Consider the following 72,089-nt stretch of genomic DNA (forward strand, 5'->3'; position numbering starts at 1 on the left):
GAGAGGTCCATGACAAAAAGGCTCAGGGGACCCTTTGGAGAACTACACTTCTTGCCCACCTCTAAGCTCTGGGCTGTTGGTTAGTCTGTGGTACAGGGGTACAGGCTGGAGTAGGTGATCAGAAACTCTTTGTTTCTAGTGTCATCACAGTTAATGCATTCTGGTGCTGCAGCATCTGACATTTGCCAATGAAAAACTGTGTAGTCAGAATTATTTCTGACCATCATTCCCCTCGACTCTGTTCTACAGCCTATTTCCCCTGGTTATTCAGTAAGCAGCGATCTACTGCAGTGGACTGAATGCTCTGTGCCTTATATCACACCACAAAGGTCCAAAGCAATACACCAAAGAAATAACACTCTAGCTGTGTTTCTGAATTTTAGCTTAGTTATAACACCACGGACAATAAAAATACCCTCAGGGTTCCAGTTACTAATAGAAAATTATTAACTTCTGAATTTTTAATAATTTACTTGCAATATTTTCCTTTTTAAAACAAATATTCACATTTCTAGGAATTGCTTGCTACTGTGCTTATAAAATGAAGTCCATTTTTGCTGTGTCTCGGGAAGGATAAGGAAAACATAATGCACAAACCAGGAAAACTGTAGAAAAAATACTGGCTGGAAAGTCTGTGTTCCTGAAGACAACCAAGGATAACATTTAACCAGAAACTGGTTTTGACATTCAGTTGTCAGTAGTTCCCTTAAGCACTGCAAATAAAATCCTTATTCATACAAATGCATATACTAAATAAGTGTATGAGTCCACCAAGTTTTTTCAAAAATTTATTGAGAAATGACCCTTCAAAAACTGATGTGCATGCAAATTGATATATACACTTATTATATCTAATGTATGACTTTATATGTTTTGTTTCACTTGCAGTGTAAAATCGACTTCTTATTAGGAGAGCAGGCATAGTGTGTACATGTTAGCCAGGTGTTTACAGAACTCGCCTATATGAAACACAATAGGCTAAAAGCCATTTACACTAATCACACCTACAGCAGCATTTCTGCATACAACCTCACATACATTTCACCTTTGAAATTTAAAGCACATTAGAGCTCAACATTAACTTAGGACTTCAATGTCTTTATCTGGAATAAGCTGAAGCACTTTTTATTATTTTTTTTCTTATCCATCAGCTGCTCAGTAGAGATTCAACATGTATTTTCACGTTCACAAATTATGCTAATTGAAATACACAAGCTGCAAAATAGAACAGGGGAAAACTAAGACAGCAAAACTCCCACCATTTGTCAATCTGCATATAAAATTACATTTCAAAATAATTTATAAGAAATTACCTAATCCCCTCCCTCAAATTTAACAATCTTCAGTGGCATTTGATATAGCCTTGTCTTCTGAACAAATTTTATTTAACAAAAAATATTGCCCATTTCTCTGCTAAAATAAGTTCTAGGTTTTCTTTTCAAAGGACTCTCCTATTGTTGGTAGGTAATTCTGCCATATATATAGTACTTCATACACTTTCCATAGCACAAAAGCTATGTATATATTTTCACCTTTATACAATACACTGACAAAGTCCTAGGATCCATTACCACTATTATTTTATAGGATTCAAAACAGGAGAAAAAATAAAAAAGGTTTCTCTTTTCTGAAATCTAAAATCTAAATTTTAGCTAAGGTATATATAGGGACAATCAACAGATGAGATGAGGCTACAGCAAAACCTTCACCAGTTTACCAGTTTAGGGAAAGGAAAAACAAATGTCATTGTCACAGTTACTTTAAATTGATAAATAATAGAGGACACAGAGGTTCTGAGCCAAATCCTTCCTAAGGCAGCTGTAAGATACGTAATGGCTACAGTGGTATTTTGGATCAGAACTAATTTTTTATCTAATTTAAGCTAAAGTTGTAAAGCAATTTAGCCCACTCCATTAAACGCAGCAAATCTTACATTTTTAAATGCCTGGTGAATGTCTTCAAATAAGCTACACTCTGAATAAGATGAATTTCGGGAAGACATTTAAATGGATAGCAGTAGTTTTATCCTTGAAGAGCACATTATTGATGTGAAATCCCACAGCTGTACAGTGCTGTACATTGCTGTACAGGCTGTAATGCCCTGCTCCTGTACCATCCACCAACCTCTCCTGTCAGCTTTTGTCAAAAACGGGACACCAAGCTGGGGACCTTTAACTAAAATGGCCTTTTAATCTTCTTATATACTATACAGAAAATCAGACAGGTATCTTTGAAAACTTCTTCCCTCTCCCTTCTTCCACTCCACTCCCTCACAGTTCCAGCATTCACAGTCATCATTCCACTCATTTTCTTTTCAAAACTTTTTCATTTTAAATCACTGTCCAATTAAAATTGGAGTCATAGGATCAGCTATATCTGAGTGCAACAAGCAAGTGGCTTAAGCTTATTTCTTATATTAACAGGGTAGTGCAATGCTCTTCCTACCTAGCATTTTACCAAAGCATCTTTCAGAAGCATTAGCAGAAGATTACACAGTCCTCCTTGATTATCTCAGACCTTAAATTTATTATGCTCCTATCACACACAGCTATTATAGTCAACTGCAGGTTTGTAATTGCTCTCAGCAGGAGAAGGTTCAAGGCTTTTATTTCTTCCTCAGAAGAATATTGGGTCTGATCCAATTCAGGCCAGACTCATACTGTTCTCTTTTCTAAAAATCTATTTCCTTATTCTTAGATTAATTCAAGCTACAAGATACCATCTTTCTCTCTGGCCCTTGACCTTCTAGATAACCCTTGTTTACACCAGAAAATAATGTATAGGAGAATATAATATTAATTAAAAGGCAGCATACCTTTGATTTACCATTGAATAAAAATATTATAATATCACTGAAGGAAAAAATCTTGAATGTAGTTCATCATACAGATAGCAAGTAAACCCAAAGTGTAGCTGTGAGCCAGTATTAACAACATAAGCATACTCCCCTCTGATGCAGATGCAGTCACTCAGGTATATTCACCTGAATATAGGGGTATTGCCCACTCACAAGCAGTTTTTGTTTGCCTCAGCATCCCCTTGAGGTTCTGCCAACCAACTGAGAAGGAAAAGAATCACTCACTCAGGGGGGCATCTCTGTGGTGACCCTGCTGCATGAATAATGTGAGACACCCCTGCACACACCTATGCGTCACCTGTAATTGTACTCTAGTGACTTTACCTTAAAGTAAGATGTATTTGTCTTTCCAGTTAGTTGTTCTCTGTGAAAACACAACTTTGATTTTTTTTTTCAAGGCACCTAAGAAATATTATTCATTATGAATTAATACTCATTAAAAAAAAAAAAAAGCAGATCAAAGTTTTTGTAAAAGGAGACCAAAATAAATAATAGTTCTTGCAGGGGAAGGCGGAAACCACACATTTGTTGCTACTTTTATTCTGGCTTGATGGTGTTTCCAGGAATTTAGGGCTTAACAGTAGCTCAGTAGGGAAAAGGATCAACACATAAGCTTGGCTTTCACCCATTACAGGTCTACAAAAGCTACCTCTCCCAAAAGATGCACTCACTACTCAAGCTCCTCCGCTTGAGAATCCCCTACAAAAATTGCTTCCAAAGGCAAAAATCAATACAGTTCTTCAACAGACAGAAAGATGCTATAATCAGGTTCAGAAAGTGATTAGCATGGAAAAGATTGCTTATTTAGGAATTAACATTAGTGTCAAGTCCCCTAGCACTTGATTTTGTTCATAATCTGAACCACAAAGGCTACTTCTCTTCCCAGATCCTCACTATTGAGTTAAAACAAGAAAAGGACTAAAACCAGCTTACAATATTTGCCAACTCTAGCTCCTGGTTTTGTCTTCTGTTTAAATTTCCCCTTTACTACATTCTTAGCAGAAAACAATTGACTCTTCAAAATTTAGATTTGGGACCAATACTATATTTAGAAATATTTCAAAGCTGAGGGCTTTTAGATATGGAATTCTTATTTAATGAAGATCATGTACCTATATTTTATAAAGCAACTAACCACGCTAAGCTGGAAGACAAATATTGAAATGCCTAATTTTAATTGGTGAACTAAAACGCCTAACAGTCAAAAGCCAACTGTATGATATATAGCACTACTGAGCAAAGTTAATATTCTTTGGATGGATGTCATAATTATGTATTTTCATAGCCAAAAATGTTTTTATTTCATAGATGTGTCATTTTAGCACTAAATTTCCTGTGTTATGTACTTATGTAATGTAGGGTTAATCTCAATACATGTAAAATGTATGCTATGCTTATGTTACAAGAACATACTGCCAATTTTAATTAAAATTTAACATTCTTTTCTACTTCAGAGTACAAATCAATCACTGCTTTCTCTCAGTCTCTCCAGTCAGCTGCATAATAAAATACCCTTAAGACCTCACATATTGTTGTCTTACAAATCCTCATAGGGTAAGTGCTATAATATTTTCATTTATATGTATTGGTGACACACCTGAGTTTTTATATTTGAGGACCTCTACATTAGTGATGCACTGAAATTTGGGCAATTTATATGCTGAACTGGCAAAGACACTGTGAGAAGGTAAAAGCTCAGCAATGATGCTGTGGCATGACACAAGATCCAAACTAAAGATGAAACGGCTTTTGTTGAGCCAAATCAATTTTAGGAGACTTCAGAACAGAATAGCATTATTATGGCAGGACTTTTAGGGCAGCTCGCTGTTTACCCAGCACAATCATATTTCTGGTATATGCAAAAGAAGTGTGAAAATAAAGACTACTTGGGTTACAAACACAAAATCTATTATCCCCAGCAATTTAGGGAATTTTCACTGTTTCCTATAACAACCTTATCACACTTTTTAAGAACTGTCATAATAAGGAAACAGTTACAGCATTGATTTACTTAAAACTTTGCTACTGAGAACAGTCCATTTTACAAATTGCCAATTAGTCATAATCAAGTAGTTACTACTACAAATTTGCTGGAATAAATAAGTAAATTAACAAATGCTTTGATTTTTTTCATTTTTAATCTACTGGAATTTGACCTTTGGGAAACTGAGATTTTAAAAATGCTCTATATGCTGATTTAAAATATAGAACCTGGAATTTGCCCAAAATGATGATATCCTCATAAAAATGCAGACTGGTCAAATTTGTCAGTATAAAGCATAGACATCCAGGCTTTAAAGACCCATGTGCTGAGAGAGTCTCACATTGACATGGCTTTAAAGGTCACATACATACTCTGCCTCAATTGAACCCCAAGGGATGCTATGGCTAAGCACACAAGATGTTCAGATACTACAATCAGGTTTAAATGGGCATATGGCAGAAGAAATCTGTTCCCATAGGAGGAGGAAAAGGAGAAGTAATATCACAAGCAAAATTAAGAAAAATCAGGATGACAGCGTATTACTAAACTAATAGAAAGGGTGATACAAAAGGGAGGAGGTTGAGTTGCAGAGAGACACTAGAAATTAAGAAGGTAACTCTGGGAGCATGACAGTGTAGTCAGTGTTCATGCTGACCTTCAGCTGGAGAAAATGTCATTCCTTTTGATTCATTGGGATTTTTCACATTTATCTAATGTTTTCAGTAGAAGGCAACAAATCTTTAAAAAAGCTTGGTTTGAAAGCTTAATAAATGAGGGAGTTCACACAAAACAAAGTAAATGAGTGAGTAAGGAATGAGATTTTTTTCCACCTGTTTAAAGACAAACTGCCTTCACAGACTGGCACGTAGACCTCAGAATCTTTCAGATGCTGCTGCCTCTATCTGCCAGGCCACAGCAGAGAGCAGAGGTTAACGTTGCTAACAAGTTTGGACCCAAATCTGTCTAAGATGTTTTCTTCTTTGGTTTACTTTCCTTGGGCTAATAAGATAGAAATCAGCTTTGGAAAGAACATTTTGTGCAATACTTTTCCTTCTGCCATGTCTGAGCTCAGCTTTAAACACGAAACTACAAATGCAGAAAGGCTCATTTGCCTTCCAAAATACATTTTGGGATAGCTCTTAGCTCTGCACTATCAATGAAAGTTAAGTAGCAGGTCTGTGACCCCCTCTTTGCTAAATGCACAGGAGCACAATGCATCATACCCATTTTTCCCTTAAGCAATAATATAGAAGAAAATAGGTATTTAAAAAAGAAATGTTGTATCTTTACCATCATGTATATTTTTAAAAATCCATAAAGCATGAAAAAATCACAAGACCTCCCATTTAAAAATTCCTCAGGTCTGCAGAGTACTTTCTCCACTTGCGTGGAACAACATCATTTTGGGGAGGACTTTTCCACATGGGCATATGACAAATGATGCAAAAATCCTCTTCTGACACCTCCTCTATTGTATCCAAATGAAGCAGGGAATATATGGTAACCCTCACCAGGCTGGGAGGGGCTGCTGCTGGAGCTGAATACAGCATGGAAGGAAGGGAGTTTAAAAGACGCACCACCAGGAGACTGAGGGAGAGGGGCAAAAACCTCTCAGTTCAAGCTCTCACTCACATATAGACTTCTAAAAAACACAGTGCATATTGCAAGCACCTTTGCAGTGACTGGGAAGGACTGGATTGGGTCCTTCTTTCCAAGTTTCAATTTTTTTGTGGTTCATTTGTTTCCTTTGTTTCCCTTAACAGTACATTCTTATCAATATTTTAATTAAAGTCGTATCTCTATGCAACTTTGACTGCATCTTAATGAGGGGGGGTTTTGTTGCTAGTTTGGGGTTGGGTTTTGGTTTTGTTTTGGGGTTTTTTTGGTCTGGTATTTTTCATTTATAGTTAAAATATCTAATTACCAAGGAAACTATAATGAAATCCTCTAAATGTGAAACAACAAACAGCAATTCCAATTAGCAGGGGGACTGATAAAAGAATTTACATTTCCAAAGCTGTAGCCAGATACTTTTTCTTATTATGTTACCTGTTATTCATTTCATGCTATCAAAGTTCCTTTGCACAACAGAGAAGCATTTATAAATTCCAGCCATGATTCTTCCCCCAGATAAGTAGCACTGTGAGGGAAGGAAGGAGTGGGCAGCAACAAAAGAAACCTGGGAAGTTTCAATGAGAGTTTGTGGGGAGAAAGCTAGGAGATTTTCATCCTCTTCCATTTTTTCTACCTGGTTAAGTCCCATACATCAGTTTTACCTGCAGGTAATCCATTGAACATTTTTGTAAATGTTGACTGCAGATCTGATAGAAAATTGTGACAATAACAACGGCTCCTAAGACTCCTGTAAAACACTTCACCTGCCCATAGGAAAAACTATGCCAGAAGACACCTAACTACTGCTGTTTTCATTGACTTTGCTCCCAAGAAGACTAATCATCTACCACAATGTCACTCTGCATCTCTCTGCTGAGAAGCTGCACCTCAGCTTTTGTTTACAGACTTTTTTAATTACCAAGTGTGTCTCCCACAAGTGAAGGAACTATAACACACAGAGTAGCAGCACTGTCACCATCACTGCATTCAGGCAGACTCTGGAAATTATTAGCTCAACATAATTTCTTACAAGAGTAAGTTGCAAGCTATTGTTAAAAAAAAAAAAATCAAAAAACAACAACAACAACAAAACAAAACAAAACAACACAAAAAAACCCTCACCCCCCCTTCAACATAAAAATGGCAATTTGACAGATTTTAGGCAAGAAACATCATGTTGTAACAACAATATTTGAGTGTTCATTACATAAAGCCCCTGTCTCAAAACTCAAGTCTATGGCAGATTTTAGCTTTGTTGGACAAAATTTTCAGCTAATGTGAAATCAGAGCAAAGGACTTTTCATGTTTTAGCCTGAGGAAAAAAAAGGTTTCCTTTTCTAAATGTCTGTGAAAAATCCAAAATATTTTGTTTAAAGAAATAAAAAAAACAAAAGGATTTTGGAGGACTGTTGATTTTTGTTGAACTGTTTTTGTGGGAAACTCTTCTTTTTCTCCCTCCATTCTTTTTTTGGTCCCTCCTCCTCTCCCTGCTCTAGGGGCTCTGGCTGGAGCAGTGCAGCCAGGAGAGCACTCCTGCTAAGGGCAGCAGTGAGGTTTGGGCTCCAGCCTCACAACCCGTTGCTTGACGCTGGGGTGGTTGGGAGTGGAGTAGGTGGCACAGGAGCCAAACTTCCCCTGTGGTTTCAGGAAAACCAAGAGCATTCCCTGAAAGAATCACATCTGGCAAGAGTATAGTTACCCTAGCACTATTCTACTAGGAGTCCTCTTTTGGAAACTTGGACACACAGGAGGAAAGGCTGAGAGAAATGATCTGTGAGCCAGAAACACGGAGCAGTGGTGCTGCCTGCCCAGATACCTTTACCCAAGTCCTGGGAACCAGGATCTTGACAAATATTGTGAAGGTCAGCTATAGCTATCAATAACAATATGCATCACCAGCTCTGATGACACCATCAAAGAAAAACACGAAGCTGATCTTATCATTTTCCTCAGTCCTCTTTGAATCCTAATTTCGATCTGATTCATCTTTTCTTATTTTGTTATTTTGCCTCCTGTGTATTTTCTGCTTGCCAACCCAAAATGCTGCTGTGCACTGGTAGAAAGATATTCTGCTCCCCAGAGCTCCCTGTAATTCAGTGGTGTGGGAACTGATTCATGTCACCACATGTAATTTGTATAGCACTTTGGGACCCTTCTGGAAGAAAGAGGCTATAGAGCAGTCAGATCATTTGCATTATAAAGGTTCTGGTGGCTGTTTCTTGGATTAGACACTTTGGGTTTGTATAATGTTTCTATGTCAGAAGAAATAGGAGCCAAAATGGAGGAAAAAAGTCTTTTCCCCAAAGTCAGATATACATTCCATATATTAAGTATTGTATATTCATTAGGATTCTGATTTTCATTTTAACTTCCAAAACACACTTTTTTTCCAGATTCTCTTTCCTTGTTTAAAACCAAACCTTTTGAACATTCAAATTAAGGTGTTGCTTTTTGAGTTTAACATCAACAGGGCTCTTTCCCAACAGTAAACCCAACCTCAGAGGCAATTCCAAGCATCCAGCTTCCCAGATCATTAGATGGAATGGCTCAGTCACGCTCTCTGATGGGCGAGTCCTTCTCTCACAGCAGCGAGAATTCATCAGTGCCTCTTACAAACAAGTAGTCAGGAAGGGCCAGTAAGGTTGTCCTCAGGCAAAATGTTGTATTGACCCTTTCTGCAGAAAAAGCACCTGGAGAAAAAGGGGATCTAAATGAAGGAAACATCTTAAGTAAAAAAGAGGTTAATATGAAAGGAAGTGTAACAGAAATAATTTCTGAATCCTCTGCCCCAGGTGTATAACTGATAAAAATAAGATTAGCTTCACTGACTTCAAAACCTCAATTTATGTCAGATAAGGATCTGCCTGACTTAATTTTACCCCTTGCTTTTTTAAACAATGAAATTATACTATCTATAGCCTTACCTTCAGCAACAGGTGAGCAGAAAAGACTCTGTACCAATAATAAGAATCCATCTTTTTTATATACCTTTTAGCTTCTCTCAGTAGTTTAAAAATTCCCCCACAGAGTGTTTTGTTATTCATATCGTAGCACCAACTTCTTCCCTGTTCAATAGGCTTATTCCAGACTTAGTTGGAGTTACTCCAGGTACATTCAGCAGCAAACGACCATACAATCACTTAGCATCCCTCTGACCAAACTTATATATACATCCCATACGCTCCTGTGCCAGCACAACACTAAACTGTCATATTTTTACGTCATTTCATATAAACAGACCTTTTTCCTTTTTTAACTAATTTTTTATAGTGAAGAAGCTGTTCAGCATGATACTTCTGAGTGGGGACACAGAGACTACACTTCAGCATGTACAAAAAGAGCATCCTATTTTAAGGTATTCTGAAGAAGTCCTGCAGTTTATATATTTGCAGTGTTAGGACTGACTTGATCTGCTTCCTTATTGCACGAAGATCTAATTATGTTGCACTTTCTCCCACCTAGAGATGGACCAAAAGTCCACTGCAGTTACCACAAATCTAGCTTTGGGTCAGGACCTTATTTCATAAAAAATGGTCTATCTGCAGTAGGACTTACTGCTGGTACAAGCAGCTATTCAGTGTGGGTATGGATGTCACAGTCTGGTCCTGAGAATTTTTAAAAGCATTCTTCTATAACTTATCATGCATGTTATAAAAATTTTGATCAAAACCTGTAAAAAAGATGACACTACAGCAAGCTACTCTAAAGCAATACCACAGTAGAGAGTGTGACAATGTTATCAAATAAAACAAGACAGACATCTGTTATTTAAGTTATTACAAAGCATTTGGTGTCATACTCCATAAATAATATTCCAGGAAGTTTAAATGTAATCCTGATGGACACTTAGCAAAAATAATTTTAAAATTAATAGCATATGTGGAGAGTATCCGATGGTTTTCCACTCTGAAAAATGAAAGAGAGGTATTTGTGCCAGAAATTGTCACCCTTCCAGTTATCGCTGTGCTAAGGTAACGGTGCTCCAATACAGTACACTGTGTGCATAAAATATCCTCACATTTTAATGTGGACCAGAAGTAGGGGGAGGAGGGGGGAAAAAAAGGGAAAAAAACCACCACTGATGTAGTTAGGAATTCCAGGCTGCTGGTTATTAAAGTGCCCTTCGTTCACCTGCTACATCCAAATCAACAGTGCAGTGATTGGCATTTGCTCTCGTAAGCGGGTATTGTGTGAGCAGTGGGCAGCTGGAACCTTGCGAGAATCTTCACTTGTCAGAGATGAATCAATCATCTCAAAAGATGTCAGCATCTGCCCAAACCATTTTATATTAAAATAAATGGCAGATGGTGGTGTTTTTATATTTAATCAGTTCCACCAAATGCAGTTTCATCTCTTATAAAACTAAACCATCTGCAGTGTGTAGGTGTACAAATCTAGCTAAATGCCCACTGCAGAGCCTTTCCTCTTAAAGGTAAACTGTACATGTTTAACATTTGGGGATGCTAAGTTCAATAAATTTCAAAAGCTTTAACAAACCACTCTGTTTTTATAAATACTTTTATTTTATTTTTATATGTCAAATATTTGGTGTCAATGCTCCATGCCTAACTCTCACTTCTGAATCTTATTATGTAAACTGTTCATACTTGACAGTATTAAAATACTTTCTATGAAAGATCATTCCTCTCTTCTTTCTATATAACTATAAATCTCAGGCCCAGCCTCATAAAACATGGCACAGAAAGAGACTTAGTGACTTGTTCAGGACAGAAGACCTCAACTGCAGTATAACTCAGAAAAAAAAAAAAGGTCTGACCTGGCAGGATCAGATCGGAAAGTCTTGACCTTAGGGCTTTATCTTGATTTTAGTCTGGCTTTCAATAGTATCTCCAATAACAGCCTCATAAACAAATTGATGAAGCATAGGCTAGATAAACGGACAGGGAGGTGGACTGAAAGCTGGCTGAACTCTTGGGCTCAAGGGGCTCTGATCACCAGCACAAAGTCCAGCTGGAGATCAGTCATTAGTGAAATACTGTGGCATTGATATCTGGGCTATAGTGCTTAACCTCTTTATTAAGGGCCTGGATGACAGGGACACAGTGCACCTGCAGCAAGTTTGCAGCCAGTAGGAGTGGTTGGTGTACCAGGTTCTTGTGTTGCTATCCAGAAAGACCTTGAGAGGCTGGAGAAATGGGCCAAAAGGAAAGTTATGATGTTCAACAAAGGGAAATGCCGAGTCCTGCAGCTGAGGAGGAACAACCTCATGAACCAGTATATGCTGGGGACTGACCAGATGGAAAGTAGCTTGGCAGAAAAACATCTTACTCTTGCTGAGGACAGGAAATGGAATACACACCAGCAATGAACCCTTGCACTGGAGAAGTGAATAACTGCTTGGGCTGTGTTACGAGGAGCTTTGCCATCAGGTGGTGATCCTTCACTACTCAGCACTGGTGAGAAACATCTGACGTGCAGGATCTAGTCCTGGGCTGCCCAGTTCAAGAGACATACAGGTGCATATCTAGCAAAGAGCTACGAAGATGGTGAAGGAACTGGAATCTAGTTCTGTGGAGATTAGTGTTCTTTGACTTATCTTTGATTTTGTCCCAGTTTCTCCCTTTGTGGCAAGTTTTGCTGACAGTAGCATGGAAACACACACAATTTTAAAATAATTCTCCAACAGAATCTGGGTGAAGCCTGACTAGCAGCAGGCTGGACAGCTGATTTCAAATATATTTGATGGGATTTGATGGGGCAAGAGGGACATCACTAAAGAAGTCACACATCTCAGAACTGACTTCAATCTTTGCGCTTTTTCCATTTTATTCAGTCAGCACTGATGCTGGTGTTTAACGACCAGTACAAATCAGAACTACTGACATATATTGGTCTCTGCTGAGACTAAAATTAACAGCGAAGTCACTTGGAGATCCAGAAGTTCCTCAATTTCCATGAAGAAAAATAGCTAAATTCTTTATCAGAAAGAATTACAATCCAACAATAGAAAATATTAAAGATATATCTAGCTATCTAATATCTCTACAGCTTTGGAAAGTGATCTAAAAATAAAAACTTTCCATAAGTTTAGAAAAGAGGATTCTTTTCTGCGTCATAAAATTGCAGTATAAAATATAATTTTCCTTAGCATTCTGGCAATAAATATGGTGTGAGGCTTTTGTGCATTGTTAAATGACCCTTACTTTTCAGTCCAACAGTGGCTATGCTTTGGGGAATGGCTATAGATTACAAGAAATCAAGTGGTGGTGGAAAGCATTTTGTAACATTTCTACTCTTCTATTAAAAAATGAAGATGTGAAAAAATTAAATGAGACTGAAATGTCCTTGAAAAGGTACTACCCAGACAGCCCCTAGAAACGTAGGCGCAAAGATATAAGTGAGGGCTGCAATCAATGGCTTGCATGGAAACGTGCTGCTCATGAAAGCTGCACACCCCGATGGCATCAGCAGGATGGGAACAAGACTACGCCAAGAGCATCTGGCAGAGGAAAGAAAGATCTCAGCTCAGAAGCCGAAGGAGAGGAGCAAAAAGCGGTTTGTGTTTGAATAATAGATCTTTCCCAGTGTTGTATCTGAGGCAAAGCCCTTTACTCAAGGTCATCTCCCATGGCCTCATGCTCGTCCACAGGAAGCAAGCAGAGAGAGGTGCCCCGGCTGGGAAGTAGGGCACCCATCTAGGTTAACACAGTGATTTCCATTTATAGCGATTCATGGAAAGCTTTTCTTCAGTTTAGCCCAAGTGCCTTCACAAACACTCCACTCTGGTTTCAGTCTGAATTGGTCTGTCAAATATGGCTCATTTGAAACCCAGTGACGCCTGAAACTGCTGTTTACTGCATGAAAATGAAAACTATCCCTATGCTGCACTGTTTAAGACTTTGGGGTTGGTAACCTCAGAGCTCAACACCTTTTTCTGAGTTACTAATTTAGTTTTGGGCCTTGTAGTCCCCCTATGTCAGCCTTTTTTCCAACACCTCTTAGGAGTCATCCAGGACATGCCTACACACCGTAAAAAAGCCCAGCTTCAGTGTAGCATCACTTGTACTTTTATGTCCATCTGTCTTCACCACACGTTGGCTCATTACAGTTTGTATTAATAAGCAGAGAAGCAGGGCCAAAAAAATCTATCATTGAAAAAGTCTCTTGTAAGGGTTATTGTCTGGGCACAAGGGCAGGGCACTGAGAAGGCTCAAATCTAGGAAAAGGCAGAATGTCTGTGCTGGCTGCCAGAGCTAGAGCCTGGGAATTTTCCTAAAGGTAGAAGAATGAAATGAAGCATTGATATGATCCTACAGAAGCACATACTTTGCCTTGATAAAATCTCACAGATTTAGAGGCTGGGAAGGGCAAGCTGGGTAAGAAAGAAATAGAGACAAAGAGATGGAGAAGGCAGTGGGCCAAGTAAGGAAGTAGGAATTGAATGACAACAAGCCCATGAAGAGCTGTGCACCACACGAAGACTGGGGACTGCATGGAAGGCTTGGGCATAGAGAGCTCCTAAGAGCAGTAGGGCAACAGAGGAAAGAAAAGGCAAGGAGCATATATATTCTTCTCTTTAGGAAGACGCACATGCATGTTTATGTATGTGCATAAATACACATTTTTGTGTTCATGAACATGCACGTGTACCATACAGGTACATGAGTGCATGTGTTATTTCTCATGTTATTTAAGTAGAAAACTGACTGGTGTGCAAGGAGTGCAAAGAGTGTTTGTCTGTTTGTTATCAGCTGTCACATGCCCAAAGAATAAATTGTAAACTCACTTTTCCAGTAGGACCAGCATTCTCAGCAAAGATGAGCTGATGCTAGTCAGGAGCTTGGTGGGGAGGCCAAAGGGGCTAATACAGCTGTGAAAGCATAACAGGCTGACAGACTGTTTATTGGAAAACTGCCAGAGAAGCCAAAAGAAGAGACTGTGTTTCAAACCACGCAGTCAAAATGGAGCTTGGGACTTCACCACAAGCTTGAAAGCTGAGTTTAGCACAAGCTCAGAGGTGCCCTACCAATGTTGTGACACATTTTAAATAACAGTCTGATATTTGTATAAAATTCTTACATGATTCGTCTTAAGCCACCGACAAATCATCGTTCCAAAGGGAGAGTCTCTGCAACACTAATTTAATCAAAACTGTTATTCAAAATTTCCAAACAGAAATTTCTCCCAGAATCACACAAATGCATAAACACTTTACCTATAATGTCTACATGTTTAGCTGCAATGCACTGCTGAAATCAGTCTAGCTGCAGATCATGTCACAAAGTACTGGTCTCAGCCACTGTTCTCACATAACTGAAATTAAGATACATTAACAGTTTTTTATTATGGTCTGTAGTGATCCTGTACACAGCTTTCAAAAGCACAACGTCACAAGAATAATACTAATCTTAGCTCACCCAATATGTATAAATATATAGCACCCGTGACAAACTAGAACAAGCTATTTCATTAATTACAGTCCTAATGATATAGATGGGGAAGGCAAGAAAGGTACAGTAGGTGAGCAAAGAATTACTGGCATACAAAAGCAGGTGGGTTTTCTGGGGAAAAATTGTACCAAGGGTAGAAAATACATGACAGAAAGCATAGAGGTGTAGGCATGGGACAGATGGGAAGCTGTTAAACTAGTACAGGAAGGTGACGTGGCAGTGAAGGCAGCATCTGTAAGGCCCTGAAGATGAGGCTGGGAAGACTGCATGTGATGCAGCCAAACAGGAAGGCAATGAGTGATATAGAAGGAAAACAACACTACTACTGGATCACTTCATCTACTGTCATGTCAGGTCTCAATGAAATTCACAGTTTACAGATTTACCAGCCCCTCACTGCAAATTTCTAACTGAGCCAACTGTGCAGAAGTTTTCAATTTGGCTCCACCAAGAATGCCATTTTGTTCACAGCACGGAGCAATGTGAGAGAAGAGGGCTCTCGTTTTCTGTCATTGTCATTGTATGACGTTCAGGGCGCTCATGGTGGTATCCTTACTGAAACACTCATGCTTTGTGTAACCCTGTGAGGGACCCAGATGCAGAAGCAACCACATGCTCTCCAGATAACAGAGACAAAATGCATTGTGGTCATCAACAACTTTGCCACTGGGGAGAGGGAAAAGGACTGTGCCAATTGCTTTGTTCCAACAATATTGCTTCCCAGCCTATTTATAGTGCAATTTTAACAGCCATGGAGGGCATATGATTTGGCTGCCCAACTTGCAGAACACAACTAGCAATGAAGAATGGGGAGGAACAGCAGAGGTAATGGAAATCATAAAACATATGCTACATGGTCAAAAGAAGTCATTTGCAACTCAGTCCAGCAAAAAAGGGGATGAGTTTGGGGGCTCAGAGTATAATCTGGAGTTAGCCTCACCCATTGAATGCAAATAACTTCCTCTGAGAGAAGCGGAGCTGTTCTGCATTTATACCAAAAATAAATGTGAGCAGAGCCTCATCCAACATGATAAGTACTTCTGCTGATTTCTTTTGGCTTGTTTCTTTCTCACCCCACAAAATGCTGTGTAATGGGCAAATGAACATGGAGTTCTCTTGCAATAAATTGGATGAGTGAACAGAGGGAAATCAATTTCTTTATGATGATTCCTAGTATGAACAAAACCAGAATGCCTAATAAGCGCTGGAATGATGGAGTTTGAGGACAGAGTCTATTATTACATTATGTTAAACTAAAACAGCTTTGTTAACTTAAATACACTTATTCCAAATTTTGCACAAATAGAAACTGTGACTGGAATATACAGAGTCTACAAAGTTGTGAAGCAGGTTCTGGAAATTAGAGGGATTTCTGTTTCTTCTGATATTTAGACCCAAACTGGATCAATCACTAATTACACAACACATAAGGAAAAAAATCTAATATTGCTAACATTTGATATGACACAGAAATTAATACCAAATTTCTCTATTTTATGAGATTTAAAAAAGAAATTCTTACCCAGATTGGAACTAAAGACGGAGAAATTAAACTTTACAAGGATTTTAAACAAATAATTCAGAAACAGCAAAACACGCTCTTTCCCATAATATGGGGGTGACCAGCAGAAGTCATGTGTGCAAGATATTCTCTGAATCAGAGTTTAATTGGAAACTAAAATTAATGTCATAAACAATAATTAGGACAGATGTTCTCAAAGTTTTTTAAACATTTCCCTTTGAAGCAATAGTTCACTTACCCTGTTTTATACTCTTCATACCTATTAAACTAAAATGTGTATAAAAAATTATGAACAAATCCAGACTCCTATTCTGAAACTCTACTTCCAGCAGCATAAAAGGTTTGAGGTGAGCTGTCTGGTGGGATTCTCTATCCCTCTCATATTCCCCACCAGATACCCTACCTCAAATCTTATAAATCACTGGATTATGATAATAATTTATCAGAGGCAAATTAAAGATAGAAATTAGCACCTGCATTAATGTCTAATCAGGGGGGTTAAAGAATAATCCCTTTGCCACACAGTGTTGCCCCTTGGCAAAACTGAATATAAGCACTAGACCAGAAAGTACTCTTGTCTGGAGCACTAATTCCTACAGTGCTGTAAAAGAGCACTGTTCAACTAATGAACTTCTTTTATAAGAGAACACCTTTTGTATCAATGCTAAAAAGGTGTACAAATGCTTAAAAATTCAGGAGCCATCTGCAGACCTTAGGATGGAGCATTTGAGTCACTCCAGCAAGTTACCAATTCTAGGATATTCCTCACAGGCATTCCTCATTTTTGAGAGCAGGTTCTCCAGTTTGCTGTGGCTGGGAGATAGTGATGATTCTGATCTGCAGGCATCAGGGGAGGAAGCAAGATACTCCAATGCCACTGCTGCTGCCAATGGCACATTCAAGAGAAACAAGGTCCCATGTTCAACCTGCAAACACCTTTGTGGAGCAGACTTTGCAGAACTCCACTAGCAGCATAGCTGAAGATGCCATTTCTTACTTGCATTACAGTCAGTCAGCCAGTAACAGGACACCCTGTAAAGCACTGATTCATGTCTATATTTCTAAGGAATAAAAGGAAGTCTTTGTCCTTGATACTGCTGATCCTTTTAGTCTGATTCCACATGTCTTTATTGCATCCTACAGGGTAATATCAGAGAAATAGTGAAGCATATGTGTGTGCTTATTTGTTCATTTACTTTATATTTTTACAAGCTCAGGATCTTGGAAAAATTACTTTAAAAAGGAATGTCTGTCTGCAGGCATATGGACCCTGAGGGATGCAGATGACAGCAAACTTTCTAAATGACAATTTTTTCACTTAATTTTGAAACTGAAACGTCAGTCTTCAAAAAAATTTTCTTTTAATATCCAAATGCTAAAAAAACTATTTCTGCTTATTTCATACCTACTCACATGTTTAGCTTTTATTTCAAGAAGGATTCTAAAGCATCCTGTTAACTGTTCACCGGTAGTCGTGGTTTCCAGTGACACATCTTGTGCCAGTCCTCTCCTGAGTAGGAAGGGAGAAATCTCACACAATGAACTAAACTTTCATGACTAATTTTCCCATTCAGAGGCTCAAAGTCAAAACCCAGTTTTGCACAGCATGTAAATCCCCATTTAATTTTAAGCTCTGTTCCCACAGCATGTATTTAAAGTTTAAAATTTTGCTGAATGGTGATTGCCATAAGCACATCTTCAGTGCTCTGCTGAATCAAGTCACAAATGCTGATTAAGTTGGAAAACTAATTCTTATCACAAGGAACTTGAATATAATCTTAGAAGACATCTATTTTTTAAGGTCAGATTCTAAGCACTGATATACACTTTATATCTGTAACATCTGAGGAAATGTATAAACACATCTGACAAACTGGGATGCACATCTGTGGCCACTCCCAGTTACTAGACAGGCTATCAGATTTGCATCACACATGCACGTGTGTTTCCTGGCTCTCCTCAGTACATGACCTACTTGAGCTTCCTATGTGTAAGGATATGGTTTAAGAATCAAAGGTCATGAACCACCATCTTCATGCTCTACATGTCCACAGACACATGTATGTAAGCTCCTATGGAACATTCCATGTTTGCAGCCATTGCAGCAGACATTTTGAAATAGTTTGTGCAAGCCAACACCTACCAGAGGTAAAACCACACCCTTTGTCAGATACGGAATACAAAAAACGCTCCTGTAATTTTACGTCAGAGTGATACCCATTGGCTTAATGAGATTATACAGCGAGCAAACCACAGCAAGGCTGGACTCAAGATCTGCAGGGAGGCATTCAAAGCGCCAGCCTCACAATAGGAAAAAATATTCATCAGCTTTGCAGGAGACCTTTGTATGTAGCACAATGCCTTCTAGATCACTGAATAAGTCTGTCCTATCACCTACCGCATATATGTAAAATACATGCTGCCTCCCACCCTCTGAGCAGAATTTGAGGAGGAAAATCATCTTGCCTTCTGTCAACCCCAACTGGGCAATGAAACCTGTTATTACCTCACTCCTCACTCAGCCTCCTCAGAGAGCATTGTTCAGATTTCTTTTCTCTATGGTACTACATCAGTCACTATCACTAGCCTTCAACCTTTCCTAGATCTATTACACATCATTCTGTTAATATGTTCACAAAAATTACTTTCCATTTGAGGTCAGAATTCAATGCAAATTAAGAAGACCTATAAACAGAATAGAGCCATCAGACGTCACGTCATTCTGAAACAACCCCAAAAAAAACAAGTTGGCTTTTTGGAGGACAATAGGCTTTGAACTTTGTAATTACCAGCTATTCCTGATGACTCTACATAGGATAAGCCACAACCTCCACTGCTCATGGAGGCTGCAGATGTAAACCCTTCATTATTGCTTCTGCCATATAAATGGTTTTTTGTTTTTTCATGTATTTAACCTTTATGATGGCAAAGAAATTCAATGTTTAAATCCGCTTTAATTATATATTTTCCCGAGTGTTGCAACAAGGTCCCTTGAGTGACATCCTTATTTGTCTAAAAGGCAGAAGAGTTTGCACAAATGGGTTTTAAAACTCTACTTCTGGCCCACAAAACTATTTCTCTCACAGAGCACAATAGACAAAGAAAGGAGACAGTGTGTTTGCCTAGCAAAAAAAAAAAAACCAAAGATGAAAGAGTATTCAGGAATCCAGTCAAAAAACCAAAGTGTTATAAAGATTACAGATGGCTCTGCAATCTGAGAGAACTACACAACTGGGGCAGACCCCTTTCAAGGCAATCTATCTAAATTGACTCTAGTGTCCAGGAGAACATAAGATTCATAAGGCACAAAGACGTTCATAAGGCACATCTTTGCTCTTCTTGCACATAATGTGTTTTTTATGATGCACTAGATTTTGCATTTAAAATTACTGCATTTTCAAAGACACTTAAGCACCTTAATCTTTTAAAAACAGAAGGCCAAATACCTTTAAAAGTCTGGCCCATTATCAGCTGGAAAGAAATTGGTAAAAGTAATTTCAGTCACTTGTTTCTTTTCTCTGTTCATCATTGATATATCTTTTTCATATATTGGTCTAATTTCGACTGCAAGCTCTACTGAGCAGAGAATATGTTTTTACATTTACAGAGTGCCCCATAAATTTATGATACTAGATATGTTTTTATAATAATAAGGAAAAAAAATCAATTATTTCAATGAAATTATACTTTCTTCACACAAGCAATTGATATTAATGCCTCCAGCAATAGCTGATGCTGCCTGTAACAATATCAGAGCCTCAGAAAAATCCTGGAAACTGTGTGCATGTGTTTCTGTAGTGTTTGCAGTTTGGAGTCTTGGAAGGTAATAAAGCCTTTCAATATAAGATGTCTTTTGGCTCCTTGCTTGCATAAAGGCACTCTGCTTATCAGTGCAACTTCCTACATTCACATGGCTAAATCATTACTGAACCTCATGAGGTTTAATAAGATCAAGTGCAAGGTGCTACTCCTGGGTCAGGATAATCCCCGGTATCAATCCAGGCTGGGGCATGAACAGACCAAGAGCAGCCCTGCTGAGAAGGACTTGGGAGTGCTGGTGGATGATAGGCTGGACATGACCCAGCAATGTGCACTTGCAGCCTAGAAAGCCAGACATGTCCTGGGCTGCATCCAAAGCAGTGTGGGCAGCAGGTTGAGGGAGGTGATTCATCTCCTCTGCTCTGCTCTGGTGAGACCCCACCTGGAGTGCTGCATCCAGCCCAGGGTCCCAAGCATAGGAAGGACACTGACCTGTAGGAGTGAGTCCAGAGCAGGCCACCAAGATGATTAGAGGGATGGAGCTCCTCTCCTGTGAGGAAAGGCTGAGAGAATTGGGATTGTTCAGCCTCGAAAAGGGGCTTCAAAGTGACCTAATTGCAGCCTTCCAGTACCTGAAGGGAGCCCACAAGACAGACAGAGAGGGACTTTTTACAAGGGCATGTAGTGACAGGACAAGGGGGAATGGTTTTAAACTGAAAGAGAGTAGGTTTAGATTAGATATTATAAGGAAATTCTTTTCTGTAAGATTACATAGGTTGCTGTAAAATTACAAGGCTGCTGAAGCATTGGAAAAGGTTGCCCAGAGAAGTTGTGGATGCCCCATCCCTGGAAGTGTTCAAGGCCAGGCTGGATAGAGCTCTGAGCAACCCAATCTAGTGAAAAGTGTCCCTGCCAACAGCAGAGCATTGGAATGAGATGAACTTTAAGGTCCCTTCCAACCTAAGCCATGCTACAGTTCTATGACAAGACCATTACATCAAATGTCCACAATATGCACAACATGCAACACATGCAGCTTTTATTTCACTATAAATTTCTTTGAACACTTATATAACTGCTGTACCTCCCTTTATGTAGGCCTTTTGTCCTCTCAGCTTTTTTATGTTCTTGTCTGGCCCACACTGCAGGACACACAGTGTGGTTTCAGGCATATAGTTTAGGCGCTAGTGTCATGCATGTAAAATGAATGCAAAATATACTGCCAAGATAAACCCTGGCAGATCTAGAAAGCAGAGCAGAAGAAATCATTTTGCTTGTTACCTTTAAAATCCCTTCCATTTGATAATTATACAATCAATAGAGGGAGAAAAGCACTTTTCCTTGCCAGACGTGCATTTTTCTGTAATCTGGCAGAACTTCCCAGGATGCCTACTCTCTATTTGAACCCTTAGGAATTAATTTTTTTATCCACCCATTTCCATAGGACAAGGCCACTAAATAATGAGACCCATAATAAATAAATAAATAAATAAATAAATGAATAAATAAATAAATAAATAAATAAATAAAATATAGAAGAGGCAGAGCTTTTGACAGCATAAAAGGACACCTCTAGCTAGTTAACAGGAATAGCCAATGTATTCCTGGTCCTAAGTGCAATGATTTTAACAGCTGGTCTCACAAAATAGATCCCATGATTAATACATTTGAAACAAACTTGAGTTGCTAGATTAGAGCACTCTGTTCAGCAGTGGGAGCATTTGTTAAATTGCGCATCAGATATCCATTGTCTGAGCACGGTACTGATAGTCGCATTGTAATGCTGATTCTCTAATATTCTTGGGGTGCAATGTACTGCATTTTTTTCATCATTTCCTCTACATGTAAACTGATCTCCTGCGTTGAAGCAGTACTATTTAAAACAAAAGGGTTTGATTTATAGCCAGTCCCCAGCCTCATAAATCACACCTGCAGTGTGGTGCTCTGAGCTCCCTGTGTTCTGCCAGCATTTACGTTTTATAAATGATTTGGGTTTACCTCCCATTGTGATGGAGACTAATACAATTGCATTCTTCTCTCCCAGCATTTACTCTTGCTGCTGCTCATTATTCCCACTGGGAATTCAGACCTAGTTTTTGCAAGCTTGTCGGGGGGGAGGGGATTGGTGGTGGTGTGGGTTTTTTAAATTAAAGAATGTTGAATTAAAAATTTATATTTGTGTTCTGCACCTTTTTCTATCACTAGACATACTGTGCAGTGGATTTTTTTCCTCCCTATTGACTATGCTTATATTTAAGCTCCCATTTGCTAAGCTAATGATTTGGAACTTAAGCAGGACAGCAGCTTAAAATGTCCAATATACACAGTATTTGACCTTCAGAGTAACCCAGGTATGCACATCAGGCATTTTACAAACTGCATAAGGAGCTTAAATGTTCATTTAAAAATAAATAAAGAAGGAAAAAATAATGACTTGAATTCCCTGAGAGACTAAGTGTAAACATTTTATTTTTAACTCTCTGAATCTACTGAAGTGCCCCAAAGATGCTTATATAATACTTTGCAATTGTGTCTCAAGCTCTCAACCATATAACAGTTCTAGTTGGTTAAGCACAGCTCAGATACTTGGAGATAACAAGACTTGCTCCTTAGAGCTGACAGCCTTAAGTCCTGATGCAGGGAATTATTCCTAAGTCATGGCACCATTTAAGTGAGATTGATGGGATTTGTGCACATGCCTTGATTTCCTCTGTACCAAACCAATCAATGATTTAATTTGTTCAATTAATTACTATCATCACTGCCATTGTTGAATACTGCTACTACTACACATACAACCAACAGAGTAGTTCAAGATTGATAAAAGCCACAAAATCTAAGTTAAATGTCTGTCACAAATGCTCAATACAACTTAGATTCTATTTTAGAGCCCAGTCTTCTGAGCATTTAAATTGCAGCTTGTTATTTGATGAGACAGTTGAAAAATTTAGACTTGAGATTTGAAAGGCTGCAATGAGTGTCAATGGAGATCAGGAGAACAGACCTAAGTAGTTGCAAAACTACTTCTGAAATGAATAGTAGATATTCAGAAAAGCTACTCCCTTTTCAACATAACTCACAGGTGGACTGGAATAAGTAGACCTGTTCCAGTTCAGTGAAGGATTAAGCTAAACACAACTATTTTCTAAGTAGATTAAGTGAAACAAGAAGACATTTTGATTCCTGAATTAGAACTGTCCACACATGCACTTATGCGGGAAGAGCTTTTGCACTTTAAATGCAAACCCTACTTTCATCCAAATTAACTTTCAAACGAAGGAAGCAAGCCTTGAATTACTGTGCCCATTGTCTAAAAATTCACATAAAAGTATTTGTATGAAAAGTAGGTTTCTGAAGTTGATAGTGTGGGCATAAAGATAATCAGTTGTAACAATTCTTGCTAGGTAATGACTAGCCTATTTTTTAGAACCTATTTGGGATTTATATAGCAACTGATTGTGTAAAAAACAGTCATTCCAATAAGTGCTTCCAAAATAGAATTTAGTGAATTCAAAGGTTCTTAATTCTCCAGCAGTTCAGAACTACACTTTATTCTGAATCAACTACAGAGAAGTAAAGAGCAAATTTTTAATGCCGACACTTGTTACGTTAAGTTTAAATTTCTTTAATTTGTAACCAAAACATGATAGAGCCTGAGAAGTGACGGTAACTCTGCAAATATCTTACATTTGATATTTTGTCTTTTTTTATCTGCAGGACAAGGTAATAAAATCACTACATGAACATCCTCCCTCATTGCAATTATTGTTTGATCCACAGGTTAGTTTTACCATAGAATTTAACTGCAGTAGAACTGAATTCTGTAAAGCCTGATACACGTGCATAAGACTAAATTACATCTTCCTGTGTAGCCTTGTGCTGCCCCAAAAGTAACCCAGCATAGTATGTAATACCATGCACTGTAACAAGTCCTCTATTATGATTTATGAAGCATCTTCATACATATATTCAGCCTCCCCTGAAAAGAGGTCCAGGATTATGAGCTTCATTCTGAAGTAGATTCATATGTGACCATATTCACCGAAATATTAGAGAATTTTATTGTAGGTTTAGTCTATCAGTATTTCAAGTCCATTTGATCCAACTGCATGTGAGGCAGTATAGTCATGACATATCCTTATACATTTGTTTAAACAAATCCCAAAAATTCCAATGTTTCTTCCTGAAGGCACTGTCTTTATACAAGGTCCTATCAGCAATAAACCTGCAATAAAAATGTTTATGTAAAAAGAGAGGTTTTAGTTGAATGCATAAAGCCTGCTCCTTCATCAGAGTAGTCATTTTGGTTAACTTTGAAGCTTGATTTAAATATTAGCAAATGTGCAAGATTTATTGTTGTCTTCATACAAAGCAAAAAGGCATTAAATGTGCCCCAATGTCTTCAATGAATGAAACTCATTTCAGTAAATGTAGATATGTTTCATTTAATGGCTTTGTTTATAATGTGAAGCAACAATTATAAGCAGTAGCTGGAACACTGAAAAATTCATCCAATCACCTCTCAGATATTGGCACAGTCAATTTAAAGAGAACTACTAAACTTATGCCTCCCAAACTTCCATTTGGAAGGAGCACACACAGCAGTGGTAGCTGGAAATGTGCAGTTTCATTTGCATAGAGAGCTTCGACTTCTTCCCGGACAGTTCTGATGACAGGCATCTAGAATTTTTCTGGAAATTTGCCCTCCTGTGATTCCCTTCATGCTAGTATTCTTGACATAGTCCATCCAGCTGTTTTCTAAATTAATCCTTATATAATAAAAAGTTTTGCAATCCGCTATGTAATTGGAATCCAAATGCCTGTTCCAAATTCTGTAATAAAGCTGATATTTTGAAAATACATTGAAATATCCAGACCTAGCAGAAGAGGACTGCCTATTTTAACTTCTGCAGCTCATTTACCCCTGGGAGAAATCAATAAAGAAAATTTAACCAAGAAATTTGCAAAATAAATATCTGATAGATCCATTAATATGCAATAATAATCAATAAAGAAGGCTTTTCTGGCAATGAATGACTAGCTGGAGGAATCATTAACTGTGAGAAATTTCCAGTGCTCAGTGCAATCTGATCCAAAAATACTTATTCATATTATCAACCCTTATTCTTACAAAATAATGGTCTTATAATGGTCTTGCTTCAGCACAGTAAGCAGCAGGGAAACAGGACTTACTCCCAATATTTCCATAGGCTTAGCACCCTCATTAGCTAAGTAAGTACTGCTCCAGTGGTGCCCAACGGTACACACTCTTTTTTACTCTTTCATTCTGAGAAAGAACTAATTCTTGTTCATGGCCCCACAGTTGATCTCAGCATAAAAAACATGCAACTGTATAATTTCTCCCCAATACACCCAAGGCATGTTTCTCTGGCTGGTTCACACAGTGCCAGGTGGTTGCAAACAACTTATCATTGACCCAGATCACTTGTACAACAGTAAATATCATGACTGACCTGTCCCCCCAGAAACGTGAAGTTTTCAGTTTATACACAGAATCCGGTTTTCTAGAAGAATTCTTAGAATGATGGAATAATTATCAACATAAATAACACTGGAATGCCTCTGCTCTAAAAGAAATTAGTTATTCTGAGATGTTGCATTAATCCCATCTTATTAAACTGTACATGTGAGGAATATTTCTTTGATGCCACAGATTGTTCTGCTTTCTCGTTCTTTGATGAAGATGATCATGGTGCTCCCAGGATAAGTCTCAAAGACATTTTTAAGGAAAATGATTGACAAAGAGAGAGGAATCTTGGGGAAAAAAAGCCTATAGAGAAAAATAATTTTTTTTAGATGCAAAGAACACAGAGAAGGGTCACTAATGGAATACACAGCTTTTCATCTCTATATCAATACTTCATATAGAGTCGAGGTCGTCAGTGATCAGAAGTGATTAGTCTACAAATGCTGGTAGGCTAAAAAAAAATCTAAGAGGCAGAGATTATTAACAGCACCATCAGAGATGGAAAAGAGGTAAAATAGGGTTAAATTAATATTAGCTTTCAAAGTAACATGAAAACACATCTCAAGACAGAATACAGTTACCTATCTTCAGGGTGAGGTGGACTGGTGACCTAAGAGCTGTTTTCTACAAGATGTTTTCAGATGTGTAACAGGTCCACTGCTGCAATCAGGACAAATGAAAATTTTCCCTAGACTAACTTTTAAGATTGGTACTGCTCTTTCAAATATTCATCAAAACTCCCCTATCACTTGGTTCATAAAAATTAATCATGTATATTTTCCAGGTTCAGAATGGCCAGCAAAGTTCATTATAAAGTTCTTTTTAATTAAAATGTTATTGTTAAGCTCAATATTTAAAAATAATTACTAAATTTGCTATTTTAAGGCATCTCAAGTGATGCTACATCTAAATGACTGTAACACTATCCTGTGCATCCTGTACCACCATCAGCACCATTGGTTTTGCTGTTTACTGTCTTCTCACAAGTTTCACGTAGCCTCTTCAGTTTCATGTAGCCTCTATCATCCTATCTAGTAACTCGTACATTGGATTCTGACACTGCCCAGGCTTTCAGGACACTACTGCAGAACAAATCACCATCATGGTCAATATGTGGAGAGCTGTGACATTGTTAGATGTGAACCTGGCTCAGTGACTACATTAGCCCCATCAATACACATTCAATGGCCATGTGAGCAGCTGTGTGATGTAGCAGCCATCACTTCAGAAGAATCATTGACTGACTTACTGCACAGACACAGAACTGACAATTAAATGAACTAACAGCTTCAATTTACTTGCTGTGATCAATTCAAGCCACAATGCAGTCATGCGGGGAAAAGTTAGGAGCAGCATGACCAAGCCTGAACCATAGCTCCAATTTTGTGACACAATGTCTCCCAACAGAGAGTTTTTCTGTCAAGGGCAAATAAGGCATCTTAAAAATCACTTTCATTGGTTAATCTTAAAGGTGTTCTTTCAGACACAAGGAAAAAGATTTTGGCCAAGAAAAGTATGGAACAATTAAGTGGAGCAGCTTCTGAGTGGGCTGCAGATCTTGTTTGCTCTGAGTAGGGAAACCTCCTGCATCTCAAATGGACTCTACTGAGTACTTGTGTATAACCCATACGTGGGTCAAATTCTTTGTTGCCTCACAGATTTAAATCTGTGCAAAGACTATGAAACATGGTCACTCTGAGCAGACTTTTACAGCCACTGTGCAGCCCACAGAGCAGGACAGTGGAAAGTTGATCCCCAAAGCCAGCACTGCAGCCATTACATGCAGTAAAACTTATATTTACAGCATATTTTTCCATGCTCCTCCTAATCCACTTCTTTCCCTTCATCCTGGATACAGGAATGGTTTATTTACTTTTCATATCCCTATCCTGTACTAAGAAGGTACAGCACTCTTTAAAATTGAGAAAACACTAAGTCACGCTGAAGTGGTTTTGTGAAACTCATCCAAGTTTTTGAGTACAATTGACGTGGTTTCCTTTTAACATAGATGTAGCAGAGTTGAATAGACTCTCTGGAGACTCCACAGTTATTTTCAGTAGTGACAAGAGCCCATCCCAAACATAACTTCCAATCTGCCATCCCTCCTTGAATAGTAAATAGAGCCTCTTCCTCTTATAATATACTGAAACTGACTCTGTATAACGAAAACACCTCCTGCACTCTGATACCACCTGAATTACTTTCTTAGATGTGTATCCCAATGCGACAATTGCTCGCATCATTACATGTAAATCAAGCCAGGATTGTGCACTGCCTTTTCTCCAACCCTATCAGCATGGGAAGTTCCACTGGGAAATACACATTTGTGCCAGGGGTAGCACATAGCACCTTGGAATTTAAAAGAACCACTAAGGAGGAGAGGATGCATCAGAGGGCAACAGAGATTTAAAGCAAACTAGAAAGTTTTGGGAGTCCCCCCCCAAAAAAATCAATTTTTAAAATAAAGTGTCAGCTCAGAGGTAGTTCTATGTAGCAGCATAAGTCAATAGCAATCACAGAGAGAATTTACACTTTCTTTTTTTGGCCAGCAACTCATATTTTTACAGGCGAGTAATTAAGAGAATTTCCCACCACTGGTCTTTTAAACCATTTGTATAGATATAGAATCTCTTCATTTTTGGCAAAGTGGCAAAGCTGTTGTTATTATGGATGCAGTAACTTTGATTTTGTGACAGTAACTGTTTGCACATATTCTCACTAAAGTCTTAACTACAACAATAAAGTTTGGAGACTGTTTTGATGGTGTTCTTATTACTTTTTGCAGGACTGCAAGATTATTCTAAACAAAAGAAAACAAGATGTATTGTTTGATTGTGATCACTCATTCAAACAAACACATCATTTACAGAATATATTTGCATTTCTCATGCTTCAAGTTTATGTAGCAGTGTTCCCCCTCTTTCCAACAATTTGCATGCAAAGTCTGAAAAATTTCTCTTCTACTAGGAAAAAAATCCTACCCACTAGACCTCTTTTATTGTCTTTTCAAAAAGAAATGGGTCTCAGGATAAAACATAAGACATGAAAGGCCCGAAGACTGCATACAATTCTCTTGTGAAACACGAGACATGATGCTCTGACAGCACAGCCAGACTTTAAGCATTACTATACGTCTGCAACATAACCTGTCTTCAGTCCCGGAGCACAGCTGCAGTCCCAGAGGGTGGTTTCCCCCAAGCCCATAACGCCAGGCTGGTTACTGGCTCTGACATCCCTGGCACCAGCCCTTGCACAATTCCACATGTCTCAGCCCCTCATCCGAGTGCATGTGTCCCAGTACCGCGGGCTGAGCAGCCACAGTACTCAGCACAGAGACACCCCGATGGTAGCATGCACCTGAAATGCAAAAGGGGATCTGAAGGATAACTTACCCTGACAGGTAACAGGGCCAATTAAAACCAGTGACACAATGTGCAGCTATACAGAAATCATGGCAAAGGAAGAGGACTGCAGTGCCCTCCTGCTATCTCTGCTCAGAAGAGAATTTCTACCAACTTTGTTCGGCATCGTATCAGTCAAAAAGTAGCAAAGACACAGTATTTTTTTGTCTTAAAATATTTCTCAGTTCCATGGCACATGCATTTAAAAGATAACAATTTTAGTTTCCTATTACTATGAATGCATTAAGCATAGCATCAAAAGTATTCCTGAAACCATTTTGTTTATCTTGTGGCATTGAATTTGATATGACTAGAAACAATTCACAATTTGTTAAAATAATTTTTAAGCCAAATATTTTTGTCACGGAAGCTCATATAAGTGTTCATGCCCATGCACTGGAAAAATAGGAATATCATATTCTATTTGGCATGATAATTGATAGGAAAACATTGTAGGACAGGTTGTAAGAACAATTGAGAGTGGTACTGAATGGTTTATTATTAAATTTCATCATATTGTTTAAGACAGCAAGTACATGATCTCTTTCTGCTTTTTAAATTATTTATATGGACTTAGCTGTCCTCTGTTAAATAATGTCATACATTATTTATTTTTTTACATTATTATTTTTTGACCCAAAAAAAAGTAATTGATTAGTTGAACAACATAGAAAGATTTATCATCTGTATGCAGCACTGCAGCCTTCTTGCAGTTTGTGCACCTAAAGTGCCATTCAGAAAATGGTCTCCAAAGGAAATTAATTTGAATTACTTTAGCTGTTTCATTCTAGGATTACAGCCTAATACCACATTTTGACAGGAAACCAGTCCTGATCTCTTTCTATTCCTATTGCTCAGTGGGGGCAGGCAGGAGGTACAGGAGGATGGATACTTTATTTTGCATACAGTATTGACTTCTCTGTTTACAGTTTACCATCAGTTTGACTTCAATGGGAGCAGTGACCCAAAAGAAGACATGACTTAGTGTGTGACCAGTTCAAGAGACTGTTCATTCTCTGACTACTAAAGAATATTAAGAAGCAACTTTTGCAAACCCCAACTGGTATAAGCTTTGTTACAAACTGCTGAAAGGTGTACATCACCAGTGTTCACACTACCAGTCATTTATTAGTGTTCATCCTACCTCTTACAGTCTTCACATGTCCTCCTAAGAGAGGATGCAACAGCTAAGTGCAACAGTTTCTCCTGCACATTCAAAAGCTACAACATCAAGAATCAAAACAGTTCTCTCTCATATTCTGTGCTGAAGGAATTGTTAATTTTTTTAATTATGGCACACAACCCACTGCTGACACCAAAAGCAACATTCCAAAAACCAAGACTGGGTAACAGATTTTGTTCAACGCCTTTAGGCCTTTGAATGACAAGATGTCAGTAGCCCTGATCAAGCAGCCACAGAATCAGTCATAGAGTGGCTGAGATTGGAAGGGACCTCTGGGCGTCATCTGAACACATCTTGTTCAAGCAAGGTTACCTGAAGCAAGTTGCCCAGGACCATGTCCAGATGGCTTTGGAGTATCTCCAAGGATGAAGACTTCACAGCCTCCCTGGGCAACCTGCAACAGTGTTTGACCACACTTACCATGAAAAAGTGTTTCATGATGTTCAGATAGCACCTCCTGTGTTCCAGTTTGTGCCTGTTTAGGCCCATAGCCTGACAGAAAGATAACAGGGAACAACCAGTTGGAGTACTGGGCAGAGTAGGAAGACAAGACAGCTTTAGTACATGAGAAGACAGAAACTACTTTCTATGCACAATTATAGGCTACCTACGCATAAGGGTCAGTTTTTCACTCCCCTAGTGGTCCTGTTATGGGGTTTGTGATACAGCTTCTGTGACAAGCTCAACTTGCACCCTTCATTCTCTTCCATCCTTATCAGAAGATCAGCTTCAATCTCTGTAGTGATGGATACATAAATAAATTACAGTGAAACTTCTGCAAACTGTCATCTGGAAAGGGCCAAAAAGTCTAATTTTCTTTATTACAGAAGCTTTGGGCAGGAGTTTGAATCCTTGTTCTGTTTTGGGTTTTTTTTCAGGTAAAATATCAGTTTAATGTTTTTGAAAAGATTTTGTCTTTTTTGTGGGCATAGCATCAAAGCCTATTAGTGTAATACTTGCTATCATTCATTTACTGGAGAAAAATCATTAAACACATGTCATTTCAAAAGTGCGTGACCTAATATGAAATTGAAATGACCTTTATTTTGGGACACTACTGCACTGAGTTAGAGTATTACGAAGTCCCAAGCATTCCCTGTTTACAAATGCCAGTCAGGCTACTACTACTGCTCTAATGTGCTCAGAGATTGTGCAGCCTATGACCAACTGTAACTAATTGCAAATAGTGAATTAGCTGTGGGGGAAGATCCACAGTTTCCCAGGGGCAAAAGCCACTACTTTGAGACAATGGTTTAATTTATGTTGGAAATTTGACCAAACAGAAGTGGAAACATTGACCAAGTACTCACTTTTGTCAGATGCTGTTTCAGTGTTTGGCCTCCTGTCTTGCAATACATAAACTTGCATCTTGGGTCTAGGGTATTTCTTCGCATCCATATGGTTCTCACACCAAGTCTGTAAGAATGACAGATGAATGAGTCACAGTCATGTTTAACTTCAAGCACAAAGGTGTCTAATTCTTAGTCTTAAAAATGCACATGACTGCATCATAAAAATCCACAGGCTGCAACTCAGATCTTCAAAGCACTGCCACGGAGTGCACAGATGTGTATGTCAACCCTCTTGCACCCACCGTGCCATTCTCAGGACTCAGAATAGTCAAACAAGAGTCAGATTTCCATTCATTTCCTGAGGTTGTTCAACAGCTTTGGACGGCATCTGATGGATGCTGTGGATCACTAAGATTCTGTCCCCTGGACCTTTTAACACACATTCAGCCGTCCCCCTCTCACATCAGGGGACTCCTCCTGAAGAGGTGCAGCGCTACCAGACAAAGACATGACTGATTCTCATATCTGTTCCAACAAGAAGTGTCATGGCTACAGCAAATGCAGTATTTCACTGTGTCCAACTGCGGTCCTTCTCCTGAGGCCTAACAACACAAAAGGCATTTTGTAATAGCTCCCTTTGAAATCAAATTAGTAATGTTTCAAGGCGTGACCCGTAAAGGGCTGCTGTCCAGAATCTACATGTGTTTGACAGATACATCTTCCACCTAACGGGCCTCTTCAAGTGTACAGATGGAATCAAGATGTGTGAACAGAGCTCCAAAAGGAAAGCCATGGGATATCAGGATACACAGCAAAGCACTCTATCTCAACAGATAAAAGAATATCAGATACAATGTAGAATAGCTCACTCCAGCTGGTAGGACAGATTCTGACACTACTATATAGGTGAGATTATTGCAGAGGAAGATGACATTCCATATGTGCAAAAGCTAACAAAATATAGCCCAAATTAAACTATATAACCTTGTGCCAACTCCTTATAAAGGTCATACAAAGTCACAATCTCCTTCTTCCATATGTCCATTCATGGCAAAATGCTAGAAGTTACTGAGGGCTGTATCTCAGTATACCCAGGTACATAACCTGATGGGCAGGAGGCTAGAGTCTCTAGAAAACAGCTTATTTTTACCTGTCTAGCTACAAAATTAATGGAAAAGTTAGAAAAGAAGAGGAGCTTTCAAGTTTGCCACAATGTATTTGCTTATCTTCCAGAAAACTAACCAGTCCATTGTCCTTCAGGGTCAATCTCTCTGGAGCATGAGCATGAAGATGAGAATCCCTGTCCATAGTATATGAAAATAAGAAAGCATTTGGTGGTTGGTTTTCCAAATATCCAAAGGTCATATTTGATTGTATAGAGAATTAATTTAAAGCACAGCAACTTCCTAATGCAGTCCAGGCCTCAGGTCCATAACTCATTTTCACATGAATTCACAGACAAGAAAAAAAAATCATGCTAGTATATCAAAAACCCCTATAGCAGCCAAATAAAATGAAACACCTGCTGTCAGAACTCCATCAGCTACTTCTTGTTGCCAGTGTCTCCTGTCTGAAAGGAGGACACAACAGAGACTAGCTATGTGCATTTTGCAAGATGAAACAAAGTCCAGGGCAAGGCTGTAAGAAGACATAGGCTGTGCATTCTTTATTATGTGTCAGGACCAGCCACTTCTGAAAAAAAAAAAAAACAGATACTTTAAGCTAGGACTAGGAGCCAAGGTTAAAACACCATGGAGAAAAATGCCTGTGAGTGACAACAGCAGACTTCACTGATGGTAGAACTCAACTTAGACCAGACTCCCAACGGCTCATTTCTTTAACAACATTCAAGTTTTGCCTCTGCTAACAATAGGAATTGCAACCATTTCAGGAAAGAAAACCAATTTGTACCTTCTCACAAAAAGGGCAGAGGAGCATGCCATACTCTTACACAGTTTACACATAAGGTTATAGCCAAGATTTGGTTATATTCTTCCATATCGATATTTTCAGCTGCATTTGATTACTTAAAATGCCATAAATCACTGACCAGCACTCACAATGCCATAAATCACTGACCAGCACTCACAATTTTCACATTATTTTTCCAGGAAATTACTTCAGAGGCCAGGGAACTGTCACAATGATCACAGAACTGTATGCGAGTGCCATCCTTATAAACCTGACATCCCCGCAAGACATGCACAATATGAGATTCAAATCCTGATATGAAGTGCCAACTCAAACAAGGTGGGAATTCAGCTCATTCTCCATGTTCAAGCAGATCTCCCTGCTTGGACTGCAAAGGTGGTCAATTTTCATGTTGACTGTGATCATTAACAAATGTCCCTCAGAACAGGAGTGAGAAAACCAAACTAGTCCCACTAGAATTTGATGGCGAATGATTTTGCATATGAATCCCAGTGTGGCCATAGCTCTCCCTCTCAGATTATAAACCTAGTTAAACCTTTAATTAAGGAGTTAGTAAATGAATGGTCATAGGATCATTTAAATTAGTGCATCTGTATCAACAGCAGCATAACATCCTCCTATTTTTCTGAAGCAGTAACTATTCATGTTCTCCATGTGGCCTGTAAATAAATTTGGTCCTGGAAACTGTGCCATTGTTGTAGTCTATTAAGAAAAAGTTTAAAAAAAATAATGCATTAAAACACAGACTGAAGCTCAAAAGCAATTATCAGTCTGCCCTGTCACTCAGGTTGGGGAACATGAGCCAATGCTTACAATCTGAGTTCCCCCTAGAGTGGTACCTTTTCCTTTTCAGTCCATCATGACATATTTACAGCTTTGTCTCTCAGCAGTCCCTACCAAGACTCCAAGGATCCACACTGGCCCATCATGAATGTTATTTTTCTTGTGCTACTACTGCTAAGAGCCAATAAAAGATATTCAGCAAGGAATTAAGAGTCTGAGATTTCTGTCATTCCCATATATCCTGGATTAGGTTAAACATATTCTTTCTCCCCTTCCCCATTTCAACACTGCTTCCAAATGGATATGTTATAGAAGTAAATTTGCATTAGCTATATCTGCACTAGACAATTGAATGAGCTTGGGACAGTTCTTTGGGATTACAGTTACTGGTTGCAAATATTTCCTATTCATATTATTTAACCCGTATAGTCTCCAAAACTAGATAGTCAGGTACCTGTTCAGAATGGATCCTGGGTTGAATTTAATCCCTGAATTGTGCCTGTAAATTATTTGGGAGAAATCTAGTTGGTCCAGGTCTAAAGTCTGCCAGAAACTCTTCTAACACTTTAATTGTAAACAATGCAATGCTTGGGAATGCTTCCTCACAAGTTTTCTTTTAATAGTATAGATATTGCTGTAGACAACAGAAAAAGAAACTCAAAGCCATACAGAATCCAATGACTAGTGCTCTGGTTTTGCTTTCTTTTGTTTTCATTTAAACTCCTGCCTTCCACCTATTAATATCATATTCTATTGGCTACAAAATTACTCAATTTTCCTACAAACTCCCCAGCTGTAAATATATTATCAAACAATGTGTTATATTAGACACTGGAAACATTCTGTGTAAATCACACCCAGAAATGATAAAACCCTCTCAGACCAGAAGGGGCCTAACTGTCTTCCAGACCTCCATGGAGAAAGAGACCGAGTCTCTCTTAAGAGGGTGCACAAACTGTATTGTTCAGCAGATCTAAAACAAACAGTCTAATATTAGAGAGCAAGCAAGCATTTACAGGTCTCTACCCCAGGATAGAGCTCCCCATCTCTTGTCTGACTGTGACAGATCCCACACTAAGGTCACTGGTTTCTGGGTTATTCAAGCATTCAGCGTTGATGTAGAGTCGATCTGTTCCCACTCAGTTAATGCAGCTAGGACACATTACCCCTCAGTTTCACCATACATTCTCAAACAGATATGCAGACACAAGGACAGTGGTTCCAAATTCTTACAGAATGGAAAAGATCTTCTCTGCTCAGAGTTAGAAATCCCTATATCTCCCTGGCATCATTACTGGGTAGCAATAATTCCAAGGTGTTGAGACCACATTTAGCTTTACAGAATAAAACATAACAAGCTGTCAAAATGTGCATAAATAAATTAGAGTCATTATTCCAGCTTAAGGTTCTGGGGACATAAACAATCCTCTTGAAGTTCACTGTGACATTTTTTGCAGCAGGAGCCAAGCATTAAAATTACGTTCTGTATACAGAGAGCTGTAAATGCATTCTGTCTTAGGGCCTGGCACTGTGGCACAGAAATCAACAGGCCTGCCTTGGAATAGAAAATACAGCAGTTCAGGGCCAAGTCCCTGCCCCTGAGCACAAGTTTTATGGCACAGCCCATGTCCATATGGCTAAATTCTGTCCTTCTGCTCACTCCCCAAAGAGGAGTTCTCATCCATGTCTGCCTGCTTGGAATAGTCCCTGGCTCACACTGCTGCCTTAACCCATATCCAGGCACCACTGCAGAGAGTGCTGCTGGCGTGGGCAGAACCACGCAATGGAGTGTGCCAACAGTAAAACCACAGGTCACCACATGCCACTGCTCCTGGTTACTGACACAAGTCTGGGACTTCTGCTAGGATATTACCCTAAAACATGCTCACCTTTTCACGAGTCATGTTCAGTTGTATAATAGAACATGCAGGAAGTGAGATCCAAAAAAGACACAAAGACTGAAGACATGCATATATTTTGTGATATTTGGGATATAAAGGAGCTGTACCAGGTGAGACTGCATATCCATCACACCTCCATCACTAAGCAATTACACAAACTTAGGAAAAAGTGTGATATCAGGGTAAGCATGGAGTGATACCTTCTCAGTACAGTCTCCTGCAGCACTTTTGACTCAGAGACTTCCCAAACCAGAAGTAGTCTCTTGGTATTTAAAAGCCTTCTGAGGATTCTTCTCAAAGAAAATGAACTCTGGATTTAAATGCTGCATAATTAAAAAGTCAGTGAAAATAGGCATCAGCAATTTGAATTATAAACAAGGAACAAATCCATTCATTCAGAAAACACATTTTACATCAAAAGACCATCAAAACATGGATGAACGAGAATAGTGTCATTACAAGACAGCATCTAGTTGAAAGCTACAGTCTCTGAGAGCAAAATGGCACTGACATCCTCACAGAAGGCTTTTACTTGGGCTCAGTGCACACAAAACAAAACAAAAACAAATTTCATAGTGCATTCAAGGCAGAATGTGCTGTGGCAGAAATCAAAACAAATGGCTGGTAGCTCAGCAGCAAAATGCAGGATATGTCCTATTTTGCAACCAACAATTTTTACAGCAAATGTTTTTTCCTGACTTTTTTTAGTATACCCCTTTAAGGTTTTGAAAAACCGCCATAGCAACTATGTCTTTGGGTCCTAATGGGTATTTTTGAGCTACTTGCTAAATCCATATTAGGAGCTGAGGCAGCCGTGGCAGTATGAAGAATTGTTCCATTCCTGAGTGGGAAATTCCATGAGATAAAACATTCTTGCATTTTGTCCAGCAGAAATACTGTATTTCCACTGAAAATGCCATACTAATAAGCTCACTAGTGATGTTTTTTCTAGAAATAAATAAGACAGAAAACTTTTGATGCTCTTTCTCTGCCTCCCCCTTTTTTTCTTCCCCTCTTTCTCTTCAAGGTGGGACAAAGCTGCTCAGAAATCTAAATGCATTTTCCCCACTAATAATAAAGAAATGGCTGTTCCCTTACTTTTGCCTTGAAGTATCAAAAACATACCAAGGGAAAACCATCCTGCTTTCCAAAACTTTTTGTTGACAATGGAAAGAAAAGACTCCCTAGAAACATAACTAGCACAGAAAGGTTCTTGCTTGCTCTGTGCTTACTCACAGCTCAGTCACAGCTGTGCAGGTGCAAGTTTAAACATCCATGACCTGGCTCCTCTGAGATTTCCCCTCACCTCCATGTACATTGTAAACATGACACAAATATGCTCCAGTGTTTTTATTTGGGAAATTAGGGAAAATTTATAGAAATTAATTTAGAGCACATGACAGAGCAATTCTGACTAGGACGGAAATCAAGAAGAATGCAAAGTCTTTAGCCAAACTTGGGAAGGAGGTATACAGTACTACAACACAAAATTCCCATTTCTATATATCACCATCTGATGTGCATTAGAGGAATGCTATGTCATTTAATTCTGTTCTGCCAAAAATTTCCTCATCTGCAAAATGGTGACAGCAGTATTGCCAACCTCACAGGGATCCTGTGAGATCAATGACCTGCTTTCCAGTGTTCCTATGGCGGGCAAATATTAGATGAAGCACAGAGGAGTCCATCGCTGCCCTATGGCCTCCTCATATGCCAGAGAAGCATATAGGGTTCTTGGCATGCAAAGCACCTCCATTCATTCTCACTTGTAAGTATGGTTGTTATGGACCATCAGTTACTCAAAAGAGCAAAATACAAGCTTGAGGTTTTGCCGGCAAAGGCCATGAAGCAAAAGCAGTTGTGATCTAGCTGTGAGCACTAGGTACTGGCCAGGACAACACAAGAAACACAATATCCAAAGAGACACAGGAGTAGGACAGGATCAATTTATCAACAAAAACTTCGATATAATTACCACTAGCTATAAACATGCTGATTGCAGTACTATTTAAACCTAGTAAATTAGATTTGCTTTCATCAGAAAGAATAATCTTGGCTCTGGTGCTGTATGGGGACTGACAGGAAGGTAGGGAACCATGCATGCCACTAGGGAAAGATCTGTGATCATTTTACCTAAACCAGCATTGATCTGGCTTCCTCAGATTACTAATCAACTTCAGAACACAACCACTACATCAATCCAAGATATAAAAATTCAGTATTTACAATCATATGTGTAAGATCAAATTAAACATAGAAAGAGGAGGAGGAGAGTGCAGGACAAATGAAACTAACAGAATACATTTGAGTTGCAAAAAATTTAAGAAAAAAATGGGGGAAAAAAAACCTAAAACCATGTAAAATGATCCTTCAGACTAACCAGTAACTCTAGTAAGCATCCATATAGCCAAGGTTCAGTGATCAATACCAGCCTTGTGGGGAAGGAAGCATTGTTATGATGCGGGCAGTGATTGTTATGATAGGGAGGGCAGCAGGTGACACAAGCCCCTCAAAAACATTACATTTTCAACACAGTTTCAAACATCCTCTCAGAAGGAACAGTTTTATATGACAGTGTTCCAAAGCCTTTCACTCCTCATTGGTTAAATCCACGTCTTGGAACAAAGATGTTAAAAAACAGAAGCATCGCTACAAGGTACCCTGGAAACAGGTTAATACACAGGAGGGGCAGAAAGACATCATGAAGTTCCCCATTTCTTTTCCCCTCAGCCTATGTTGTGGCAGGGCAAATGGCAGACATAATAAATATGGGAATCCAACCAAAAAATAGGAAAAGTTTTTCTGAAAATACTGCATGTACAAGATTATATCCTGCTCCTTTCCCCTCTGGTGTTTACAGTCCACCTTATGTAGGTATGCCTTATCATTGAAGACAGACAATTAAATATGGGAATGGCTGTCTGTGTTCTTATGAAACCATTTCACCATTCTTCCACAGACAGGAAAATATTTAGCAAGAGGTGTGCAAACCAGGCACAGATGCAAGAGTGTGATTGAAGGTGAGTGTCATCTGCTGAAAGCAGATCTAGACAGAAGGATTCAGCATGAAAAGTATTTCCTTTATCTCCAGACTTAGAATTTTCTTCCTCTGGCCTGAAAATGTTTGTTACTTTTATTCTGAAACTTTGAGTTTTCTATTCATACTTTCAACAACAAACTGTCAACTGCAGTCCCAACATTTACAGTATATCTCAGAAAAATCTACTGAGCTCAGCAAAATAGTCCTCTGCTTGCTCACATAGACCAAAGCATTTGAGCCATTGGAAAATACAGCAGAGAATAAAACATTCAGCCATTAAAACTCACTTATCCAGTTAGTTTCTCTCTAACAGCACTTCAGAGCTTCAGTTCAGTGACATGAAAAACTCACAAATCCAGAAAGTGGTCAGTATGCAGAAAAAGCACTTTCCAACTGCTTTGATGTGTCCTGGTGAGACTCTACATTACTCCAGAAGCCCCGAGGACATACACTGTAGCAATGTAAGGGTTGAAATTTGCCCTTATATTTTTGTACCACTAAAATCCTGCATAATCCTCATTTCGAAGACTTAAGTGACACTTAAGCAGTACATAGCCTCATACCAAGTCTTCTTTGTGTTGGCACAAATTTCACCCAGGCAAGACAATATTTGCTCAGGTGCAGTACCTTGGGTGAGATTTAATCCCTTTCATTTCTGACACAACACTTATTATGTACAATAACTAATAAAAGCCACTCTTGAGATCAACAACCTATACATTTTCAATTTCCTCTCATGTACTCTAGCCTTTCATAAGCTCCTTTGATCCTGTATAGGTGTCAATCTTTGCATGCATATAGGTCACAAGAAAGTTCACCTCATGTCAATAGCCCAGTCACCTTCAGATCCATTGATTTTAAGCCATTTCCATTCCCAAATTTCAATTTATCATCTTATCTTAGTCATTCCATTATTCTCAAAGATCCCAAGCAATAGAGACCGTGATTTTCCTTGAACTCCATATCAGTGGTAAAAAAGTCATGTCAAATATCAAAACTTCCTTCTTGCCTGGCCAGTTGGAGACACATGTACACACTGTGTCCTTCTCCGTCAAGGGAAATGTGGGCCATCTGAGGCAGGGTTTACTGAGGCTCCTGACTCAGGAACAACTTTACTGAGATAGAGACTGGACTGTAATCACACAAAACACAGAATCGAATCCTGCAGGCTCAGGATGCCTCACAATATCTGCACTGAGGATTCCAAATTTGGAGAAAGGCAAAGGGCTACCTGATGCAGGCACCCCTAGAAGAGGTTGGATGAAGACAGAGAGCTGTCTTGGGTTTCTGCACAGAGCACAACTGTACCCTCTTCTCCCTCCAGCCCCAGAGGCTGAGCACAGCCTTTCACAAGTGCACAAGTGGGATCCCTGCTGAAGCCTGAAATCCCCCTCTGCAACATAAAACTTCCTTCATAGTTTTTCCCTTCTTTTCCATGAGCACAAAAAGTTCTGTCTTCTTTGCTATTTCAAATAGGATCAGAGGCTGCCAATGACAGAGTGCAAGATGAAGGACTGGACGTAATCTTTCCTGAGAAGGCAAACCTTATTGAAATGTTTGTTTTCACTCTGCTGTTAGACATTCCAGCTAGCGTGAAGCTTCAGGAACTTGTTCCAATGGCTTGTTTCTCCTGCTCCCTCCCATGGCAAATTGAAATCAATATTTTTAGATTCTTGTCATTCCCTTAAAGAATCTCTCTCTCCCTCCCTTTCCGAGGTCACACAAACTTTGCTTTGGACTCCAAACTATTAATTTTTCACATTACTCATTTTAGGTGTCTGAAAAGCTTCTTACTCATCAGCCCATAGAAGGAAGTGTTCTTTTTCAATTTTTTTTCCTTTTTAAGACAAATAAGAGATACAGATCTCAGCAACAGAAATGAAGTCTCCATGCCATCGTAACAAGGTGTCTCCAAACCTGATTTGAAGTACTCCTCGGCCTGGCACATATTTGCTGGCTTTGCTTCATGCTCACTCGAGTCTTTACTTCTGTAGGCACAGCAAAAAATCTGTGTCAATTCAGGAAATCAGAAGTACTTTTCCAATCAGGTAAAGTAACTGCAGGGAATCTTAATGAAATTGAATTAATTTCTCATAGGCCACTGAACAGTGTCAAACATTACTGACTTTTGGTAGTTATGAGCTTAAGTTACACTTACACTCTTAACTAGAGCTTAACAGCCACATAGCCCTGTGCAAGCTTCTGGAGTTCAGCAAGGACTCTGGTCAGCAATGCCTGGAAAAGAGATGAGCACATAATACAGGAAGCGGCTTGTGCAGCAAGAAGCAGCCTTCCTCATTTACCAAACTTCCCTTTTCTGCTTAGCTCCTCTCCCAGATGCATTTGGACTAGCAGAGGAATATACAAATGCAGTCCTACCTGTCAGCAGGGAAGAATGTTTGTGCATCTGATTCCTCTATCTCTCTACCAGATCTTTGCTCTTGAATCTCCTCAGGCTCCTGATAACCTCCTGATGTTACTGCTGCTGTTTGTTTAACATAAACCCATAAAATTCTTGAGGTTGCCATATCGCCCTTTTCTCCTCTCCACACCCAGAATCTCCTCATCTTCTTACACACAGTAAACAATTCCCCACAGGGTCCACATTTATTGTGATAACTCACCAGCCCATTAAAACTTCAACTCTGACACACACAATGCAGCAAATCTGTGCAGTGCTATCAGGTAAGACTTTGCTGATGCACTCAGACTTCACCAATAAAATAATATTTGTGTTCTCACAACCTTCTACTGAAGTCTCCCAGAGAGAAAATATTTTTCACCATAGAGACTTCAGCAAGTGTAAGCTTATGGAGACACGGTGGAAAGCATTTTGTAAAGGCAAAAAGCAGATGTGGTCATACAGACAGTTTTGTTCAGCTCACCTATACAGTTACTTTAATTCAGAACAAATTGGATGCAAGTAGCACCATATTCAAGTATTTCTGGTTTGGCCCTTGAGTGGACAGAATACAACTGAAATCCAGACAATCCACATTTTTTACACCAGGTAAGCCAGGATCACATACAGGGCAAAACAAAACAACTTGCTTCAGGTTTGAAAAAACAATAGACTTCAGGTTCGAAAAATATGCTGAACTGCTTGTGCTTGTTTGGAAACAGTCTTAAGTCTAGGTCAGTAAGAAGCTCTTTCGTTGCTGCATTGTTTCATGCCTACCTGGGACAAGGCTCTGTGCAGTTGTTTCTGTATTCATGATGTCTCTTTGAGGTCCTAACTCCCCACCCCTGCAGACACTTGAGAATGTATTAGGTGACAGACTATATTATGTACAGTTTCTTCATTCAGTCATCTCTCAGGCTGCAATTACCTTTCTGATAAACACGTAGGTCTACATTTACACAAATGCGTTTGCATACACAGCCAAAAGAGAGAGAATGAGAGAATTAGTCAATCTGTATTAACAAGCTTTGTTTTAATAATACAAATATCTGAAAGCATTTCTTTGTGCATACCTTTCCGAAAGTCCACAGCCTATTTCCCAAAGACAACATGTTGGCCATGCAACAGCAATAAAGCTGTCACACTGCCTTCGGCTGTAACTTGCAATCTGTCTGTATCCAATACTTCACTAAAAAAGAAAAGGTGCAGGCCCTAAATCTGGATGAATTGACTGACAAAGGGCTCTGCTACCTAAAATTCAGATCATTTTTTTCTTGGCAAAAGCATTTAAATCCTCTAATGTAGATTTATGTAATTTTGTCTGGGTGCCTTTCCCACAGAGGCTTCAGAAATTAATCATGCTTCCTCCACAATCATGGAAACATCCCTGAGTTAGCATGAAATTACTTTTCAATTTTTTTCCTCATTTTTTCCACCTGTCCCTCTCCTCTAAAATACCTGACCTAGTTGAAAGTATCACATGCTATATTTCACATTTATGGAGAAATGTATCTGTGATAGTTAACAAGATTCTGCAAATGATTAGGACTGTAACATCTTCAACATTTCTTAAATTGTTTTACAGACTTGGTTGCTGTTTGGTCAGACTCATGGACACCTGTAAATTCAATATCTTTAGAGATACTTTCCTATGTCACAATTCTACAATTTCAAATAGTTCCAGACTTGTGATTAATTTTAGAGACAAATGGGCAGCAATAAACTACTCCCTTATTTATTATTTTTTGCTATGTTTCATGTTCCATTAGAAGACACAAAACACCCTGACAAACAGGAACTGAAAGAGAAAATATTGGAGCAGGGAGCTCTGTTTTTAAACAGGTCAGTTTAATATATGCAAAATGAAAGATATTTTATAAAACCTATTAATAAAATTATTCCCAAGCTAAACCAAAGTCAACTGCAGTACTTCTGCTCTACTTTAAACAATATGGGTTTCATAACTCATTATCTCACAATTACTAATAGTTTTTCCTTGATGAACTCTGTGCTGCCTCATCCTAATGAAAGTGCTGCAAGGTAATACGGCAGTTACATGACAATGCAAATAGGACCCATTCAATTTGCACAAAAAAAGGTTGCAAGGAGCAATTAGCACTTCATTAATATGATATAAAATGCTAATTTGCCATATATCCCAAGTGACTCAAAACTCCTTTCCATCCATATGTGCAAATAATAGTTAATATGATGCAGTGTGTGTGAAGCAGGTTCATGGTGCATTAGCTGGAATCCCTGTGTCAGTTTTCAGTATAATAGCTATTAGTTAATATGAACAGTAGCTCATATTTAACCTATGACAGCAGTGTTAAATGATAAAAGGATCTGTTGGCAGCAATATCTCATAATTCCACCCCTGTACAGTTCTCCCTTCCTTGCTATCCAGGATGAAGTATTGGAAACTGACTTCTAATCTAATTTATAAAGCAGATTGAAATGAAGTGCTGGTAGCACTCGGCTCAGCTGCTCAGCATTTTGAGAGGCAAGATCATTCCTGGTGAATTGCACAGCTCAGGCATTCAAGCACTTACTGGCAGCTTCTAATGATCAAAGTATTTGACTTAAATAATTGATTTATTTATACCAGTAAAGAAGCTCCAGGGGGTTGTGAATATTATGAGATATAATCACACCACTAGGGAATTAGAGACACTCAGATGTGCCTTGTGCTTGCTAATGCCCTGCGGGTGTGATTAGGATATCATACATCAAAGGAATTTGCTCTAAAATTTTTCATATAATAAATTAATAAAAGTAATTTATTTAAATAATTTCATTGATTTAGTGGGACAGATCTGATGCAAGATGCAATATGCAGAGAACTACAATGAAATATGTTGATCTAGGACAGTACAAAAGCCCCGACCACCTTCAGTTAACACACGAGTACCAGCAGGATCCTCTGGCTAGTGGGTCCCTTACGAGGTATTAGCATCACGTCAAAGTTTACTGTCTGTGACAAGCATTCCCAGAGATTTCAGCCAGCCTACATTGTCTGAGGTGGAGCAAAATGGTGCTTCTCCAACAAATCCTTTCAGGAAGGGAAATGCTGATTAACAGTGTCATACCAGGCTGTACAGCATTCTGGCACAGGCAGGCAAAGCTATGGCTGCAATTCCTCATGGAGAACCAAGGGTCTTCTGGACAAACTGTTTATTCAGATATTTTAACAGCCACCTTAATGGCTTATAGGGCTTGACCATTGTAGATTACAAATATTTTACAGTCCTTAATGCATTTCTTGCCACAGCATAAAAAGACACTAGGGAAGTGTTCTTATTTCAGTTATATTCATAAGTAATTGAGTTACCTAGAGACCAACTAACCTGCTCAAGGGCACATCGACAGTCTGGGCAGACGAGGGGATTAAACCTGTACTGACTTTCCGCAGTATGCTTCTATTTCAGAAATACAGCAGTTTTTCCACAAGAATATTATAGCAACAGGCAATTATCTTTACCCTAGCATGCTGCAAGGGAAGTACACAGATGTACCACTTTCAGAAGTATAATTCCTCTCTATATACCAGGACTCACAGGGAAGCATTTATGGCAATAACAGGAAAAACAATGGCATTCTTTTAGAGAAGAGATGTGAAAACCCCCTGTAAATTTTCAGAGTCATATAAAGGCATGAAGACAGAAAGCAAAATTTGGGGGCAATTTGTGCCTTGGACAAACTAGTACTCCAGGTGCAAAACAAGATTGCTGTCCTTGAGTTGTAGAAAGAATGAGTGAATAAGACATTTTGAACCCATGTCTTAACTTCCCTGGGGTCAGGCCTAGTCTATTTTATATTGCTTTAGTGCCCTCCTAAAATGTCGCAAAAGAACTCCAGAATTGCAATGCTGTTTAAACAAGCCATGCAAGTTCTAAGTGAAGAAATCAACAGCAATTATAAATTCCTGCAAAAGCACCATCTCTATCACTAAAATTAGAAAGGGAGAGGTGTCAAGGGACTTGTTCATGCTTATAGGAAATGCCTGAGACTGTGTTCAACTTTTCCACACTTAAGTTTCACTCTCATTCTTGCGGATGTGTTCTGATTCAGAAACAACAAGCATTGTGAGTGCTGGCTGGGCCCATTATCAACTTATGTCACAGAATGAGGTACCCAGAAGAATATCACATATCATATGTGATGCCTTTATTGCAAGGGTTACAACTGAAATCAGCTTCAAATGCATGCAAAATTCGGTCCCTCTCTCTTACTGAGTTCAAAAGAAACTCTTCTGTCTTGGAATTTCAGGATTTGAACTGAGTCTGGAGTCATGCAGTCCACTACCAATTAGTGGTACATGTAGCATGCTGTGTTGAAAATAAATGTACACATTTTTTTATGTTTATAACCTCTTTCCCTTTCTTTACCTCATTTTTCCAACATGCACATAATAAATACAGCCTGTCCTACAGATGCAGTTTCACTAACGTACACAACAAGAGGACTTTTTTACTCCCCAGCACTAGAGGATACAGCACTGTCCACTGGATGGGCTGTGGCAGAGGTTCAGGAAGGGTGTATGCCCAACATTTTGGTAGGGTTTAATCTGCCCATATAGTCCTGTAACACAATGTGTATTTGCTTTGTATTGCTTGTGCTTCTCATCTGTCTGGGTTCTCCCATGCCAATTTATCCTTGTAGAACTGAGTTGAATACAATTAGTATGAGGAATCATGAAACTCAGGAATAGCCTTCATACCTAGGCTCATCTTTAAAAAAAGAAGTACAAAAAGTCAGTAAGTCCCTGATATATCTATCATCATTAGAAATAGAGTCATGTCACCAACTCTGACTCCAGTTTCAAATTCTCAGTGTTTTCTGTGACTGCCAACTGGAGCCTCAACAGCTACCAGATCTAAGGGAGTCCTGCACTGGCTGGGAAATCTCAAATGTGATCCCAGCTTAGATTAAAACAGAGTTTAGTAATTCTGATCCTAGTGATATCCCAATATGCATCCCATAGCACAGCTGCCTATTAGTTAAAACTGCAAATACCAACAATCTACCCTGGAAGCAGATTGTCAAGTTTGCAAGAAGCCAATGGAGATCAAGGATTATTAACATCGGCTCTCAGAACTGAGGGGTTTTTCTAAACAGTGTCTGTTTTGTTATCTATATCAGCCATGAGCTGTGTGTTACTCTCAAGGAAAACAACAGCTACACCACCTTGGGCAAACCAACTACTTAGAAGCCCAGAGAAGTGAATCACTGAGAGATCTCAGAGCAGAAAGCAGCCCCTGAACATCTCAGCAGTGAAAATACCTACCCTTGATTGGAGAAAAAACTTGAATGTCAAGGAACAAAACAGTATTAAAAGCTGAGGCCTATCAATATACTAGAATTTTCTGTGTTTAAGTATAAAGGAAAATATTATTTATATCTCTACAGGACTATAAAGTCCTCTCTCTTTGCACACAAAAATACCTTTGCTCTAGCTGAAGTGGGAGGTGGACAGCATTTCTCAAAACCAAACCTCAGCAAAACAATAGCCAACATCTAGGGACCTAGCATCTATGATTAACATCATGCTGACTGGCAAGCCACAACTGAACTCAGAGGCAGGAACATAACTGCCAGTAAAGGTGTATGAATCACAGGACAAATGTGATTAGACAGGAGCTTTCATAAGCAGGACCTGACCTTGAAGGCTTGGCTGTAGTGAATCAAGGATGGTGGCAGCTAACACTTGGCTCTCTGCACAAGGTGAGTCTCCAAGTTGCCTCCATCCTCATCCTCCATCGCAGGAATTCAGTCTGAAGATAACAAAGACATGAATCACCATGCCAAATCACATACAAGTGGAAGATAGAAAGTGAAAAAATACATAGAGTCTGGAAAGAAACACTTTGGGGCATAAGAAACCAAGAATAGACTCAGCAATGGCAGCGGGCTTTGTAAATGAAAAGTAGGGAGTAGCTCTCCTCTATTGAGCAGCTTTCCCTTCTGTAGAAAGCCACCCTTCCTTAGCCTCTCTCACTGCCTGAATTCAGTTAGAAGCCACTCTCCTTCATCCCAGTGGTTGCGTCCCAGGCATTGTGAAATCTTAGTGCTAGTAGCGTTTGCAGCTGTAGGAAGTCAGATATAAGCCCTAGTACCACCAGTATGCTGCTGGCAATAAAGCCTGGTAGCTCTATCACCAGCTAGAGCTTTCAGCACGCAAAAAAACCAGTTAAATAAACCACAGACTTGGTGATCAACAACAGACCTGCCTGCTCATTCTGCCTGGAAAGGAAATTCCCTCCTTTTGAGCTGGTTGTTAAAGTGCCACTCTTCTCTGAAAAACACCTGATGTAACATGACATCCTCCACCTGAACCAGCCAAGCTCCTCAGCAAAAGATTCAAATTTGGGACTCCAGTTAGATGACTGGATCCACACTTACTCCCCTGAAAAACAGAAAAGGACTTTTAGGGGCACAGACCACTCAGTGGCTCTAAAAGACAAGCAGTATGAGAGATGTAAGGGCCAACACGAGGCGCTGCAGCTAAAAAGCATCACTCTGGGTACTGATTTCCTGCTCTGGATACATGAATCTCGCTATTCATGGAAGGAGTCACCCTACCACCCTATCTTGCATGGATGCTGCCCTATATTCCTCCTCCCCATTTCAGAGTCAGTTGGGCCTTCATTTTGAGTAGTAGTTCTGCAAATTGAATAAACAAAATATTAATCATTGTGAGGCCAAATTCAGTCCTTGGTGCATGCTTGTAATGATATAGCCAAAACCATCCAGGGAGGAACCTAATGACATGTTTCCACATGTGGTAGAAGGAACATTACCTATCTTTTCTGGTCTTTATATTGCTCCTGAGAAAATCAGTAGGAAATTTGTCTTTGATTTCAAAGGGAGTAGAAAGCTGAACTATACATTTTAAACAGAGTTTTCAAGTTTTGGAGTTTTTTTTGATTCTTACCTTTTTCAATAAACTTGCAAAATGAGAAAAGCTTCTTTGCCACCAATAAAAAGACAACAAACATAGAATTCATTACTCCTTAGCAGTTATTGTACATCACAGATGCCCTGTTTTCTAAAGGGCATCCCCTTTCAATGAAGAGCTGCAATGATTTCTAGTAAAATATTTAAATCTAACTCCTCATTACTCCAAGGTCCCCACCCTGCTGCCAGCCTGACAACTTTGGAGCCTGTGAAAGGAGGAATGTAATGAGTATACATTAATGTTATATAGTTTCCACAGTTCTTGTTCTGGTGTGACCAGATTTATGTATGGAGTACCTTGAATGTAATTCATTACAATTATACATAGTGTTAGCTTCAACATTTCTGCAGGTAGCACCGTCTCCAAACTCTCTTAGCTGCAGCTGTATGAAAGGAACCAAGATGTGGTGACACAATGTTCATTTGTTTTGGTGGTCAGACTCAATTTAAACAACATAACAGGGTCTAAAAAAATACTAATCTGTGAAAAAATGGGAAAGTGAGTTAAGTAAAACCTTCAAATATTCCCTTGTTCAGGACAAGCTGTGTGGGCTGACAGCTTCTCCCACGGGAGTGAGAGGTCTTACAAAAAGCTTTGCTACGAAAGATCTGGCTGTTAAGGCAAATCCCCAGCAGTCAGAGACCTGAGGAGGGTGAAGCCCAGCTATTGACACCCAAACACAGAGCAGATATTGTGAAGAAAATACGGGCGATGAGAACGGCAGTGGAGGGAACAAATAGGGACTGCCTCCCACACAGGGGAACAACAAACCTGTGAAAATAAGAAAGTGCTTTTTCACTAGGCAGATTTTTAAGGAACAAAGATGTGTCCCATGGCTTTCAAAATGCTACCTGGGCAATTAGGGAATGTCATCCCTACCATAGCTTGAGGCATGGGGGGAGAGGAGAAGGCAGGTTATTAAAAGTAAAACAGAAATACAAGGAGGGTTCTTTGCAAGTAGAATCAATTCAATTGCAGCCATCTTCAGAGGGGAGAAAAAAAAATAAAGTGACCTCAAGTATTGTTGACTTCCCATTTTCAGCCCAAGTTCTGCAATAGCCAGTGTTGTTACCAGAGCACCAGGGTCCTTGGACATTTTCACCAGAGCTCTCATTTTTCAGAGGACTGCAGTTCAAACAAATCATGTTTTAAAGCCTTTTTTTTCCACACCACACAAGATATGGTCATGAATGCAATGCAAACCGTTAGAAATAGTCATTTTAGACGGTCTCAGTTAGGAGTGGGCAAGAGAAGGAAGAAGAGCCATGTAAGGAACTTTGAGTCTCTGAAGCCAAGAGTAACTTCACAGAGCTGGGATTGTTGAAGAGCAGCAAAGCTCCCACATTGTTGGTTTACACTGTCCAGAGACATAAATGGATTATAATTGAAGGCAATAATAATAATAATTATTTACATTTAAAGAGTGCTTTTCACCAAAGAACTTACAGGCAATTTTACCTATCTGCAGTTCTTACATGTCGCTACACCTCTCTTTAGAGTTACTCCTATAGCTTTTCATGGCATACTGTACAGGAGTCCTGAAAGCAAAATGCTATGCCCCAGGACACAGTCAGAGCAGCTAAAAGAACCCCGAAATCCTCCTCCCAAATCCCAGGTCTCACCAAAAGTCCCCAACATATCTGTACAGGCAATGCTGGTAAATTATATAACTACAACGACTAAAGACAAAAGAAAACATTGAAGAACAATTCAACACTAAAGACAGACACAGACTTTTCTTATTTAGTTCCATATTGATGTATCTCTAAGTCTCTTGTAAGGCTCCTGTGTTCTTCTAATACATGAGCAGTGAGAGAACAAATTGCTAGAGGCTTGCACATGAAAGAATATGCACCATGCGTGAAGCTGAATTTACTTTCCCAAAACTTTTCTCCCCCAGGACCTTCTTCCATGAAATAAATTCACTAAGGGAGAGGAACCTATTTGCAACCTCCATTCTTAACAGTGAATTGCCTAACACAGGAGCTGTTCCCAAAAAGTAAGCAGATTATTCAGCTGTGGAAGTATAATTAAAAGACATCTGTGCAGTTCTTGAAGACCTCAAAGAGAAGATGTGGCCAGCAAGACCCAGGACTGCCCATTAGAAGCCTGGTTTTCTCAAGACATGAACTTTCTTGCATACCCCATGGCAGTTTCCACTAAAAGCAGTATTGCATTTGTTTAAATTTGCATAAGGACAGAAATGCTTTGTTTCTTAGAAGGCAAAATTCTCCCAGCAATTACTTTACTAGACAAGCATCTCAGCTTTCATTTTAAAAAATAAAAGGAGCTGTCTCTGGTGTGTGTCAAGAGCTGCAGGAACTACATGGAGCTTGCAACACTCAGTCTACCAAAGAGGTTGAAGGCAGCTCACAGGCCTAAGACAATGCCAGCAAGACATTCCCAAGGAGGTGACAACAGGACAGCCACATGGCCCTACCGTATTCCAGATAACCCTGCCCTGAACCCCTCGTCTCAGAGAGTCTGTGAGAAAGGATGCAGTCCCAACGAGCACTGTTCCTTACTTTTCCCATCTTCTACAGCTCCTGTCTGGGTCTGGTAATGCTGAAGTTCATCTCTCTGAGCACAGTTAAATGGAATAAAATGTCATATTTAGCATCAATAATGACTAAGACAGCTCACCTCCAAATGCATTCCACAAAGCTGCACAGCCCTGAACACAACATCCCTCTCATTTGTACAACACTTGAGACACTGAGACAAAGCTGGGAAAGGGACGTACCACACATTGCTTTAATATATGCAAAGTTTCTTTTGGAAGGTCATCTCCTGTGTTGGCACTTTTGTTCTCAGGAACTGACAGCAACAGACAGCGTGCAACCCAGCTGAGGACACTGGATGGGCCATTACACTGTGAAAATTATGAATTTGCAACATGGTGCTTTTTAGGAGCTGCATCCACAGGCCCCACAGCACTGAAGGCACGCTGTGAATGTAATAAATGGGGCAGAACAGATCATTTCTTGTAGAGGTATCATATATTTGTGTCAAAAATGGGTGTGCTGCTTTTGAACAAATCACATGGCCAGAGACAGCAGTGTTTCTGCTTACAAAGGCTTCATACAACAAACTAACACTATTTCCCCAAAAGTACCTTAGCTGACTACACAGCAATTACCTTTGTTCATGCTGATACAAGGAAAAGTACATTAACATAGGGAGAGTTTGGGAATTCCAGACTCTCTTTTCTCAGATCCCAGTTGTTACTTGATTACTATTCTCATCTCAAAATCCCAGAGAAAGAGCTAGGGATTTAAAACATGTTATCAACATTATAGCAACATTTGTGGAACTTGGATGTGAGTAGAAAAACTGTCAGAGTGAAGACTTTGGAGGAGTTACTTGAAACTCTGTGTGCACGGCTGGAATGCTTAATGCTTCTCCAACAAAGTTCCAGTTTAGTTTTACAAGCATGGCATCCTTTTCACATTAGCACGTTATGTGAAACATCACCCTGCTTTCTCAAAATAGCAGCTCTAATGAGTTTCATGGTAGATGTCCCGCTGATCAAACATGGGTTTATGAGCAATACAAAGAACCAATAGCATGCCTGAGCCCATGCATCAGCCCAAGCGCAAGCACATTGTGAAATGCCTGCTTCTGCCCACACAGGCACTGGTTGCTGGCTAATGAACAAGGAGATACAAATACAGTCATACCACAGTTCATTAATAAGTTCAGTTAAAGTAGTAACAACCAGTTCAAATTGTTCAACAAAATATTTCAAAATACAGCTTGGATACACTTTTTTATTGGAAAAAGGAAGCTAAGACTCGGCGGTACGTGGATCATAAAGGTTTAGCCTCTCTCCTCCAGTGGACATACAAGAGAGGAAAGGAAAGAGACAAAAAGGTAGTATGCTTTCCATGCTCTCCCCTCTTCCACTAAACGTACACAAGCCCCTCCACAAGCCAGCAGTAAGCCTGGGCTCCACCTGAGGGCATCATCTTGACACTGAGACACACATCAGGTTTACATGCAGCATTGAATCCCTAAATGGGAATATTAGTACTTACCTTCCATACTTTTAGGCTCCTGCAACAGGGAACAAGACTTAGGCAAAGCAACACAAAAAAGGAGTCAACATACTGTAATCTCCGTTCCTAACATATGATCAGTCACCTACTAGTCTTCTATTCAAAGCATCACTATTTTGCCACATGACAAGAAACACATTCACACAACCAGAGAGAGAACTGGAATAACAAAAATGTTGCCTTGGTCCATGACCAAGGTGAAGGCTTATGGTCATAGCACATCATGAAACCAAGAGAGATCCTGATAACGTGGCTAGAGCAGAAACATCCCAAGCACATGGCTGTAAGTCCAAGAGTCTTTATGCCACAGACTCCAACATAGTGCCATCATACAAGGAATGAGTTTTTCACACGTGACAATTACACAAGAGGGAGTGCCCCATCAAAATACTTAGGCAGTCTGCAAATCACTCCCTGCCTAAAACTGCAGGGACTTTGAGGCAGCAAGTTGCTGGCCTTGAGCTGAATGGATTTTGCAGCCTAAGCTGGATATGACTTGCAAGACCCTAAATTGGGCAAACCTACTGCAGAGGGACAAAGGAGAAGTATTGCCTGCATTGCATAGTTTCTAAGCTCTCCCCAGCACCTGAAGAAGCTCAGCAAGGTGAACTACTGCATTCCCAGCAATTTCTCCCTACAATATCTATTTCCCAGGAGGAGGGGACTAGGCCTAGTTAAAATAATCAACTTTTGGCTCATAAGCTCTTGCCCTCCTTTCTGCACTGGGAGCACCCTTATGATGGTACATATTGCTCAGCCTCTCACTATCACATGGTACAATTAAGTTCAGCTTCTAAAAGTTCTACCTGTAATTGGAGCCAGCTGCAACCTTTCTGACACATACTAATTGCCAGTAATGATTTAAGTGCAGTCAATTCACATGCTGCAATTGTTTTAAATAAAGGAATCTCTCGTACTTTTTCCTTGAGAAAAATCTGTTAATCTTTGTTGCTGACTTATCAAATCCTCCAGTCACCTGTTTGCCATCATTTTCATGAGCTGATAACGTGTTTATTAGAGCCATAATATGCAGGTGGAAGCATAAAGGTCTCATTTGGCGGAGTATGAATTCTGTCTCATATATCTGTATGGAAAAGCTTAGTTTCACCCTTCAGCTGTGCCTCAGAAAAAGAATAAGTTCCAAAATAGTATCCTTTATTCTTTTCAAATGGAATATTAGTTCTTTTAAGCTCAGTACCTATCTCAAAATACCATTTGGATGTGCATGACAGGTTGGTTTTTGTTAAGCTTCAGATATCATCACTGCCTATGGTGAATCCATCCACCCTTAGTTAATTTCGGCTTAATTGTATTCTCCTTTTAATTATTTTTCATATATAAAAGCAAGTTCTACAAAATAATAAAATGTCATGTGGATTCTGTAAGGCTAGTTTAAGAGTTCTTCCCACAAACTATTTTAGTTTCCTGCAGAAGACCTGACCTGAGATACTGCATTTCTGGCAGAATGAACCAAATATCTCTCTGGAAGTTTTTCTCTCCTTTCTGCAGTGTTTGGCATAACCCTAGTTATGGCTAGGGTTTTGTTTGGGGTTTTTTTAGGGGGGTTGGACATTTGGTGGGGGGGGGAGGTGTTTGGTTGTTTTTTAAGGCATGCTAGTGAAATTACTACAGTTTGAAGTCAGTGCACAGGGTTTATCAGCCTACTTTTTCCAGCAAATGGATGTTCTGCTGCAGCTGAGTTCAGTGGTCCTTCAGCTGGTTTATGTGTGTGATGTACTGAATGTCCTTAGCTCCCAGGGCAGCCTTTAATTGGGTCTAACCCAGGTATCTGCAATCTCCAGAAAAATGTTCATAACTCTTGCCTCACCTGTGACACTGCAGGAGGGGAAAAAAAAAGTATGGACCATAGTGTGAAGTGGGGATGTTCAACCAAATATCTTTAACTATATGAAAGAAAAGAGAAAGAAGTACCGAAAAAAAAAGTACTGACCAGCCACTCATGGAATCAAGGCAGATTTTTCATGTGACAGAACCAGTCTGAATCCAAAGAGAAAATATATAAGAAAGAAAAGAAACTGCAAACAAGAAGCCAAATTAAAACCTAAATTATATTTGGGACAGCCAAACTTTCCAACTGTAAGAGGAATTTCATCTGAGTTAGGACTCCTGGACTTGGCTCCTGAAAATGTAAAGTTCTAGGACAGTATGTGGTTCACTATAAAACAAATCTAGCATATAATAATTTCCTTCTACAATTCCCATGACTTGTGGCACAGACCCAAAACCTCTTCCATGATTCACATCCAAACCTCCCAGGAGAGATGTGATGGCCAGATTGTTAGTTTTAGTGCATGAGTAGTTTGGGTGAAATGACAAATGCTAACACTCAGTCATACTGTGGAGAAGAGATGACCACAGTTATGAGCAAAGGGCAGAGCTCCACTGACAGTTTATTATTAGAATCTTGAATATGCGTAAAAAATGTTGGATTTTTTTTTAAGGTAAATAACATTTTCCTACCTAACTTGCCAGTCCTCAGGGACAATTGTTTAGTCACTGCACAGTGTGGGCCAGTTCCTCTTTTCCAGAGAGGAGAACAGCCATCTCAGCTGATCCAACAGTCCAACAGGCTGATGTTACAAAGCACCTCACAACTCTAAAGTCTGCTTCTGTGCCCAGTAATCTCCTGAATCTGCATTTTGTACAAACTCTGAGCCAGTGCTGACCATGCCCAGACTAACACCTCCTGGAATAGCTTTCCCTACTGCTGAAAACCTTGCCAGAGTAAATAATGTACCAGTTTGCTGATGCAACCTCTTCCAGAACTCCTCCTAGCTTTAACCTTTCCAAATAGTCTCTGAATCTAAAATACAGTTAATCTGTGCCTTCGACTCATCAAATTATTCATTCCAAATTTCATGTTTGTTGTTAATTATCCCCTTTTTCTTCCTGTTTGCAGATTAATCACAGATCAATCTGTCAAATCATGCAGAGAAACAAGTCTCAGCCTCATGGTCTTTGCTCACAACCCATTGCTCATGATACAAGAGCGATCACTTATACCACATGTTATTTCCTCCTTGTCCCTGACTACATGGCTGAAATTTTTGAACTGAGGAGAATACTGACAATCTATGCACCTTTGGCACAGCTTTGCAGAAAAAAGAAATAAAAAAAAGGTAATTCTACTTAAATTTGTGAGCATTCCAGATCCACCAGTCCTTCTAAAAATGCATCTTAGATATCCCAGTATTAGCAAACAAAAAAAAATGGAGATTACAAAGAGATAAAAAGATGAAGAAAGAAATGGAAAAAACTTGCAACATTTGACTGTAAAAGCTATCATTGGAGAGATCACATTATGCAGTTAGATCTATCTAACCACCTCACCTAAAACTTGTGACAGTTAGAGATAATTCAACAGTGGAAAGCAGAAAGGCAGAGGTCTACCTCAAAGGGCCAGAAACATCCTTTTTTTTCTCTCAGAGCAGTTCCTACTTCACATGTGGTGTCCCACACATGCAGTGGACCATGAGTTCTGAGTGGGACCATCAAGCCAGTTATTCCTGTTTTTGAAGGGGAAGTGAGGGGACAGATAGGAGGAGGCAAAAACAGTGGTGACCACTGGAGAAGTAGAATTTGAAGATCAAGATTTCCTGACTGAGGTTAGAAGAAAAGACAACTGAAAAAAGAACTATGTCTCTTTGGATATTTTCCGACATCTCTCAGAAATGTATCTAAACAACACCAGTCTTATCAGATAGAGGCACTGAGAGATGGAGGTGAGCCAGCGGACAGCCACGTGAGCAAAAGAGGGCAAGGGACAGGCAACATGAAATCTTAGCCTACTGCAGAGCAGGGGAAAGCATATGGTGCTATTTCCCAAGCAGGCCCTTAAGCATAGAGGAAGAAGAGGAACACCACAGAGACAAAGCAGGCCATGCCTGAACCCCTGGGTGCTAAACATTCAAGGGCAGGATGGAATGGAATTGCTCAGAGCTATTACAAACCCAGCAGCGCTGCTAGGAATAAGAGTTCAGCCTGGGCCAAGGCACTCCAGTCCAGCTTGCCAAGCTTGGAAGTGGCTCCATACAAATCTAAGCAGCCTCTTACCTTCCTATCTGATGGGCTCTTAATGCAGTTCCTCCATCTCCCACGTATGAACAGTAGTAATGTTATGTTCTTACTTGCTATAGAATATCAGAGCTGTAATAGCAGTGGAAAGGCTGGAGAGAAATCAGGACAAGAACCAAGGATTAAAGAAAAATATCTGGTTAATTGTCATTAATAAAAAACCCTTCACAGAGTGGCAAGTTTCTGTATTTATCATGTGAACTTCCCTTGAAAACAAACAACCACTAGTCCCCTGAGGACTTTTCCAACAGTCACAGAAGATATCTAATGAGGCAATGTTTAAGAGACCTAATTATAAGGAAAAATAAACCTTGATAACCATCTTATCCCACGTACAGCTTAAATATGACTCAGAGTTTATTTTAATAATCCTCACAGGTTAGCACAGCACAGTCCTAGCTACACTGCAGCAATGCAGCTAGTGAGAGATCATGAAAAGAAGCTGGGAAGTTACCCACAACAGGATGCTGACCAAACAGAGGTGAAAGAACAGAGATGCGCTATGGAAGGCTGAAAATAGCAGCCTTGAGAAAGCAGGGCTTTGCATTGCAAACTCATATCATTATATCAATTTTACCCACTTTGCTCTGATCACCTGTGTCAACAAGGCATTTCCTCTGTACCTTGAGCCACATCGCTGCACCTGCCCTTGAGGGAGGAGTTATTGGATTAACCCAGCTTCCTCTTATCTATGTTTACTCACCAAAATTACTCTGCAGAGAAAACTCCCTGAATCAGTCCCAGGGCTGCAGTTTCACTCATATGCAAAAACTCAGATGTAGCATTAAACATGCATAGCTAAAAAAAAAAAAAAAGAAAAAAATGACCTCATTGTGAGTAACCACCACAAGCCAAGCTGGGTGAAGTCACTGGGGATTTTTCTTTCCAGCACGCCCACACCACTGGGACTCTTTCAGAGGGACAGACACCTGCAGTGCTGCTGGGCACAGGCAAACTTTTCTTCCCCACTTTCCCTGAATTAGGGGAGAAGAAAGTGGGTAACCACCAGAGCAGACAAGGAAATAGGTTCAGACATGTTACTTTTGCTGCCTGTGTTAGGCCAATAGTAAAAAAAAAAAAAAGAAATGGTCGAGTCATAAGGAATTCTGCTTGCTAACACTAGAGCTGGCTTTGCTCCAAATCCATGACCCTTACAACATGTCGCTGTAGGATTGCTGGACAAGCTGCTAGAGTCACTGAAGCAAGAGAGAGAAATCCCCAGATTTCCTACTGTGTGTAATTCTGCATATCGTGAGCTAACCATAAACCCCCTGAGATACCTCTTGGTTTTAGTCTTAAAATGGGCCCCCCAAAAAATACACACACAGAAAAAATGAAAACTACGCAACTTTTAGCTTTAAAGCAAGTAAATTCAGATGGCCAAAGACACTAGACTTCAGCAACATTTTGTTACTTAAAGCAGCCTTCCAATCCAGAACTGGGAATAAAACCTCAGGGCTGACTGCTCAATTGCTGAGATGGAATGTGATACAGTTCCTAATGAGTCTTCCCACTGAACAATCGGCTTCTTCAAGGTGAGCAGAAATTTCAACTGAAGGATAAACAGGAAACTGTTAATGACAACCTTAAAAGGCTAGATAAGAAAACAGGTTCCAAAGTGCCTTATATTTATCTACTTGGCTTTCACCTGCAGATACTTGCCACCACTTACTGCCTCCTCAGTGGACTGTTAATGACCCACCACATTGCTTACATGCAAGCCTTCATGTAAGTCCTTTGTGTGAAAGAATTGTAAACTCATATCTACTTGTGAAAAAATGAAAACCTTCTCCTTAAAAGCAAAGGAACAGGCCACTTCTCTCACCTGTAAATGGTAATCCACCTCCACCGAAGCCATTCTCTAATAATATAAGCCTGTACTTAAGTCAAAAATGGCGACTTGCATCTGAAACCCAGGAACCCAAAAGTTATTCTTTTGGCACATCTGCTGAACCTTTAATATACTGATTTCTAAGGGAGAGTGTTTCCTTCACAGCATCCTGAAGCTCAGGAAGCTGTCATCAGGACATCAGGACCAATTCAAAACTCAATGAAGACAAAACATACTGATATAACTTATACAAGTTAAAGTTGCATCTTGCAGCTTTCCAAGCCCTTGTGCTGTTTCTGCAGATAGACAAGTAAATCCAGGTCAGAATCAGCCTATACCTACAACTATGTCAAACTGCAGTTTCAAAGAAATATGCCACCATTTTCCAAAAGTGGGAAAGACAGTAGGATATCTGAACACTGAAACATTTTCTCAGCCTATATTTCTAAGTACTTATAGCAGTGCTTCTGAAGTCCCCTTCTTCTATCAAGTGGAAAATTTCTGAGATTCCAGAGGGCCACATGTGACTTGGCTAGAAAAATGCAAGGCCCAACCTTTTAGCACAGAGGCCACCCACATGAAGAGATCACTCACAGGACCTGGGATAAGAAGTCTGAACTCACAAATAAATCAAGAGTTTGATCTTGGGTAGGTTCAGCAGAGCTTAGAATAAAATCTAGGGAGTCAAACAGATGTTAATACTGTGGCCCTTTGCTGCTAAAGCATCCTGATAGGAGAAGACAATGATCAATACTGAAGAATAACTCCACAATAGAAATGTAGAGTCTTGACAGAGGTACCCTGGAATACTAGATGTTTCAAATTGTAGGGGGAGATGGGAAAACACAATTTCTCACCAGAGGAAGGAAAATTAGGACAGAAATTAAAAAGAGTAATTGACAAACAGCACACTCAAATAAAATCTGCTAAACTGAGAGATTCTCCATACCTAAAACATAGAATGTATCTAAGGTGTTGTGATGACTTGGTACCACATCATTTTCTGGTTGTCTGTGAGTTTACATAGCTGTAAGGCAACCATTTTCCCCAATAAAATCGTTCAGCAAGCAGGATTCTAGTGATTCACTCGACTTCTAAAATGAACACTATCAGAGATGATTATAAGCACTTACCTATGCTGTAACTGCTGTCATGTTCAGATACACAGGAGTATAACACTACCTTCAATAACAATACCAGAAAAATGACATTCATTTTCTAAGTCAAGCAAGGTCTTACTTTCAGCTCAAGGGCATTCATCTGTCTGCCTGTAATACGGGAACTTTTCAATGTCATCTCCAGGCAAGCCCAACGTTCAGGAGAAGTTCTACAAATCAAAGCACAGACCATATGATTTTGATGACAACCCGTTCACCCAAAGAGAAAAGTGCAGGATGCATGCAATCCCTTGCCTCTCCCCAGTCAAACCAATACCTTTATTTCCCCCTGCAATGGCTGATATAATGGAAAGAAAAATAACAATGGCTATTAACCATCTGCTTCTCACCCCATTACAGCTAAAATGTGGTCAACTGAATAATTTACCTCTTTTTGCTCTGCCTGGGAGATAAGACTGGTGGGAAGGAAAATTGTATTCCCAGCTCCTAGCACAGAAACAAATAAAGGACCTTCAGCAAATGAGAGAGAGAGATGAGATAGAGAGATAAGAAGGTCCCTATTTTCCAGTAGCAATGGAAGCGAGGATACACCAAGCATAAGGCAGCAAACCTGAAGCCAGCAGGAATGCTTGAAGAAGCAGTAGATGGGAGAGGAGCCTGGAGAGAGCGTACAGGGGAAAAGCATGATGCAAGAAGGTCTCAGTGCCATATTCAGGGTTGCAGAATACATGCCACACAGTGATTTTCAATAATATTACATTTTTCTGAAACTAGTTAACAGGGTCCCCCTGACAGCCTGAGAACTTTTTATGAGCCAGATTTGGTGAAGTGGGTTGAAATGAATTCATGAGAGACACTGGACTTCCTCTATGTTGTGAAGAGCACTGGAGAGGCAGAAAAAGATGGGGTAGGCAAAGGTAAAGGCTGACTGTCACTCCTGGGGACAGGCAAGGAGCACAGTGCTGGCCTGCACGTACAGAACTGAGGGCTGGTGCCTGCTGATGAAGAGGCAGCATTTTTACCTCAAGGTAGCCAACATGCACAACAGTACCTTGAGGTAGAAAAGTAGTGACGAGGCATTACAATTTTTACCATGAGGTGACTTGCCAAGATGAGCATTATACCCTGCCTAGCGTTGACCTGAGGGAGTTTACCTCATGGTAAAACTAATGTTGTTGCCTTCTCTGAGCTTTTTTATTCAGACAGTTGACATGTATCTTTGTTACCCTGAAGAAAAAACACTCGGGTTTTTCTGACAGTGAAAATATGATGATTCACATCTTGGTGCCCTGTTCAAGAAACTGAAACCATTTTGCATTGGCTCTGGGTGTCATTAGTAATTTTCTTCACTTACTTTCACTTAAAAGCATATAATTTGACCAATACACAGATGCATATGCTCACCAGACAAGCTTCTGCAAATTTTGCAAAGATTTTTTTTCATACACTGCAAACGTACTTTACTCTTCATTTCTGCACAGAGCCCAAGCATTTCACCATGTCATTTTCTCGCAAACAATTAAGAGGAAATTAATACAACACAAATTAAATTTTTTACCACAATCACTCTGGAGGAATAATCCATCTTCTTCTTTTAATTAGAATAAACCTTATTGTTCAGCATTTAAAAAAAGAATTAAAAGTCAATATGCAGGTGAAAACCCTTTCATGCATACAAACCCCCTTATTATTCTGTTCATGTGCCAGTATCACAACACACCCAATAAATACACATTAAACTTTTCACGAACATTCATTATTGAGAAGAAAGCTAAATTTTTGCATGAGTTCCATATTATTAAAACATTATCAGAAGCTTCCACACTAAACTCACTGGGGATCAGTTTCATATTCCTTGCATCCCCCAATACATATGCTGGGCAATAACTGTAAGCAATTCAGGGTGGGGATGGTCCTTCCTTGTTTAAGAAATGGCCAGTACAAGACGTAATTTTGCTCCTAGTTCACTGTAAACAATGATCAATGACAATTAGTAGCCATCTTAATGATCTGTAACTACTTTATAAAGGATTTTAGAGAGATACTTTTTAACAAAAAATCTTTTAATTAAAGCAATCTCGGCCACTCTCTAGAAATATAACACAGGAACTGGATTGCTTTTAATGTGCTTCATTCAATCAGGCAAGATAAACCAGGCTGGTCATGTTTCCTCTGACCCTCTTCCACACTCTCCTACCCCAGTAAAATGACCTTTTCCATTCCATGGTACCATGAGCAGCTGGCAGATGGATACAACTGGTGGATGCCCACTGTCACAAAACTCTAAAAGGTTGCTTATCTGCACACAGCAGTCAGAAACACGTGGTGTGCCTGCCATAAGCATTTTGTACTCAGTGATAGATAAGCTCTCAACTGCTACCCCCAGCATTGCTCACCAGGATAACAGAATACTTCTGCAGGCACATCCTGGCCAAGATTCAACACCTCACATCTGACCTGCATCAAATGCGCCACCATTTCAGACACCTCTGCCCTTTGCATGATCACATCAGGACTTCGAGAATGTGGGAGACCTATGCAGCTACATTAGTCTCCAGGAAGCTCAGTCACATACCAGGCAGGAGTTAAGCAGGCACACACAAACATCTAGCTTTGGGCTTAGATACTCCTCTCAATCCTCCCAAAAGACTAAAGCTTTCCAGGCTTCCAGCTACATGAACACTGAATGTCTGTGTAGAAATAGTTCTGTAGTCACAACTACTGCAGCCATGGAGAAGACGCAGGCATAAAAGCACCTTCTTATCCATCTCCTAGAGCACTTCAAGGATCAGAAGCATTTTCCCACTTGGTTAATTTTTATAGTTTTCACTATAGGACAAAGTTATGGATTACATAGTTATCTAAGTTGGTACATGCAAAGACAGTGTTAGCAACCAATATATTACACGGTGCAGTAAAAGATGGCCTGGGTTTTCTTCTATTTCAGGGGTTTTGCTTGTGCTTCCAACCCTTATTGTACTGATAGAAGGGCTAAAAAATTGGTATCCTAGTAAGAAGCCAAGATTCTCATGGCCTTGACCTTTATCCAGGAGCAAGAAAAACATCAATATTGCAAGAATCACAATATAAATCACAAGGGAAAACAACTAACAACCTAAAGGAAGACCAAATCATCCATACCACATCAGGCAACTGCTCATGTCCAGCACCCCACTCCTGCTGGAGTATTTAATGACTGCCTCAGATTTAGAGAAAGACAATAACCCCATAATGCACCTGACCAAGTACAAAATGCTGTATACGGATAAGGGAAAATCCTTCCTGATCCCTACTAAGACTAGCCAATGTGCTGAAATATGAGATTTAATTAAGCCTGTCTTATTACTTCAAATGCTACAACTGTTTATAACATTTTCTAGGCCCTTTTCAATCCAGCACAGCATTCACACTTACAGCCACGGCTCAGAAGTCCACTAGCTCAACCTCACATTGTGAGGCACCTTCTGTGGATGAATGAGATTTACTGGCCCTTTCGCCTCATTTTCTTAATACAACACCATGCCAGGTAGAACTCTATGTTTTTTCTGATGATGTCACACACCTCAGGTAGTCACCTCCAAGTCCTCATGAATGTTGGTCAAGTGATAGAGCAGGGAACATGAGAGGAGGAAAGGAAGCCAACTGAGAAGGTTCACCAGGACTAGCAACACAGTCCCTTTTCAAGTTTGCCTAGGATATACTCTGAGTTTGCCTGCACATGCAAAATTAGGATTATATCTATAACGGTGCAATTACTAATAAAAAACAATAACTAATCATATTATTGTTACTTTAGCCTCTCTTCTGGAACATCCCCTGCTTTCTGCCTCTGCAATCCCACAAAAATTTACTTTTAATATGTTGAAAGCAGCAGATAAGAGCAAAATGCAAAACCTCAGGTACAACTTTAAAGAGAAAAGGAAGGAAGGAAGAGGAAAGGCAACAAGTTAATAATTGTTCAGAAGCTGAAGTCTACAGTAAAGAGGGAAATAGTTTTGTCCTGTTAAACAAACACCTTATTAATGACAGGGTCTCCTGCCCATTTCCCACAATCCTCTGGATAAATAAAAAAAAAAAAAGATTTGTAGGTTTAGCCTGTGCCTTACTTAAAGTCAATTCTGAAGAAAATTACTTGGAGGGGGAAGGAAAAAGGGGAACTGAAGGAGAAGTCAATTCGGAGAAGAAAATGTTGCATTTTTTGAATTCTCCTCCCTAAAATTACACAGTACCTCATTTTGGAAATTCCAGAGTAATGTTTCAGCAGTCCTGGAACTGAGTGAGACCCTTGTCAATGCCAGTTGACAATCTGCCCCAACCGCGGCTGCAACGCTGCAGAGCCAGTGAGGCCAAAACCCCACAGCACATCGGCTGGCTGACTGCTGGGACCACATTCGAACTGGAAACAGTTTTCTACAGGGAAAACTGAAATTTCCAATGAAAATTTTTGATTTTGAATGAATTAGGTTTCTTCCTGTGAATCTGTATGACTGCAAAGCAGGCTATCAACAAACCAGAGTGACTTCAGCAGTCCACCAGCACTGGAGCACTTGCCCAGCGAGCAGGGGCTGAGGGAGGTGGGCTTGTTCAGCTTGAAGGAGAGATGGCTTTGGGAAGACTAACAGCAGCCCCCCAGTGCTTACGAGGATAACATCAAGGAGGTGGAGGCAGGTTCTTCACAGTGGTACGTAGTGGGAGGACAGTGAGTGTAAGTTGCAAATGGAGTTCAGACTGGATCTGAGGAAAAATGTATTTTCACAATAAAAGCCTTTGAAATCAAACAGGGGAACAGGTTGCCCAAAGAGGTTGTGCAATCTCCATTCTTGGGGATTTTCAATACCTACCCAGAGTAAGCCCTGAGCAACCTGGTCCGATCTTTTAGCTGACCCAACTTGGGTAGAAGGTTTCACATGAGGCCTTCCAAGGTCCCTTCTAACCGGAATGATCTTATGATCTTAAAACTCCCAACCTGCTTCACCAAAACCAGATCTAAGAACTGAACCATCTGGAGCAGATGAACTCATTCAGGTACAAACCACACTGTCCTCTTCCATCTCCTCTAAACTGCGTTAGAAATCACTCAGTTTCTCATAATCATCAGTGCCCCTCTATCTGCAGTTTGTGTGACTCAAGAGCTCATCAAGTACTTCTGTTATCTGACACTTGTTTATAAACCTTTCTACAGCATTCACAAATGCTGTGTAAACAGTGCAATAACAATAATGAATCAAGGCTCCTGGAACATTCAGAGCACACCCTGCAGCCACCAACTCCCTGCAAGGCTTGGAGAGGCTCTATCCCATCCTTTTAGCTGTTTTAGCTGTGTATCTTTATGAATGATAAAACCTGTGAGGGGTCTCTTTGCCCTCCAGCATGTTATCATTAGGTCTTACTTTACTATTGTTATCTCTATAAAAGTTTTGAGGAACAAGCAGAGCAAATGGAGCAATCCCTTTTAGGTACTAATGCTTTTCTTCCTCTTAGTGTCATGCCTGAGAAACTTGTGGATACCAAAACAAGCACACAGCATCTAATGAAAGACTTTGACAAGCGCTCAGCAGTCTTGAGATCACTCTCTGAAATGTGAGGACGTTCAGCACAAAACAATAAATGCATTGATCCACATGGGTCCTGAGGTCAATAAAGTCCAACACAGAGTATATGAAGTCACTGCAAAGATTCTAATAAAACTTTACAGGCTTTGGAACAAGCAAACAGAGCAGGATCAGCAGATTGCTATGATTTTGGATTACTTTGTGATTTTCCCCTGTTTGGCAAAGCAAAATGTCAAGAATAGGAATCCAGGGAACAACAAAAGTACAGGCTTCAAACTTTTCACTGTCCTATACAACCATAGTGATTGAGCACATCACATTCTCCAAAGTACTGATCTCTGCAACACCTCTGAAAGGTAAATACAGCACTCCTGTTTTGCAGATGCTGAAGTGAAGCACTGGAAAACTAAGTGATATGTTGAAAACCATACAATAACAAAGAACTGAATCCAGGCCTCCCAAATCCCAGGCCAGTGTCTAGACCTGCAGACAGTGTTAACATATAATTTCTTACAAAAATTAAGCTGCTTTCATCCTCAGAACTAAAAAGATTTTTAAAAACTTAATTTTCTCTCAATTTACCAAGAGTTTAATTTGCCAGAATTTAGACAAACATTTGACTGAAACATAATCCAATAAGTGTTTAAACTAGATCACTTTCAAACTGCAAAATGAAATTACTTTGGAAATTTTTAATTACATGTGTTTTTACTACCTTTTTATCTCTATTTTTGTACAATGAGAATAAACCTTTGCTGGTTGAAGAGATGCAGAGAGAGACTGGGGTCATGGTGGCTAGAAACTACATGATCAGACAAGTAAAATCTACCACAACACCTGCTGCTTGTCTAGATGCCCCACACACAGCACTTTTAGCAAAAATTACTGAGTCAAGAGATACCTAATTAACACTTAGTCCTTGTGCTTTTTGCATCTGACCCAGGTGCAGAAATGAATATGCTAGCTGAAGTTTCCGTTTTCTAGCTTTCTGTTTTTAATGAAAAAACTGTTTTTCTGTCAAGCAACAGTTTTAATGGAAGTTTTTTTGAGCAGTCCCAGTTCCAAGTGCTCTCAAACCCCATTAATTCATCAACTAAGGACATTTAGTAGCTCTAAGTGCTCAATACTTTTGTACTTGACCCTCTGGGATCAACATAACATGATACTCAGAGACAGAAAAGGAGTTCCAAGTAGCACAAAACCTAAAAGTGTTGATGCACATTTGCTGGCAGAATTAACTGGGATGGATGAAGCATTTACTGTTGCCAGCTGTCGCCTCTGTCCCTCTGTTGGAAGCTACCATCCCAGGAAGGGTTTAGCAGAACAAGCATCCCCTCTTGAGTCAGCAGGGTTTACAGCCTGAAATCAGCAGGAGCTCACAGCAGAACAGCGAGCTATCAGCGCCCTGGCTGGGGTGCAGGCACACATCACATCCCACTGGCTCATGGCAAGGCAGTGTCCCCAGCAGAAGGTGGGAAGAGAGCTGGGAGCTGTTTCTACTTCAGCTGTCTCTGACTGAACTCTCACCAAGCATGAGTCAACACCCAAGGCCGGTTAGCAGGCTGATAGCATATAGCACTGCTGGCTTATAAAAGGGAATGGCCCTACAAAAATTGGGCTCAAACCTTCAGTGTGCACATCTGCTCTTTGAGGCAGACTCTAAGGTCACTTTGAATCACAGAATGAAATATATGGCTAGTGAAATCCAAGAAAAATGACTGCCTTTCCCCTCGTGTCTGAACTTTTATCTGCTCATCTGAACATTTTGCAAAAAACAACAGAAAACCTATTACAAAGATTGCTAGTGCGTGAAATGATTGAGAAATATTTGCAGTTTGAAAGCAGTTTCACTTCCTGCCTGATACCACAATGAAGCTTTTTAATAAAGTTAACATCACTGTTATTTGTTTTACATCTATGTCCTTATTGAGTCTATTTTAAATTTCTTGAATATTTCTGTTAAAACAAAAAAAAAGCCCACATCTCCTAAAGCCAGAAGTTCCTAGGCTTTCATTGTAAGCCACACTGCTGATAATGTAATAATGTTTCTAATAATAATACTTTGTGCTAACACTGTAAAGCAACTTTCATCCAAATATTTCAATGTGTTCTACCAATTTTAGTTAAGCTACCTAAATATAAGCATATCATTTAACAGCTGGGCAGCCTGACAGATTTTGTGACCCTCTTTTTACAAGCATAAAGGCTGAAAAACTAGGTTATGGAGTCCTGAGTTAAAATACTCCAGGAACCATTAAACTATACTGTCTGTGCAACACCTATTCACAGTAGTTATGCTCCAGAGCTGATAGAATACTAATTAAATTAAATTTGCGAATACTTTTGTGCTGCTATTTGTGAGGTTGTGTTCCAATATGCAGACAAGCTGTTAGATAGTCATAAAATACATTTGTGAGTCCTGAAAGTAATGAATTTCGGCATGAATAACTAGCTAAAGACTGTCCTACAAAATAGAAAACATAACAAAAAGCTCTCGTATGTTCCCTACTATTATTTTTGGTTACTTAAAATGTTTCAGCTACCCACTCAAAAAGCCATGTGAGCAGTATCATAATCTTCCAGGCTCTGTCTCTTTCTAGAAACTACTTGCACTATGTCCAGAATAAAAAAGATACATTTGTTCATTACAGTTTTAACCAGTACAGTAAAACACAGACCCAAATACTGTTCTGACCCACAAAGGAATTGCCACAGGGATGGCTGACCAATTGTTCTATCTTTTAGTTCAAAAGGAGGCTCATCAGTTTTTGTGACAGCATCTTCCAAGGTGTAATTGGCAGTGGCAGTGTTATCCCATTAAAATCACACAGCCCAACTTTGCTAACACAGTGATAATACAGACCATGCTCTGCATTGCCTCAAAGGTCATGTTTCTTGCATCTTCTTCTAAAGCCATCTGGGGGCACCTGTTGGCTGTTGGACTTGCTGGACTCTGGGCCAGTTCTCACAGGATAATGGACATTCTTACACAACTAAGTAAAGTGACATATATGCGAAAAGTCTTTTTTTTTAACCATTTTCTTCCTAAGGGAAAAGTTAGACATGCATATTTAAACTAAGAGCTTTTATTTCTATAGGGCTAAATGAGTTGCAAGACCCACACCAAAACTTGATTTTGGCTAGTGACAAATGTGGGAAAAATGCAGTAAGATAGGGTGTGAAGAGCAGGAAGCAATGATGGCATCTGAGTGATTCATGTGTGCCTCTGTCTTCCATACAAAAATTTCATTGCCCAGGGATAATCCCTGAGTGAGCTGATGTGAAACCACTATAATGAGTCTATTCCTTCTGTGTAGGTAGACCTGTCTAATTTAGAACTTTCCAGTACAGCACACTGGAAGGTTTATGCACCAGGACCTGAAATAACTGGAAACAGCAGAAATGCTAGAGAAAAGCTTTTTCTGATGTGCACAGATTTCCTTCCCCTTCAGGGAGTCCTGACAGTGATCTGAGGCTTTTGCTGTTCTCTGTTTCAGCTCACACATTGCCCACTGCCCATCATGGAGCAGGGAAAGGCTGAACGGCCATCGGGCATGCAAGATTTACAGCACTTGTTTCCAAGTGGGCAGTGGACCTGCAGAATCTCCAGTGTTTTGAAATTCTGCTTTTATCCTTCTTTCTTTCTTTAAGCATACAATTTCTTATTTGTTCCCTGACCTTGACCGTGCACTTAAAACCAGAGATCATCAGATCACCAGAGGCAGGGCCAGGCTGGCAGTAACCCTCTGTGCATGCAGACCTGTGTATGCAAACACCTGGCAGGATGACCATGTTTCAAGCAAAACACTGACAGTGGACAACAATTCAAGTGGAATATATGAAAGGAAACTTGGAAATTGGAGGAAACTTTTCCCTGTTTTAGCAGGAAAAATAGGGTCAGTTTATAACCAGGGACAAGGTCTATAATGATGGAATTATCACCATATGATACTTTTTTTTTCTGATAATTCCCAGCATTTCAATTGTCTATGCCAGGACACCTTTTATACCCATACCCCTCATCCTTGCACTGCAACCCACTAACGTTACTCTTTCCCCAGTATCTTCATATCCACCACTCCAGCTTCTTATAACTGTAAAAACTCCATACAGACCTTCATACACAGAACATAGAGAATATACATAGCTACATGCCTTTTCACCCATGTGAAGAACATTTAGGCAACACTATCCACTACTCTGGACCTCCTGTGTTCTTCAAATTCTCTTCTCTGTATTACCCAAGATTTAGGACAAAACCTTATATCTGCTTTTAGAAAAAGACATAGGCACAAACTGCAATGTTAAGAGTGCTGGGAATTGCATCTCTCCGTACCTGCCTTCCACTAGACCTGAGCATTTGTCAGTCAAGGTACTAGTTTGGCTTCTCTTGGCTTCAGAAAAGTCAGGCTGTATTCATTCATGATGTTTGGCTAACATATGTAAAATATATTTGCATCCATCACATGAAGAATGGATGTTACTATGTTGATGGGTACTGTAATAAATAACAGGTTACACAAAAAACCAAAACAATCACCCATGTCATAGAAATAACAATTGGTAAACATGCTGTCTCCCTTTTTATGGAGCACTTCAGATTTCATCTGGGTTTTACTACAATGCAAGCAACATTTGCTTTGTGTTTGGTTACTCTTCTCTTTTATTCTATTTTAAAATCAATGGAGATTTGTTCTATAGTTACTCAATTTTTATTCTTATATACCACTCCACTATCCATATAAATGCAGCAAGATCAACCCATTAAGTACAACTAAAAAAATCTTGGAAATAACAGGAATAAAGTGATATATTCCCCAGACTTCCCTTCAGCACACAAACAAAAAGTTGCTAAACAGTACAAGCCAGCCAATATGGAAATCTCCAGCATTGTTCTCTTCTTGATCTTGATTTAAAATGCAGAAAAGTTGGAAAATGTGGGAAAGAAAAAAAAGGCATAGACAAATACAGTTATGAGGACAAAGAGAAATTTTCATGTAGAACATTGTATCATATTTCCAAAGGGTTTTTTTGTGTATACAAAACAACTCCTCATTGATTCAACTAACAGAGGAAATAGCAGTCTATTGATCCAGTTAGCATAGCTGCAAGTTGTATGTGAGTACACAGACACATATTAAACACATTTTGGAAATAAAAAATAGTTTTTAGTACATCACCCCTCTCAACATGGCTGCAGCAATGCTGCCAATTGTGCTGCAGTTTAATATCAATTTCCTATAGATAGAAATTAATTCCACATGCTGGGAGATTACTAGTTAATGCCTACGAGTTACTGATTTATCTGTTTCACATTTATTGACTGTCAATGTCATAGAATACCCCCCACCTTCTCTTGTTATGAGACAGTGAATAGTAGCTCCTGATGTTTCCTCTATATCAGTTTCCAATAACTGCCTTATGCTTCTCAAGGTAATTTTACAGTGTATGTCTTTTTAATACAGGCCTCCTCACTAGGATCATTACACTCTTACTTAGTCTATTTTGTTTCATACAAAATTTGTGAGGTGGTCAAATACCTTTAGTATAATTGGTAAGCTCCTAAATTGTAGAGGATATTGTTAATATTTTCCTTATAAATCTCTTTCTTTGCAGATAAAAAGCAGTTGTTAGGTGAAGACAAGTAAACATCATTGCTTTCTCCATATGATCTCATGTAGGGCTGAACGACTGTGTTAAGGTTACAGTTCAGTTTGACATCCAGTTTTGCAAGGTAAGAATTGTTAGCCGAGATTGGATACTCTTACTCTGCTTTTTGTTCTATTTTATTCTACTCCAGCAAGACTTCACCTGGGAGATTTGCAGCTCAGAAACAGCCTGAAGTCATTGTCTCACATTAAGGAAACATATCTAGGGAGACCAATTTCCCTCCGTATTATCAGTGCTCTTCTTGTACGTGATAATTATAGGTCAGGGCATGATTCTCAGTTTACCACAACAATTGTGAAACTAATAATGTCCACTGAGTTGCTCCCAATACAATAGAGATTTCCAAACCCTGCAATCAGTTAAGATAAATATTACTATTTTGTAAAAGCACTTGTGTGGATCTTGGTGACCATATGCTTGAAATTCTAACATGCATACTGGACAAAAACATCAGCACATTATTTTCAAACAAATTGTGAAAGTGGTTTTGTTAAAAGCAACATTTAGTAAAAAGTTCTTTAGTGAATGAATTTCTGCACTTAACAGAAAGCAAGAAAACAATTGTTTCCTGTAATTGGACAGTTTGATTAGAGGCAGGTGGTGCAGAGCTGAGAAAACTAGAGCCATGAAGCCAATTTTAACGTCAAGGACGCTTCCTTTTCTTTAGGATCCAGAAACATAACATGCAAATTGCTTTCCCCCCCAAAAAAACAAAACTACATTTAGTTCCTATTTATTATCCCTACTGGTATTGTATCCATAGTAGAAGTTTGCAGCTTGAAAAGAGGTGTATACTTGATGTTCACAATACACAATGTATACAGGTATAAAAAACCCATAGACTTAAGAGAAAAAAAAAGAAAACAAAAAAGAAAAAGTCTTTAAGATTTCCTTGAAAAGGTAGGCAAGATATGTGGTGTTGTGGCAAGGATTTTTTCTGGTAAACCCCAATTCAAACAACACACCCTCACTAAACTATTATCAACTGTAGCTTTATTACTTTTATTACCAGTACACTGAGGAGTTGCAGTGATAAACCACTGTGCTGGGCAGCACACAAAGCAGCACCTTTGACTGCAATAGAATTAAATTTCCTTCAGCTCTTGCTGAAATTTCAGTGGGTATCAATCTCAATTACCACACAAGCAAATAAAATAACCAGGTCTACTTGAACAATCTCAGCCCACATTAAGCCAAACAGCATATCTAATCAAGGAGAAACTAAAGTCCTGCCATGGG

The 72,089-nt window shown here is 39.5% G+C and overlaps 1 long non-coding RNA gene across 2 annotated transcripts; it reads right to left on the minus strand.

The window, feature by feature from the left end:
• Positions 1-30,837: 30,837 nt before the first annotated feature.
• On the minus strand, positions 30,838-57,640 carry LOC135410624 (uncharacterized). Of its 2 annotated transcripts, XR_010428793.1 has the most exons (4): positions 57,383-57,640; positions 56,659-56,771; positions 31,530-31,635; positions 30,838-30,955 (listed from the first exon to the last, which is right to left on the minus strand). It is a non-coding gene; the product is annotated as an uncharacterized LOC135410624 (long non-coding RNA). The 2 variants fall into 2 exon arrangements; XR_010428792.1 differs by lacking the exons at positions 56,659-56,771; positions 57,383-57,640 and adding an exon at positions 47,230-47,338.
• Between the last annotated feature and the right edge of the window lie 14,449 nt (positions 57,641-72,089).

The sequence above is a fragment of the Pseudopipra pipra genome, chromosome 3, assembly GCF_036250125.1.
Source record: "Pseudopipra pipra isolate bDixPip1 chromosome 3, bDixPip1.hap1, whole genome shotgun sequence".
Classification (NCBI taxonomy): domain Eukaryota; kingdom Metazoa; phylum Chordata; class Aves; order Passeriformes; family Pipridae; genus Pseudopipra; species Pseudopipra pipra.